The 72,089-nt window shown below is 37.6% G+C and overlaps 3 protein-coding genes across 5 annotated transcripts in view; 1 reads left to right on the plus strand and 2 right to left on the minus strand.

Annotated features, from left to right (window-relative positions):
* Positions 1 to 3,211: 3,211 nt before the first annotated feature.
* On the minus strand, positions 3,212 to 6,494 carry LOC127427467 (BMP and activin membrane-bound inhibitor homolog). Its single transcript, XM_051675098.1, has 3 exons — positions 6,045 to 6,494; positions 4,767 to 5,048; positions 3,212 to 4,163 (listed from the first exon to the last, which is right to left on the minus strand). Exons 1-3 carry the CDS (start codon positions 6,118 to 6,120, stop codon positions 3,736 to 3,738), a joined length of 786 nt encoding a protein of 261 aa, XP_051531058.1. The 5' UTR covers positions 6,121 to 6,494; the 3' UTR covers positions 3,212 to 3,735.
* A 6,193-nt stretch (positions 6,495 to 12,687) lies between these two features.
* Positions 12,688 to 56,366, minus strand: LOC127427463 (WW domain-containing adapter protein with coiled-coil). Of its 2 annotated transcripts, none has more exons than XM_051675091.1 (13): positions 56,134 to 56,366; positions 55,914 to 55,947; positions 55,067 to 55,250; positions 51,167 to 51,258; positions 44,237 to 44,352; positions 43,669 to 43,784; positions 31,302 to 31,553; positions 25,363 to 25,485; positions 23,354 to 23,502; positions 19,256 to 19,371; positions 17,803 to 18,040; positions 14,367 to 14,494; positions 12,688 to 14,182 (listed from the first exon to the last, which is right to left on the minus strand). In XM_051675091.1, exons 1-13 carry the CDS (start codon positions 56,172 to 56,174, stop codon positions 14,113 to 14,115), a joined length of 1,659 nt encoding a protein of 552 aa, XP_051531051.1. In that variant the 5' UTR covers positions 56,175 to 56,366; the 3' UTR covers positions 12,688 to 14,112. The 2 variants fall into 2 exon arrangements, with proteins under 2 accessions (XP_051531051.1, XP_051531049.1); XM_051675089.1 differs by having other exon boundaries at positions 31,302 to 31,556.
* Positions 56,367 to 60,175: 3,809 nt separating this feature from the next.
* LOC127427462 (MAGUK p55 subfamily member 7-like) overlaps positions 60,176 to 72,089 on the plus strand; it is a 184,925-nt gene continuing 173,011 nt past the window's right edge. The window contains exon 1 of one of the 2 annotated variants that reach the window (XM_051675088.1): positions 60,176 to 60,231. The gene's annotated coding sequence lies outside the window, so the exon portion shown is untranslated. Of the gene's footprint in view, positions 60,368 to 72,089 lie in introns of both variants that reach the window. The other variant, XM_051675087.1, reaches the window with a different exon arrangement.

Below are 72,089 nucleotides of genomic sequence, written 5' to 3' on the forward strand. Positions count from 1 at the left end.
AATAGATAAAAATTGTTCCAGCTTATGTCAATGGCAACAATTATCCTTAAATCAGAGTAGCCCACTAGTTACTCAAACTATTTCAATTTCAAAGTTACGAATGCCCATGCGAAAAAAAGAGACATTTAAACAAATACACTAGTAACAAGACAGGAACAAAAAGTTTATTAAGTGAATAAAAGAGGAAGAGTTATTTGAAGAAATACTGAGGTAAAACACATCACGTCATGAAGCAGGTGATAGGCCACAGTGAAACTGAGAAACACAAAGAGATCATTAGCTTGTCCAAACTCTCCTGCTTTTGTTATCATTAACTGTGCGCTAATAGTCCAAGGGGAGGCTGAACTTTTTAATGCTAGCGCCTGTTAATTGGTTGGTCCGCTAATGGCGACTTTCTGGGCTCCTGACACAAGGTCAGCTGAAGAGTAGAGAGAAGATACAGTGAAAGAGAGAGAGAGCAGGTGTGAGAGAAAGCTGAAGAAAGGACAACATGCTTTAGTCAGGAACAGACAACTGCAGGAAATTCAATAAATTAAAATGTGGGGGGTGATAAATTCTCTTATCTTAATCAGGGCTCCAGACTTAAAAAAAAAAAAAAAAACATTTTAAAAAAAGAAACATAAATGACGCTTAACATTGTCTTTGTGTTTGTTTTTGAGTTGCCACAGTATGCAAGACTGGCATGTCTTATGGTCGATAAAAGGTCAAAAATCGCAAAAAAGAAAAAACTCTCTAGAAACTCATCAGTCAATCATTGTTTTGAGGAATGAAGGCTATACAATGCTTGAAATTGCCAGAAAATTTTAGATTTCATACAAAGGTGTACACTACAGTCTTCAAAGACAAAGGACAACTGGTTCTAACAAGGACAGAAAGAGATGTGGAAGGCCCAGACCACCAGCAGAGCACAACTAAACAAGAGGATAAGTACATCACAGTCTCTAGTTTGACAAATAGACACCTCACATGAATTCAGCTGACAGCTTCATTGAATTCTACCTGCTCAACACCAGTTTCATATGCAACAGTAAAGAGAAGACTCTGGGGTGCAATTATGCCTTATGGGAAGAACTGCAAAGAAAAAGCCACTTTTGAAACAGAAAAACAAACAAAAAAAAAGGTTAGAGTGGGCAAAGAAACACAGACATTGGACAACAGATAACTGGAAAAGAGTGTTATGGATCTTAACCCCCATTGAGCTTTTGTGGGATCAGCTAGACTGTAAGGTGCGTGAGAAGTGCCCGACAAGACAGCCACATCTATGGCAAGTGCTACAGGAAGCGTGGGGTGAAATGTCACCTGAGTATCTGGACAAACTGACAGCTGGAATGCCAAGGATCTGCAAAGCTGTCATTGCTGTACGTGGAGGATTTTTTGATGAGAACTCTTTGAAATAGTTTTCAAATTGTAATAGTAATTTTTCACGTTATTAATGTCCTCACTATACATTGTGATCAGTTGAATGCCACTTTGGTGAATAAAAGTAACAATTTCTTTCCTTAAGTGAAAAGTCTGTAAATTATTCCAAACTTTTGGTACACTTGGGACTTATGTTTGATTAGGGAGATATCCAAAATGTGTAGTGTTGGGGGGCCTCCAGGAACAGGGTTGTCAACCACTGCCCTAAACCAACACCTCAACCTAACCGATAGTGTGGAAATAAAAAATGCAACATGAAAAACACATTTTCTGAAGCAACCACGTCATTTCATGTCACTTATATGACACCTTCCTGTCACTTGTCATCTTGGCTGGGCTTTGAACTGCAGACTTCTAAGTCCAAAGTAGAACACTAAGAGGTAAGCTAATTACATTGGAATAAGTGTGTAAATGTACATGGGTCTGTAATACAAGCTTTAAAATGTGTCATTTTTCATATGATGCATAACAGTAAATGTTTTTAGATATCATAACACAGCAATGCATGAGTAATAGTGCGAAAAATACGTGTTTATAAAGTCATAATCAGCCGCTGCAGTCGTGATTTGTGTGAAAGTGGATAAAACGCACAAACACTTCTAGTTTTAATTTCACCAGGAAACTGCGCCGAAACGTGGCACATAAAAGTCAGTTTGCAAAAATGTGGTTGTAATAACGTTCATTCTGTGAGACTAAGTTTGGTAGAGCACTACATTTCTAAATATATTTACACACAAATCCAGGCCTTCACGATCAAGGAATAAAAGGAAGAGTTCACTACAAAATGAAAATACTGTCATAATATACTCAACCTCTTGTTGTTCCAAACCGTATATGACTTTCTATCGTTGAACAAAAAATGAGATGTTAGACAGAATGTCAGCCTGAGTCACCATTTACTTTCATTGCATCTTTTTTTCCAAACAATGAAAGTAAAAGGTGACTGAGGCTGTCTAACATCTTATTTTGTGTTCCACGGAAGAAAGAAAGTCATATATGGTTGGGAACAACAAGAGGGTGAGTATATTATGACAGTATTTTCATTTTGTAGTGAACTCTTCCTTTTATTCCTTGATCGTGAAGGCCTGGATTATTAACATTTTAACATTTCATTTTTGTTTTTTCCCCCTTCGCTACAAGCAGTGAATCGTTTTTCAGCACACAAACTTGGAACTATTCATATTAATAAGCTCATTTGCCAGTATTTGTGATTTAAAGTGCGATTAGTCTCCATATTTGATTAGTGTCCATTTCAACGTGACATGGAGCCCAAGCCCATGCTGTACACATCTACCGCAATGAATCACAGTGGAATCACTGCTAGTAATGGCACAGTCTTCAGATCAGTTTGTGTGTAAAGCTGCGAGCATATTTTCGAAGTAGGTTGAAAAAAAGTTTCACAGTTCTCCAATCTGCCTGTGATTTGTGGATTGTAAACTCAAGCCAGAGTGCATACAAGAGAATTACTGTGTTCAGTGAGTGCAGGCAAAGGACTCTGAACTCACAGCTTACTGACATTCCCTCACTTACTAAATAAATACTCAGTCTACCTCCAGTATTAATCCCGAGAGAAGGGCAGGAGAGCCAGAGAGATGTAATGTGTCCCTTTTGGAGGGGTTTCAGAGATGACGCTGTCAGATGTAGGGCACTACTTTAGAACAAGGCCCCTGTGTCAGATTCCCTGGAAAAGCTACTGACCCAAACTTCATCACTCAAACACACACACACACACACACAGTCATATAGAGCTAAAAAAAACACAATTACACAAATCCGCTTGATTAATGAAATCATAAGCAGAGGCGCGTGGTCTGTTACTGTCAAGATTGGATCCTTTATTCAAACAATTTGACTAAAACAAACAGTCCATATTTGTACCCTGATGTCAGTGTAAAATTCTTCAAAAAATAAGTCACTTTGAATGCAACTCTAAGACCATTCATACCCCTCATCAACATCTCGTCGGTTTTATACAAATGTGCAAAATAATTTTTACGAATCCTTCAGCCTTCAGTGTCAGTCCAGGATCCACAGGACATGGCTCAGTGGGGTAAAGGGTGGGGTTTAAAGTCATTTGCTCCACCCTTTTAAATATAGCTCCACCCCACATAGACCAGCCACTCAAATTCAAGTAAAGTGCTCTTTTGGGAAAACACAAACATTTGCGTCCTTGAAATTTCTTCACTCTCCACGTCAAGAAAAGGAGACAATAAAATAACAAGTGGAGAGTACAATAATAAAATTACAACAGCCAACTCTACACTCTACCTACTGTGAGCGAGTAAGTTCATGTCCAAACAAGGCAGCTCCAAGTAGTCACACAAACTCAAGCTTGCCGTGTCCCGTGTACATCCCCCAGTGCACCAGAGATAGGAGGCGTTCACTTCCGCTCCCTCCTCCCGCACAAAGTTCTGTCTGCCGCAGCTTATCGCAGCCCAGACAGCAGTTCTCATGTCCCGTTACCGGCACCATGCACTCCAGGTCCAACTTGGCCACATGGCCTTTCTTGGCATGGTGGTGTCCATGAAAACTGTAATGCAGGCGAGATAGCATCTGTTGGCGCTGGGCCTGCAGCCGCTTGTTTTCACTACGAAGCATTCGCAATGCCAGCATAACCAGCAGGACCAGGATAAGGCCGCCCGCGATGGGAACAGCTATGACTGCCGCGCGGAACCACACCTCTTTAGCAGAGGCTAACTCTTGCACCCTTGTGATTAGGTTCTGATTGGAGCTGTGGTATCGGTCTAGAAGAGAGAGTACGAGAACAAAGTGAGATTCAGAACCCTGGAAAGCATTATGGATGCATTGTGAATAGAAATAAATGGGGGAAGTGGAAAAAACAGCACGAGATTTATTGCAGACATATTTTATTTATATGCGTTCCACTCTCCCTAATATCTCAGTGCACCTTTTTCCTTAGAGACGATTATATTTGTGTGCTTCAAGCAGTCTGTCAAAGGACGCTGTGAGAAGCACATTCAAACACAGTGGGAACATTTCATGAACCGCATGCAATAAAAAGTAAGTGATCTGAATCCAAGTGCTAAAAGGTAAACTGCCAGCTTGACGCAAACTCACACTACACTGGAAACCATTAAAAACCAGCCTGCAGTTTAGAGCCATGAGAACAATATAAGTGCAAAATAATTTATCACAAGGGCCCATGCTTGCACAGACAATGGGATACAAGCCAAATAAGATTAGATGAAAACAAAAATCTACGCTCTTTAAATTTGCAATATAGGAATCACACTGTCCTATTTCCCCTTTTCAAAGGCAAAACGTTGTGCCAAGACATAGCACCTATATGATATGATCACACATGATCAGGAGTCTTTATCTCTCACCTGTGGAGTCACCTCGAGGGTGCGTGAGGTCATGCAGACCCCTGTAGTTACACATATCGTCATGACAACACTCTATGGGAGAAGAGCTTCTGTCAGAAACCTCCATGTTTTTGCTGGCGCACACGTCTGCAGAGTTTAAAACTGGATCTAGGCAGCCGTGTGTCAGAGGTGAGTTCGTGTTAAGTTGGTCCAGGACCTTGGTGAAGCACGCGTTAAGCTCCGATTTACACATATATCCAGTGGCAACACAGTGTGGCGCATCGCAGTAACACCTGATCTCTCCTGCAAAGCAGAGAAGTCACATACGCACATTAGTTCAATTACATTTCGAAAAGTCTAGTATCTAAAGAACATTTATCATCTTTAATAATACACATGACTTAAAGAAATAGTTCACACATTTACTCATTCTCATGTTGTTCCAAACATATGGCTTTCTTGCTCCCGTGGAACACAAAAAGAGATGTTTGGGAGAATGTAAGGGACTGACAGCTTCAGTCACCATTCACTTTCACTGCATCTTATTTATTTATTTTTTTATTTTATCTCCATACAATTAAAGGTTGTGTTCCACTGAAGAAACAAAGTCATACAGGTTTGGAACAACATGAGGATGAGTAAATTATGACAGAATTTAAATCTGTGTGTGAACTGTGTTTTTAAATCTTAAACAAATGTCCTGAATCTGATTTGCTTCCAGGAAACATTTAAAATCCCAAGGATTTTTTTTAGACTAATTGCAATAACATATTAGACTAGTGCCAACAACTGTCAGTTGAGCATTTTATTAGAGATTTAAATTGTGCAGTATTCCAAACGCTGCTGTTTTTATCATGCACATAAGTGCACAAAGTGATATTGGAACTGATTCACTTTTTATTGCAGGGGAGGCGTCCTTCATTTCGGCAAGGAGGATAGGAGGAAATAAAAAACTATGAAATACAAAGACAGAGTAATAGAGAGAGAATGGCAAAAAGACAAGGGTAACACAGGGCTGAGACTAAGTGTTTGTGTCAGAAAACTATTATGTTGCTATTTCTGATAAATACTGTAACTCTGTCATGGCTTTTCGTGCAAAGGGGTCCTTTTATTAAGTCTTATAAAACAGGAACCGTGTAGCTTATAATTAGTGGTTTGTTTGCCAAAGTCAATTTCTTTAAACCCAAATGGAAACTCGTAAAGGGGAGTGAGAGCAAGACTCCTTTTCAGTTAGCACGCGGGAATAGTTTGAGCACTTTTTGACTTTTAGCACTGCAATCTTACATTTCCTTATGTTACCTTTCGTGAGAAGAACAGCCATCGCGCAAAGTTCCAGCTGAAACCAGAGAGAAACAAGGCTGGAATGGCGATCCATTTAAAGCTGCTTTTCCTTGTCTTGATACAATGTGTCAAGACCCTCCGAATGGTTAGGACTTGATTAATATATCCTACATTGATCACTGCATTCCCTGGGATCTGTGATGCACGCAGTATCCATAAACAAACGGGCGAAGAAAGCCTGTGTCTTCTTGTTCCATGGGCATCAGAGACCAATGCCGAACTGCTGAGATCCGAAAAAAGAGAGAGAAACTACCGCGAGTGTAGAAACATTCCTTGTGCGTCACCAAACCTCTCCTCCATGCGTAAGAACCCCGAGTGTATAAAAACCGGATTTGTTAAAAATAATAAAAAGATGATCCAAAAGAAATGGGAAGTCGATAACTTTCCACATTCGTGGAGCTGCGAATCACTCGCTTATGGTCAGAGGATTTTCACTGGATCAGTTTTGGGGCTCAACATAACCACGCCCATCTAGGACGTTCATTGGACGGCCTTGTCGGTTAATTTGCATACACTGTCCTATTGGCATTGGTATTGTTTCAAAGAGCGGCATTACAATTTGTCTTTCCGCCTACAGATACCGAGAGACAATCGCATGATGAAGCAGATTGGTACACTGTTAGATTAAAAATAAAAAAAAAAAAAAAAAAAAATCTTAATAACATAATGGTTGTTATGATGAATGAAACTGGTGTGTCAGATTTCGAAATAGAAACCAAATGTATTGCATCACTATATGGGGATTATTAAAGATTTCTAGACCCTATTAAGACCCTCTTAGAGTTCATGCCCAATGGACTTTCTGACAATTCAGAACCTTGTAATTCAGAAGCTGAAGTGACAGTGTTTCCCAGACTGCTGAAGGTGGAAACTGCAGGCCTGCACTAATGAGTGGATGTAGGCGGGTCGGTTAGAGAAAATTAGCAAGCCAAAGAGGCACATGGCGCCAGCGAGACGACACAGACAGACAGTGACACTCCGTTACCCCCCAGACAATCCCATGCAAAACACACAGAGCACTACGATCGATATCTCAACTGCCCTCCCCGCCCTAATGCGTTGAGCCCTTGGTTAGGGCATGTGCTTCACAATTAAAGACAATTTGGGTAACCTTGAACCATAAACAAACAAATAAATGCTTTACGAATATAACCAAGAATATATATATATATATGCCTATATATAACCAATTATGTAGTGCTACTGTATTTATGACTATTTTGTCATAAAAAGGTATGTAATTTACTATACAAACCAAACTTCTACAAAACAGCTATCTTAAAAAAAAATAATAATAATAAAAAAAAATAAAATAAAAAAATAAAATAAAAAAAACAAGCCACAAATGAAGTTTTCCATTGGATATTTCTGTTCTCCCACATGTATTGCTTAATTTTCTTGGCCAAAAAACTTTTAAATAAAACCACATGTTTATATATTCACATCAAATTCCTAACTGAATAGATATTGTAAGATTCCTTTGCTGGAAAAAGTGGAAGCTGGTTTTATTTTATTTTATTTGTAGAACCTTGTAGTTATGTGTTAATAGATAGCCTACAGCAAATGCTTTCTAAGGTTTAATTAAAGGAATATTCAGAGTTCAGTACAGGTTTGTGGTATTATATTTTTTTCGACCCTCCTTTTCAAACATCATGAGTTACACTGAGGTAGCCTACTTACAATGGAAGTGAATGGGGGCCAATCCATAAACGTTAAAATACTCACTGTTTCAAAAGTATAGTCACAAGACGTAAACAATATGTGTGTTAACATGATGTTAGTGTTATAAAATCACTTACTAACCTTTTATGTTATAATCAATTTTACAACGTTGTTGCCATGACCATGTGATGTGAACAAACCCTAAAACAACTGTAGAAATGAGGATTTACACAACTTTTCAGCTCAAATAATACATGAGTTTTGACAGAAGAATTAATGTAAGTGCTTTTGTAAAATTATAAGCTTCACATTTCTGCTTTTAAACCCTCCAAAAATTGTCCCCATTCACTTCTATTGTAAGTGCCTCACTGTAATCTTGTTGACGAGTTGAAATAATTTTTTTGTGGTAATCAACATTATGCCACTAATGCTGTCGATTAAGCTTAACTTGTATTGAATCTGGAATATTCCTTTAATTTTGATTTTTCAAAAGTTTTTATTAATGGAATGGCTTACTAGGAAAAAGTTATACTTTTTAATAAACCCTATTAAATTTTGTTCATTGTGCTAACACTAATTTATGATAGGAATGTAGCGCTGTTTTCGTTTATTGTAGCTCATGGCAGTGGCACAGGAGATAGGGAAGTGTTTGATGATGACAGACAGACTGGGAGACGCGCACATCTAATAGACGGCCATCGATTCAGTGTCAAAGGGCAAAGAGAAGCGATTCCACTTCGGGGGACGCATTGAGAGACCTACAGAAATTACCGGATTGACAGCAATTATCCTAATTGTTGGTAATTTCACATAGGCGCCAGTTCAAAACCTGTCTTGCTTGAAATGGTGAGATTCACACCTTCGCAGACTAATCCAAGCATCTGCTGAAGCTGGCCCGCTGAATATCAAAACTGATACTTTAAACGCATCATTTAATTGTTTGGGAGAAATGTTGCGACATAGGCTTGTTTTTCAATCATCCCTTAATTCGATCAACCTCTCAGCTGTTTATATATATGTTAAATGAAATTTCAGTAATCCACTAAACACTACTCAAAGAACAGCCCTGGTTTTCTAAATTATGTGGAACATGAGATGAAGGGTAATCAAGACTTGCATAATGCCAGTCTGTTAAAGCTGCTCAATTATTAAGATAGTTTATAAATTGTTTGTAGTAGGTGGATTAAATTATGGAATCGACTTTTTATTTTTGTTTTTTATTTCTATGGTATCCTACACATTTTCTACAATTGTAAAAAATACGTTGGTAAAATAAAAAACAACATAAGAGGAAGCATAAATATATATGAATTAACTTTTAAAATAGTGTAGACGTTCTATGATGGAAGTATAATTAAAAAGAGTTCTTAGCGTCTTTGAACATTTTGAATGATCAAGTGCTGCCCTCTTGAGTCCAAGAATGAAAATGCACAACTCCTTTTTTTTGTTGTTGTGTCCTTGTTCATGGTTCGATTAACGCAACCATGGATGCTACCAATCACATACTTAGTCAAAAGCGAAGGAAATGGAATTGGCATTTGCTAAATATTATTTTAATAAGCTATGCAAATTATTGTACTTTTAACATTCTGTGTACATATCTGAGTATGTGTGGCCTATGTATTCTATTTTGTGTAATTTTATGACATTAGAACTTGATAGGGCTTATTTACTCTGTCCTTTGGAGCAGACCACTATGTCAAAAACTTGTATGTGAAATTGACATCAATTCTGCTGAAAAGGTTGTGTACTAACTAACATATCCTGTTTATTATACATAGTATGCTAGTATTTTCCAATAGAACCTGTTGAGCCTCTTTGAACTATGGCCAATTTAGAGTCTAGAATTACACTGTATGTAGCCTAGTGTTCATGTTGCATGTAGGTAAACTTGCCTGGCTCATTTTCTTTTGATTTGCAACATAATGAGAAGGCATTACATTGTGTAAATAGAAAGAACAGTTTTATTAGAGATAAATCAAGAATGAGAGCTATTAAAAGGGATGGAGCAAGAATGAGAGGTGTGAATGGACGTGAATAGTAGCATGACAGGGTGTCTGACACACTCTAAATAAAATAGAGTTCCTTCTTTAATGTTAGAAAAATAGAATAGTTCTATTTCCAAAAATGGTTCTGCTATTGCTATTCTGTCATTCATTTTTTCTCCCTCATATTGTTCCACACTGGTAAGACTTTTTTCTGCTGTAGATGAGATAAGCAGAATGCTAGGGACTGACAGCCTCAGTACCCGTTCACTTTCATTGTATAGAAATAAAAGAGCAGCATTTATAAATTCTTCCTAATTTTTTCTCGTGTTACATGGAATAAAGTAGTATAGGTAACTTTGGAACTACATGAGAGTGAGTAAAAGATGACAGATATTTAGCAACCCTTTAAGAGTGGTTTTCAGCTCATCATTGAAAAAGGCTTAAGTTTTAGATTATATGTAGTCTAACAGTACAGCTATTGGACGTTCTAAACAAATCTCAGAAATACTAGTAACAAGCAGCTTTTAGATTTACTCCAGCAAAATTTTACATTGAGCATACATCCATCGGTTGAAATCACAGATCATTTAATCTTACAGTCATCCAACATGCTAGCATAACCTACTATTCAGAACTCAGACTGAGACACTGAGTCCAGACATTAAGGCTCACTGCTTCACATACTCTTGGCTTTGAACTCTTCTCAGATGGTGGGACACGTCATGCTGCTGATATGGGATCATTTGAGATGCAGTTAGCTTTTTTAAAGGTCATATTTGTGTTTCAGATCCTGTTGTTTCTTTTTCACCAGTTCACACAGACAGTAAATTACATTTATGAAATATTAGAAACGTTCCATGGAAGGAAAGTAAAACCTGCTTTTATCTCAGGTGGACTTCAAATGTCTGGACAGTCCAGATAAGTATACGGCTCTTCCCCGGCAACTGTTTTTCCTGCTGAGGCCTGAAGTCATTGGAGCTTTAGCATGGCAAATGTAAGGAAGTATTAAAGGGATAGTTCATTCAAAAATGAAAATCCTCTCATGATTTACTCACCCTCCTGGCATCCCAGATGTGCATGACTTTCTTATGCAGAACACATATTAAGATTTAAAAAATAATATTTCAACTCTGTAGGTCCTCACAATGCAAGTGAATGGGTGCCAACATTTTGAAGCTCCAAAATCTACATAGAGGGAGCATAAAAGTAATTCAAAGAACCCCAGTGGTTAAATCCATGTGCTCAGACACCATATGATAAGTGTGGGTGAGAAACAGATCAATATTTAAGTCATTTTTATCACAAATTCTCCTCTCTGCCCAGTAGGGGGGGATATGCATTAAGACCAGTGTTGCCAATTTAGCAAATTTGTCGCTAGATTTGGCGACTTTTTAGACATGATATTGTCTAAAAAAATATATGATTATTATATTAATGTGAATGCAACAGAATGGTGATAATCTAGCGACTTTGTTTCAAACAGAATATAAATATCTAAAACATAATACTTGCATAAAGATAACACCATATAGCTTCCTTCTGTTTCTATAGCAACTGTCAATTTGCAGCTAATGACCTAGATCCCGCCTATCCCCCAACCCCCTGCTATAGGTTATAGTGACTAATTTAGTATTTTGATGCATAGACTTTACTTACCCCCGAGTTCAACAAATCAAAGCTAGTTATCTTAACGATTGACAGTATACATAACAGCTCGTGCCGTACAGACATATTCATGACATCCCTTGAAGAAATCAACCAAATTGAGATTCAGTGGCGTAACATACATCACATCCAGTGGGAACATGTGGATAACACTGAGAAATTCTGGTGTGAAGTAGAATCCTACAGGTGACAAACCATTCAAAGAACTTTGTAATCTGGCACTGACCATCCTTACTCTGCCACACACAGCAGCACACAAGTGGAGCGCGTTCAGTCAATTAAATGTAGTTAAAACTAAATTAAGAAATCGCCTGTCGCCCCTAACTGTGAACTCAATTTTGCACATGCGATACGGACTTCAAACTGCAGGCAAGAAACGCTACCAGTACTCCCTGCCTTCCAGCATGCTCAGAATAATTGGTACAATGCAATCCTACTCCTCAGAAAGCAAGCAAGCAAATCCTGAAGAGGAGGAGCCCCCCTTAGACGAGGATGTCATCCAGGCTCAGTTGTAAGGTAGGATGATGTTATATTTTACATATTTAAAAAAATGTATGCTGTGTGCTGCCCTGCGTTTTGTAGAGGGATATATACTTTTATTATGATTTATTTTGGTGTTTTGAAGTTGTTTCCAGCACTTATGTGCTGTGTGGATTGTTACACCATCTAGTGTTGATGTGGTGTATTAAGAGTTGGAATTAAATACTCAACGTGCACGCGTTGAGCTCAGCATGGCATGAGGGTGAGTAAATGAGAGAATTTTCATTTTTGGGTGAACTATTAAGTTCTTATAAATCTCGTTTAGGGTCATGTTAATGACTCTGGCTCCAAGTGAACATAAATATAACTCTTGTATTCTACTTTTTTTTTTTTGGAATGCCCAATTCCCAATGCGTTCTAAGTACTCCTGGTGGCATAGTGACCTCAATCCGGGTGGTGGACGACGAATCTCAGTTGCCTCCGCGTCTGAGACCGTCAACCAATGTGAGCAATGGCTCTGCCCTCCCTAGCAACCGGGCCAATTTGGTTGTTTGGGAGACCTGGCTGGAGTCACTCAGCACGCCCTGGGATTCGAACTCACGACTCCAGGGGTGGTAGTCAGCGTCTTTACTGAGCTACCTAGGCCCCCTTGTATTCTACCTCCTCAATTACATTTTTAAAACATCCTTAATGTCCAGTTTTACCTCTAGTATTATTAGAATATCATTATAGACTGCAGCTTGAAGAAACAAAGGTATCTATAAGAACCAAAGTCTGCTCAGCAGTTACCCAAAAAAGCACAAAAGTTTTGTTTTTAGTTTAGCATGTTTATTACAATACATACATTTCACATTTGACCTTCTGACCCCAGGTGACCCTGCCCTGACCCTGGTGTAACAGGGTTGCTGATGTCCATTCCTTGGCTGACCCTTAGTTTCCTGTTTTCCAGTAGCACTTATACCCTGTCCCATCCAATCAGGGTGCAAAGGAAAATGTGTGGTAATAATTTATGAATACAACATATCTGATAGACTAGCAATCACTGCAACGTTTAATAAAACTTCATTATTACTAAGCAACTGCACATAGGAATGAACTCTGGTTTTTAACGCAAGTTGCCATAAACACCTCACGTTCTTACTTTTAAAGTACAGTTTTTAAACAAAACAAGGGTACAGAAAATAAAAATAACATAACCTGGGACAATTAGAAGAAAAGAAAAAAGGGGATTCTGGGAGACAACCAGTCTTCATCTCCAGCCAAGGGAGGGAGAGTGGGGGACCAACAAGGGGTGCAAGTAAGCAGGGCTTTTAGGGTGAGCTGCAGGAATGGTTCTCTCTCGGTGTGTGTGTGTACAATCTGCACTTTCTCTTGTTCTTGCTCACATTCAATCCAAGCAGGCACTGGTGTTGACCATGGGCATAGCTGGGCCATTCGGGGCAGTCAGGAGACCACTGAACCATCGTGGACAAACATGATGTAAACCCCCTCAAAAGGCATGGGGTGAGGGAATGAAACCATTATAGTGCAACCAGAGAAAGTAATATATGAACTAACCAAATAACCATGTAGCATTACTACCATTTTCATATGCAGAGAGAAAATGAACTGGCAGATACGTGTGCACAGTTGCGAGAAGACAAAGAGTGTGTGCGTCTGCTTGTGTCATCATCCTCATTAATAGTCCCGGTCGATTAGTCCAACTTTTCCATGCAGGTCTGGTACATGCTCAAGGCAATGGTTCACCGATCATTTTACTGAAGAACATTTTTTTTTTTTTTTTTAAATCATGTCATTTAAAAATCTGCAGTCAGAGTTTTACATATGGTGGCAATGAGGGCACTTGAGATCCCAGTCTGCCTTGGTGCTGATTTGTTTAATGTTTGGATGTCAAAAGCTTTGATAGACATGGCTTCCCATTGCTTCATCTACAAAACATTATGTACAACATGGAAATAACATCTACAAATAATCTACATATACAGGGGCAGGGTGAGGGCAGCTCCCAAAAACTCCTCTCCATCCCAATTCAGTGCTCTCCCCACCCCATCCCCCCCTCCCCCTTAACCCCCTCAGTCCTCGCTGCAGCTCGTTAAATGTAAGACTGGGCCCAGAGCAGAATGCAACAGAACTTTGGTTCTCCAGGGTTCCGCGCACATGAAATGGGTTTCCCCACTCATTCACCTACCCCTCTCTCCTGTTTCAAAACCACACCACAAACCCAGAGTTCTTCAAACCATGAAGGAATTTTGATTCTTTAACTTTTCAAGTTCTTTAATTTGTTGTCTCAAAAATAGTATCCTATGTGGAAGAGAAAGGAAGAGCAAAAGTCAGTACATATGCTAAACAAAAATGTGAGTCACTGAACAATCCAACCTGGCATTTAAAGATTTTTAATAAATAAGATTTCTATTAATGCTATATTTCTGTGCTTGCACATATACCTGTAAATGTTGTGTATATTAAACAGGGTAAGAATGTTTACCTCTGCTCACGCAGCGTGGCCTGTATCTCACACACTCGCACCAGTGAGCGCAGGTTCTTCAGCTCTGTGCAGTTCTCTGACATATAGATGCTGCCCATGGTGTGAGCCTCTTCACGTAACCGTGAAGCCTGGATAAGAGAGCCACACTTGTAATGTTAGTGATGGTGCAATAGAACAAAAATATATATTTTTTGCTAACAGGCAGGTAGTTGCTGATATTTTAATTGTTAAACAGTGCAATCTTTGGCCCCGTTTACACCTGGTATTAAAATGCATTTCTGGCGATCTTTTACAGTGTGCCTGATATCAACAAGCAAGGCCAAAGATAAGTACACACATCATAAGTTCATTTAAATCAGGTACTCCACTACAATAACAGAATTCTGCTCAAAACATCATGCTTGTGCTAAAATGCATATAATTGTGAGAAATAGTGCACGGTTTTTAATTACACTTTTCTTTTACTTTTTTTGCTTTGAAATCATGCGGTTATACGCAGGTGTAACAATTGATGCATGTTGTCATGACATCAGAGACCCACCCCTCGAAATCCAAAGTGGTCAAAAGAGACAAATTTCGCTGCATATTATGACCAGGTGTAAACGACGACGCGTCTCGCCTGTCCAGCTCTTGGTGAATCGTCCAAAAATGCATCTTAGGGTGCTTTCACACTAGTACATTTGATGTGCACCAGGGTTCGTTTGCACCAAAGTTCGGTTCATTTGGATTGTGAACGCTGTTTTCCGAACTCGGCTGTGCACGTGCAAAACCACACCAGAGTCTGCTTGAAAAGGTGGTCTGGGGTACGGTTCACTGCTGATATACACTCAATTGTCCTAAATCGCGGAAGTGAACCACTATAGATGACATATAATTTGGATTGGTCAGATGTCAGATACTCCCCTTTACAGTTTGTCATAGTCATACTGTTAAAACTTAAACTTTCTTACACAAGACTGGGGTTCATGCATTACATGTGCAATACATTTTAGTAGGGATGTCCTGATACCATTTTTTTGAGAATGAGTATGAGTACCGATACTTAATTTTTGGTACTCCCTGATACAAAGTCCGATACCCGTTTAATGATTTTTTTCTAAACTCCATATCAACAGTGTATTTCAAAATTAATTCATTAAAACTTTAATCAAATGAAAATATAAAATTTTTTAACATATTGTATTATTTTTTTTTATCAAATTAAGTGCTTATATACAGAACCTCACTTCACAATCCAAAACACAACATTGGAGTTATATTTTGTCAAATAAAGCGCTGCATAACAGAGCATCACAGATGTTAGATACTGCTTATTTATAATACAATTCCTACTGATTTATTATTATTATTATTATTATTAGGGGTTCAAGCCCAAAGGGCTAGAAACCCTATTGTTTTTGTAAGGATTTTTATTATTATTATTCTGCCCTAAAACTGATCGTGCAGACCAAACGGTAAGGCCTAGAGACTTGAAACTTTGGGGAAAGGTAGTACTCCTCCAGTCTGCAATGGCACAAAGTCTCACCCCGATCAACCTCACGGTGGCGCTACAGTAATAATAATAATAATAATAAAATAAAAACAAATTTTGGGCCATTAAAGGAGTTTTGAAATTTGTATTCATTGTTAAACAGCGTGCCAAAATGTACATAAGGGGTGGGGTCACTTTTACTAAAACGGTTATAACGCTTGGATGGAATGAGATATCACCAAATTTCGTAAACTTCTGTAATAGGTCATTCTGAGGACACAAAAAATAAATAAAAATGGCAATAACTATGGAACTGTTGGTCCGATCGACTTGAAATTTTGCATGCAGTGTCTTTGTACAAGGTGCCATCAATGTGTATGAGGACAGTCACATATCTTTAAAAACATGACCCGCCATCGACCACTCAGCTTTCAGCAGCTTTTATATAGGGTTAAATAAGGCTGATCAGAACAAAACTTGGTAGGCCTACTTGTCTCTTGGCCTAAGAGGTCTGTGCAAAATTGGAAAAACATTGGCCACCAGGAGGCGCTAATCACATTTTGCATGCATGTAAATCATTGTATATACTGGTATGTTTCACAAAGAAACACGTTATTCATACCATATTGTAGATCTCATTCTGAACAACTTTGCCCTAAGAAACATTTGTGTGAAACAAACCGTTTAATAAATACTTGAGATTATTTTAAAAGATTACTTTTTCAAACTAGTCCTAGGCCATTCGCCCGATCGGAACCAAACCAGCGCAGAAAGATTCTCTTGAGTCCCAAAATGAAAAGTCAAAGGAATTTTGAAATTTTGATTTATCGTCAAATGGTACGCCAAAACATTCATAATGGGCGTGGACACTTTTACAAAAATGGTTATAACTCTTGATCAGAATCATATTGTCACCAAATTTGGTACACATATGTATGGATTCATTCTTAGGACATACAAAAACAATAGTGCATCTCCACCTCTTGGTGGCGCTATAAAAGTAAAAAACGTTAAAATGGATCTAACTATGGAATGGCTGGACCGATCGACTTGAAATTTTGCATGCAGTGTCTGTCAAAGGTGCCATCAAAGTCTATAAAGACAGTCACGTACCTAGAAAAACATGGCCACCATCAACAAAATCATCTTTTAGCAGCTATTTGATCTAGTACTAGTCCATTCACCCGATCAGAACCAAACCAGTGCAGAAAGATTCTCTGGAGTCCCATTATTAATAATTATCAAAAAAAGTTTTAACCTTTGATTCAGTGTCGCAAAGCTACACCAAAACAAGCTGTGGGCATTGCAACTTGTACTTAAACAGTTATAACTCTTGAATGGAATATTTTCACAAAATTTGAGATACTTATGAATGGGGTCATTCGGAGGACACATGAAAAAAAATTGCATACCTTTGCTTCTTGGTGGCGCTATAACAGTCAGGAATGTAAAAAATATCACTGTGCGATACCACACCTGATGTTTCTCAAAATTAAGGCACTTTAACATTGTTTTAGTTGTTTTCAGGCTAATTAATACTTAATGTCTTTTACATATGAACTTAAAGGTCCTTAAAAGGCTTGAACCCCAATAATCACTGCTTGCAGCTATATTTATTATTATTAGTAGTAGTAGTAGTAGTAGTATTACTACAGTGAATATTACATAACTTTACAGTAGTGATACATTTCTGTCATCCTTTTATCACAGTAATCAATCTAATTTCTGACAATCAAAGGAAATCTTTCAAGTGTTAATGCTAAATCAGCAAGTACTTAAGTAATTAGTTAAACAACATTCTCATGGTTAAATAAATGTCTAAAGTAATCAACATGGACAGTCTGAAAACAGCTACTACTATGACTCATATACAAGCCAAAACTTCATAATATCTACTGGCAAAATAAGGCCATCGATTTACAAAGCATAATCCTGGCTGGCATTGTGAGATTCGAGTTAGCATACCTGTTTCTCAACATGCTCCGCAGGCCAGCCCTGCACATGTTTGATGAGGTTCTCATTGAAGTGTGCGGCCAGCGTGGGTGTGAAGGAGCATGTTGCTCTGCCTGGGGCTGCACTGGCATGTACTGAGCCCGTGGGCATTGCTCCGCTGACTACACCTGGTCCTTGACCACCACCGCCATTATTACTGCTGCTGTTACTGCCCACATGATTTGGACCCGGAGACGGACTCCTCTGACTGCTGGAAGTAGGACAAACAGTAAAGGGGTCAATGTCTTGAGAAGCACTAAATAATTTGTGTACCAGTCTGGCCAAACATTAGGATTGGATCAATACCACAATTTTGCCTTCTGTACAATACCAGACTCTGGTACCTCGGTATCAATACTGAATTAATACTAAACAAACTAAAAACAAAAGTAACAAACAGCTCAAGCAAACTGATGAGATTAAACTATGAATTACTTAATATACTGTACTTTAAAGAAAGAAAACAAAAAAAAATGCATAAGTGTTGGATTGGATGCCACATGTCGTCCAGATGTCCATAAAGCCAACGGACATAGGTAAATTATTTTGCCACTGTCGAACATTTTTCTCTTTAAATGTTTGTACAAAAATATATTATTTCATACTTGTGCTTTGATGATAATTATATTCTGCCATATAAAGTGTGCAAACAGCATTACTTTTGTTAAACACCCCATCTGGATTTGATATCAAGATAAAACAATTACACAATGAATCTATAATGTAAAATTCAGTAAAAGGCATTTACATTTTCAAAAGAATTACACAACAACTCATTAACTTTCGCGCTTCACATCCCACAGGTCACATAAAGAAATTAACAAAAATCTTGTACCAGTACCTTTATAATACTGTTATAACCACTGACGCAGGAACCAGTTTTGAAATGTGTGTGGGGGGGTGGGGTGGGGCAGCTGGTTATAAAGTTAATCGCAACAACATTGCGCAGTCAATAAGGCCAATTTATACCAGAACAGCTTCCAAGATTGTCAACATCACGGTGACTGACTAGTTATTTATCTACATAAATATTAGTCAAAAACTGTCTCTTACACAGTTTGAATGTTAACGTAATCTAACTTAAGACATTCAAATCTGTTTCCACGCCACCGGCAGGAAAGTAATGACCCTTTGTGGCTAGTCATTTCTATCTAGTGAACATCCATGCTACACTACTTTTAATTTGTGCGCCCGTGTTTTAATGTCAACATAAAGCCTTCAACACATCACCAGTCCAAGCTGCTGTTATACAAAGAGCCAGAAGATGGCAGTCAAACACCACATTACAAGCCACATTAAGCTACAAATATGGCTACTGAAAAACACAAATGCACTGGGCAGTTAAACACCATAAAGCCCTGACCAATTAATCAATCAATCATTACTCAAACATTTTCATACTTCAAGACAGCCCAAACTCTCTCACCTCTGTCTTTGCACTGTCCGTGGAGAGTTGCCGTTGTCGTGATGTTTGTCTGAAGGGAGGGACTGCTGAGATGAGGGTGGAGGGAGAGAACTGGACTTAATTGTCATGGCGTTCATCTGAGAAAGAGAGGGAGAGTGTGTTAAAGACATGGCTTTAATTCGGACCATGTGGAATACATATATACATATAAACGCACATATACAGTATTGTGCAAAAGTCTTAGGCACATAAGATGTTTCACAAAAGTATTTGTCTTAAGATGGTTATTTATATCTTCAGCTTTAGTGTGTCAATAGGAAATATAAATGTTAGACTCGCAAACATTACTTTTGCAAACAGAAAAGATTATAATAGAAGAACAGAGTGCCCTGCAACAGATGTCATGGCAGTTTGAGATTACATAAAGAGACAGAAGCAAATGAGACATCCTAAATAGATAGAAGAACTGTGGCAAATTCTCCAAGAAGCTTGGAACATCCTATCTGCCAACAACCAAGAAAAACTGTGTCCAGGTGTACCTAGGAGAATTGGCGCTGTTTTAAAGGCAAAGGTGGTCACACCGAATATTGATTTAGCTTTTTTATGTCTATTGGACTTTGTATGACATTAAGTGATAAATGAAAACTAAATATGTCATTATTTTTGAAGACATCTTCACTATGCAACATTTTTCACAAGTGTCTAAAACTTTTGCACAGTACTGTATACACACACACACACCCTTGCAAAAGTATTCAGACCCCTGACCAATTACCTCATATTACTGAATTACAAATGGTGCAATGAAATTTCATTCTGTTTGATATTTTATTTAAAACACTGGAACAATTATTGTTAGGTAACATTGGTTTTTTGTTGGGAAATATATATATATAAAAAAATGAAATATATTGCTTGCATAAGTATTCAACCCCTGTGCTGTGGAAGCTGTTACACTGATAAAATAAATTGCCCTAACAAGGACACAATTACTTTACCATTGGCATCCACCTTTGAATCATTAATGTTGCCATCACATTTTCTGGATAAAAAAACCCATTGTTGAAGGATCACTGGCCAGGCTGTGAATCTGAAGGAAAATGAAGGCCAAAGAGCATTCCACAGAAGTTAGAGATAAAGTAATAAAAATGCATGGATTAGGGAAAGGGTACAAAATAATATCCAAATGTTTGGATATCCCAGTGAGCACAGTTGGATCAATAATCAGGAAGTGGAAGCTGCACCACACCATCCAGGCACTGCCAAGAAAAAGCCATCCCTCAAAACTCAGCACTCTAACAAAAAGGAGACTTGTGAGAGAAGCCACAGAGAGGCCAACAATCACTTTGAAGGAGCTACAGAGTTCAGTGGCTGGGAGTGGAGTAATGGTGCACCAGTCAACCATGTCAAGAGCATTGCATAACGTTGGCCTGTATGGGAGGGTGGCAAGAAAGAAGCTGTTACTCAAAAAGTACCATCTGAAAGCACATCTGGAATTTGCCAGAAAGCATGTGAGTGACCCAGCTGCGATGTGGGAGAAGGTTTTGTGGTCAGATGAGACCAAGATAGAGCTTTTTAGCCAAAACTCAAAGCGCTATGTGTGGCTCAAACCTAAAACTTCCTATGCCTCAAGACACACCATCCCTACAGTGAAGTATGGTGGTGGCAGCATCATGCTGTGGGGATGCTTCTCATCAGCAAGGACTGGGCATCTTGTTAGAATTGAAGGAAGAATGGATGGAGCAAAATATAGGGAAATACTGCAAGAGAACCTGCTTCAGTCCGCTAAACATCTGAAGCTTGGGAGGAAATTCACCTTTCAGCATGATAATGATCCCAAGCACAAGGCCAAAGCAATGTTGAGTGGCTCAAGAACAAAAAGATAAATGTCCTACAGTGGCCCAGTCAAAGTCCTGATCTCAATCCTACTGAGAAACTGTGGCATTATTTGAAAATTGCAGTCCAAAAGCGTCACCCAACCAACCTGAACAACCTGGAGCAAATCTGCCAAGAAGAATGGGCCAAAATCACTTCGTCACTGTGTGCAAAGCTGGTACATATGTACCCCGAAAGACTTAATGCATTTATTGCAGCAAAAGGTGGCTCGACCAAATATTAATGTGTGGGGGTTGACCACTTATGCAAGCAAGATATTTCAGTTTTTATTTTTCATAAAAATATTTCCCAACAAAAAAAAGTCACCTTACAGTACTTGATTTTGAGTTTCAGTGTTTTAAAATATCAATCAGAATGAAATTTCAGTGTACCATATGTAATTCGGTAATATGAGAGAATAGGTCAGGGGTCTGAATACTTTTGCAAGGCACTGTGTGTGTGTGTGTGTGTGTGTGTGTGTGTATTATATATATATATATATATACACACACACACACACACACACACACACACACACACACACATACACACATACACACATACATAGTGCATCCGGAAAGTATTCACAGCGCTTCACTTTTTCCACATGTTATGTTACAGCCTTATTCCAAAATGGATTAAATTCATTATTTTGCTCAAAATTCTACAAACAATACCCCATAATGACAACGTGAAAGTTTGTTTGAAATCTTTGCAAATTTATTAAAAAAAACAACAAAAAAAAACAACACATGTACATAAGTATTCGCAGCCTTTGCCATGACACTCAAAATTGAGCTCAGGTGCATCCTGTTTCCACTGATCATCCTTGAGATGTTTCTACAACTTGATTGAAGTCCTCCTGTGGTAAATTCAGTTGATTGGACATGATTTGGAAAGGCACACACCTGTCTATATAAGGTCCCACAGTTAACAGTGCATATCAGAGTACAAACCAAGCCAAGAAGTCCAAGGAATTGTCTGTAGACCTCAGAGACAGGATTGTATCGAGGCACAGATCTGGGGAAGGGTACAGAAAAATTTCTGCAGCATTGAAGGTCCCAATGAGCACAGTGGCCTCCATCATCCGTAAATGGGAGAAGTTTGGAACCACCAGGACTCTTCCTAGAGCTGGCCGCCCGGCCAAACTGAGCGATCGGGGGAGAAGGGCCTTAGTAAGGGAGGTGACCAAGAACCCGATGGTCACTCTGACAGAGCTCCAGCGTTTCTCTGTGGAGAGAGGAGAACCTTCCAGAAGAAAAACCATCTCTGCAGCACTCCACCAATCAGGCCTGTATGGTAGAGTGGCCAGATGGAAGACACTCCTCAGTAAAAGGCACATGACAGCCCGCCTGGAGTTTGCCAAAAGGCACCTGAAGGACTCTCAGACCATGAGAAACAAAAATTGAACTCTTTGGCCTGAATGGAAAGCGTCATGCCTGGAGGAAACCAGGCACCGCTCATCACCTGGCCAATACCTTCCCTACAGTGAGGCATGGTGGTGGCAGCATCATGCTGTGGGGATGTTTTTCAGCGGCAGGAACTGGGAGACTAGTCAGGATCGAGGGAAAGATGAATGCAGCAATGTACAGAGACATCCTTGATGAAAACCTGCTCCAGAGTGCTCTGGACCTCAGACTGGGGCGAAGGTTCTTCTTCCAACAGGACAATGACCCTAAGCACACAGCCAAGATAACAAAGGAGTGGCTACGGGACAACTCTGTGAATGTCCTTGAGTGGCCCAGCCAGACCCCAGACTTGAACCCGATTGAACATCTCTGGAGAGATCTGAAAATGGCTGTGCACCGACGCTCCCCATCCAACCTGATGGAGCTTGAGAGGTCCTGCAAAGAAGAATGGGAGAAACTGCCCAAAAATAGGTGTGCCAAGCTTGTAGCATCATACTCAAAAAGACTTCAGGCTGTAATTGGTGCCAAAGGTGCTTCAACAAAGTATTGAGCAAAGGTTGTGAATACTTACGTACATGTGATTTTTTTTTTTTTTAATAAATTTGCAAAGATTTCAAACAAACTTCTTTCACGTTGTCATTATGGGGTATTGTTTGTAGAATTTTGAGGAAAATAATGAATTTAATCCATTTTGGAATAAGGCTGTAACATAACAAAATGTGGAAAAAGTGAAGCGCTGTGAATACTTTCCGGATGCACCGTGTATGTGTGTGTGTATATATACATACACACACACGCACAATCAATCTTCGGTCACCTTGTGACCACAGCATACCTTGTTCTGTGTAGAGACTGGTGTGGTGCTGAGGGGTGGTTTTAGGGAAGCTGTGTTGGTCTGAGGCGTGCTGATTCTGGGAGACACGTACGACCGAGGAGATGAAGCGTCTGACGTTAGAGACATCGGAGACTGGCTGGACTGCTGGGCTACTCCAAGGGACAAAAAGAGATGAGACAGAGGTAAGAGGAGACAATGCCAACCTAGTCTTAATTGTTTGGTGCCCTTCATAGAATAAAAATGCAGCTACATGTTTCATTGTATAAAAAAACCCCTTTATACTGTGTCAATAATAGAAAGCATGATATTATAAAGAAAATGTGTTTCCAAAAACAAAATAATTGGCTTTCCTTTGGTACAGTACCTAAAAAAAAAAAAAAAAAAAATGACCAAAATTAAAATCTTTAAAAATATTTAGGCTACTTTATATAATTTTAGAGCAATGTAGATGTGTAAACCTGCAGAGAAAACTTTAACTCAAATATATTTATATAGCCTTTTCCACTATACACTCACTGAGCACTTTATTAGGAACACCTGTACACCTACTTATTCATGAGATTATCTAATTAGCCAATTGTGTGGCAGCAGTGCAATGCATTAAATCATGCAGATACAGGTCAGAAGCTTTAGTTAACATTCACATCAGAATGGGGAAAAAAAAAATGTGATCTCAGTGATTGACCGTGGAATGATTGTTGGTGCCAGATGGACTGGTTTGAGTATTTCTGTAACTGCTGATCTCCTGGGATTTTCATACACAACAGTCTCAAGAACTGACTCAGAATGGTGCCAAAAACTAAAAATATCCAATCAGAAAGGCGGACAGAAACGCCTTGTTGATGAGAGGTCAACAGAGAATGGTCAGATTGGTTCGAGCTGACAGAAAGGCTACGGTAACTCAGATAACCCCTCTGTAAAATTGTAGTGAGCAGAATAGCATCTCAGAATGCATAGCACACCAAACCTCGAGGCAGATGGGCTACAACAGCAGAAGACTACGTCGGACACTTTATTAGGATCATAGTGTTCCTAATAAAGTGCTTGGTGAGTGTAAATATCAATCAAATCAGCCTTACAGAGAACAATGCCATACAACCAGTGAGCAAGTAAAAACAACACCAAGAAAGGTGCAGGTGTTTACACTGCCGTGCTTCATATAAAACTCACAAAATTGCAAAGTTAACTAACCACATCTGCTAACTCATGGAACTTGACTCAAACCGTGCAGCTGATGAATTATTTTTTTGTTCAATTTAGTTGTAAGATATCCATCCACTTTTCATTCACACAGTTATTTTTTGGAACCCATTCAACTTAAATATTGTTATAATTTGTAAACAAATAATAATGATAATAATACATTTTTATTATTATTAATGACTTTTTGAATTAAAAAATACAACAGTAAAATATTTCAGCCATGCACTTTTAACTTTAAAACCCTCTGGCTTTTATTTTGATGATCCTAACACTCCAGGAAGTTCTGTAAGAGACTGTTTGTGGGCTACTTCATAGTTGTTTAATTCGCTTATTATTCAAATTCTAGTAAAATGCTTCTCCGGTGCCATTCTATATTATAAGTAAACCGAACTACTGAGCATCTACATCTGTGATGTTGTTCGCGAGTAGCACTCACATATGAAAATAACCGAGAGTTCTGAGGGCTGAAAATAGCCGCGACCAACCACCTTACCAGCCGCATGCATGTTATTTTTGGGTGTCAACAGCAGCGCCATTCACTAACACATTGCGCATGCATACTACCTGTGCCTATTTACTTATTAAACACAGCCTTTTGCGATACATAAAGCTATCACATGTCTTCAAGTGGCTTTGAATAAAATGCACAAGTCATATGAACTACTTTAATGGTGCTTTATTGGTTCTTTTATGTCAGTTTTGGAGCACATTATAGCACAAAGTGAACCAAAGCAATGGGTGTCAAGTGCAAGTTTGTGTTTTAAAAGGGTATTAACAGCAGGGGAGACGGAGCAGTGTGTGTGTACCTTGGCTGGACAGCTGAGTAGCCTGGGAGAGCAGGGTCGAGATGTTGAAGGCAGACGGACCAGCAGTGAGGATCTTATGGAGCATGGACTGCAGTGAAGCCTGAGTTACTGCTGCTGTGAGAACTACAAAGAAACACAGAACACAAATAATAAAGCATTATACAAGACAACGTAGGAGAAAGATGAACAACAACAAAAAAGGACAGCAAGCAGACATGTCTGCAAATAAACACTGAAGGTAATATAATTTTCTGTAGGCTGATTTCCCCAAAAAGCATAAACACTGGCTCTTTAAAAACTTTGCTCTGTTTGATAATCAGAACCAGCCTGACACAGCAACATTTACTAAAACTATGGATTGTGTCTGGGGCAAGACTTTGTCTGTACAAAGGAAGACCTGTGGAGTGTTTGGGGAAACCCCTTAGACCAGTCACTGAGTGCTTTCACATGTTCGCAATATGCTGATAACTACCAAATTCTGTGTCCAAAAGTTTCAGTTTCAAAGTCCAACACCACAAGAGAACAGCGTTTAGACGCACTGGCGTAGAATTGGGGGAGACGGAGGGCGGGGTGCTTTGTCTCCATCTGTCCTTGTTTATATATTTTTATCAACGCTGAAAATAATTTAGTTTGAGATACCTTGCAATTACATGGCTGTGAGTCTGTCATATTGAGACAAAAAAATAACTGAAGTCCCCCCTCCATTGAACGAGTTGTATCGCCCAACTAAACGGCGGTGTCACGTGGTACCTGTTACTTTTCTCAGCACTGGCCAAGATGCATGAACTCAGTCGTTTATTATTACTGGATGAGGATTTTTTAAAATGCTTTTATAGATAATGCTGAGGTGGATTTCACAATTATCAGTTTTTATTCAAAATAACTATCCATTGTAAAATGTGTCCAAATGGATAAAGCATTATTAGATTTAAATGTAGATGCATGGAAGATTCGGTTTTGAAGCGTCAAGTGCCCCCTGCAGGAATAAAACTCAGAAGACAGACAGTGGCTGACAACGTGCAATTTTGGTCTGTAGGTCTGTTACCCACACAAAACTTCCGTATGAATTTAGAAAACATGAAATACATCACGAGTCATATGTGGAGTCAATGAAGATGTTTAAGGCGTCCATAGAAATTACCAATTGTTCTTCATGGTGAGGAAAGCAGACAGGCATTTCAGATGAGCAGTTAAGAATTGTAATTTTCTGAACGGGTACATTTATTTCTGAAACATTAACCCCAATGGTTTTTCTGAATGTTTGATATGACACAGTGTATAAATATTTAAGAGTATGCATTAAATTAGGGATGACGTGATTATACGGTTAATTTAACTGTAACAATTTAGAATCCAGGGTTAAAAACCATGAAATGCTTTATTTACATGTGGCAAAAATATTAGATAAAATCTTTTATATTTATACATTTTGTAAGATTTAAGCCTAAATGTGAAAAGTCTTGCGCATAGTGTGTACTGGAGCTGTTGCTATGGTTACGGACAGTGGCTACATGGTGCTTTAATGGCCAGGTGTCACAAACTGAACGTTAAGTTTCAATTCAAGTGAAACTGAAGCTTAAACACAAATTCCAAAATATAACAGAGGAATTTGATCTACCAGGTTCATATCCATCAAAAAAGCTACTTAAATTGGCTGTTTGGCAGCATTTAAATGACTGACTGAAGACGACGGATGTAAACAAGCAGACAGAAGTCCTAGAAAGAAACATCCTTGGGACAGGATGCTCCACTAGTCATCCAACAACAAACTAGTATGTTTAATATTTTTAGCTTTGGTGATTTTAAAGTGATGAATTAAAGATGCCACTTTTTGTAATGTTTAAGCGTGCTGAGAGCATGCTGTGAATTTGCGTGCAGTTACTATCATCATGTAAACTTGAAAATTTGCGTCTAAATCATCCTCATTATCTAAGGCATTGCTTCTGTACAAATTCACCGCATTCAACAATGTCAATTTTAGTCATGATCAGACTTTAAATCGCCTGCTTTAAGCAATGTTCCCGTTATTATTAATAGTCCACAGGTTTATTTGTAAGGTGTTGTGGACAGTATTTTTATACAGACAACAGATTGCTTTAATAAACTGTTGCATAAGAAAAATCTGTTTAATGCTGTGAACTACATGTTGCACACTCACAATAATCTTACATTTACACTTTTGAAGCACTGAAGTTATATTAGCACATCACTGAGCTCAGGATGCGCATACATGGTGTTGTGCCCTAGACTGGAGTGTCTCTTATTACCTCTTATTTTTTGTGTGTGTTTACCAGTTTTATTAAAGGGCTTCCCTTAGCGTCCACATATCCCCCAGAAATACATCCACTTAGACGTTTAGACAATTTTTATATGATATACATTTTTAGCATCAGTGCTGTTGCATAAGAAAATGTGCAAATAACTGTAAAAACCGGTTAACTTATTATTATTACTACAGTGAATATTACATTTTATTACACATTACACAATTTCTTCAATTTCAGGGCTCTATCTCATATATTGAAACGTGCTTTTATTATGACGTGTATTTTTTGCCTGAAACTTCACTTTCCGGATAAACAGTTTGTGACACAGAGACTTTTAAGTCACGTATGAAATCTCATCTCTTTACACTGGCCTTCGAGTCTGACAAATTAAATGTAGGACACAGTTTTGGAGTGTTTGTATTTTGTGTTTTTGATTACTGGCGTTTGCGTATATGGTAATTTTTTTAAATGTTATGTTATACATTTTATTACTGTGAAGCACTTTGGTCAACCCTGTTGTTTTAAATGCTATTTAAATAAAGTTTAGTTGAGAGATTAAAGTGAAAATGCTGTGATTTAATTATATAAATATATAGTTTACATGTTCTGCATTTCACAGTAGATTAGTGCTCTGCTCTGTCATCTGATACAACATGTTGTGAATGATTCTCAATGTCTGTGGAGTTTCCAGTGTATGAGTGGTCGTACATATACATTCGAAGTACGCATATCTTCCACACTAAGATTGCAGCCTTTAGCGGTTTAATAAATCACACCAGCACATGTCATGATTTTAATTTGATTAATTGTCCATTTCAGTGTAAGGAGCACATGAACACATGCTCAAAATGAGCATTTTAAAGCAGTTGTGTGTCAGTCATAATGCGCACTGGTACCGGATTGAGTCGGTGACATTGGTATCGTTACATCTTTTTTATTTCAGTATTGACTTGGTACCGAAGTACCAGTACTTTTGACAACACTAACAAGAAGAATGATAAAGAACGGGATTTCTGAGAACTAGGGATGTGCAAGACTAGTCGACTAGTAGGCTAAACGGTTCTGATGCTGCTAGTCGACACTGGAATTGCTAGTCGGTTAATATTTCCCCCATTAAACTGATCATCATTTTTACACATTTAAGCTTGGCTTTATATTTTTGCAGAGGCTGCGCTTAAATTACTGTCATATTAATGTTACATATTTTAAACAGAATACAAATATTATTTAAAAAAAAAAAAAAAAAAAAGGATATCTGGAGCAGATACAGAGTTTAATTTCACCTCAGGCTGCACGAGCTTCTTCCCTCTCTCACTCGCGGCACGTGCAGGAAAATGTCCTCTCGCAGAGAAACTCAGCAAAGTAGTTATGAAATCACTTTGGTGGTGCGGGAATCGGCTTTCCAAATGTCTGAAAGTCCCTATGGATGTTTTCACATTTGAGTCTTCTTTAAATCTGTGCATGCTTGTACATTTATTTTTCTGCTGTGCAGACTTTTTCAAGCGTAAGATAGCAGCCTCAGGTGAGTCAAGTCCTGTCTTTTACCGGACCATGTCGACGTGTTAATTTTGCCCATCAAAAAAATTATGCTTTTGAGTAAGTAGCCTAGAAAATGACTGTTTTAGGCTAGGTAATCTTAATCTGCTGATTAAGGCTATTTTCAATAAGGTGCCGACTGCTTAACAGGTTAAACTATCATTTATTCTGTGTGCATGTCATGTTTAGAATACATTAGGTTTATTGTAGGCTACATCACAGGCGTATTTTTGCTATTCTATAGCTACCTTTTTTCTTCTCTTTTTTTTTTTACATTGTAACTTATTGGTTAACGTTCTTTACCGAACAGCTGTCATATTAGATCAAGGGCTAATGCACGATTGCACATCGTGAAATACGCGCATCTTTTCAGCACATTTTGTAGATTTGGCTTAGTCTACCTGTTAATTATTTTCAACAATGTCTTGACTGTTTTAATATGTTAAGTAACTTTTACATGGTGAATTCCATTTAGAACAGGCTGGGTTGCTCCACTGATCCTGTACTATTCATTCAATTGTTTTCAATAAATATGCCTGTTAAATATTCGCAAATGTTGATTCAGTGAATGCGTGTCATGTTCTATATTTAAAGTACAATGATCATAATTCAACGCTTCGGATTTGGAATAGATTAAGTATTTTAAATGGGTCGCATAAATACATTTTTTAGATTTTTTTTCTGAAGGTTGGTTTCTTTTTAAACTAGTCGTCTTAATTTTTCGTTTAAACGTCAGTGAAATTAGTCGTTCAGCACATCCCTACTGAGAACACATTTCTGATCTACCACCAGCAAGCAAACCACTTTACTTCAGAGATTTCCCGCATTAGTGCACTGTTAGTTGTCCTGGGGAAATGTTTTTTTTTTTTAAACTTTAAACATGTTATGCTAAATTGCAATATTCATGCATTTGAAAGAAAACTAAGTTGCATTCATGGATCACATTCAACTGCCACACTCAAAAGTTGCTACATGTCATCCAAAAGCAGCTGTTAAACAGACAGCAAACTCCTTTCAGACTATCTGGATCGAATTTCTCATTGACTACGTTTACATGGACACCAGAAAGCGGCTTATAGCGAGAAAACAATGTACCCATTTACATGCACTGTATAAGCGGCATACTCTACTGCGTATACATACAGCTCCGTCAGTAAGCAGCTTTTTCCACAGCAACGTATTTTTCCATCAACGCTTGTGTAAATAACACACATGGCATCTGAGGAAGACTTCACTATTTTTCTCCGTTGATTCGCTTTATTTACAGAGTTGTTGCGGTGTTTGTTTCCTTAACTTACTATTGCAACCTGCAGCTGAATAGCAACAGTAGTGGGGTTTCCCAATTACATAAAACTCCGGGATTTCCCCCAAAATATGAGCACATACATCCTGACGTTAGGGACAGTCGATTTTTTACATCCATGTGTATAAATGGGTATGCGATTTTCCCTCTGTACCCTTAAACAGCAAACAGCATAAAGAAATCAGCGTTCTTGTTTACATGACGCTTCAGAATGCCGCTTTCTACTAAATCCCTGGTTTTCACAATTGTCACATTTTCTGCTGTCCGAAACAGTGTGTGATTGTTCCCGGCACCCCCCGCAGCATTGGTCTGTTTTCAGACTACTTATGATTCTGCTGAGCCTTTCCATCATCGACTTGCATTAACACAAACATGCATGATGGAGAACACAATGCGGGTCGCTATATTTGTGTGTATTTTCTATTCATTTGGTGTCCTTATGCACAGCAGAGTGAACAACACTTGCACCTCTGTGTTGCATGCCGCAATTCTGCTGTTGATCATGTCCAGGAGAAGACGACTATATCTGATGCTTAGAAAAGATCTTTGAGGACACAACTGTTTGCACGCTCACTCATGCACATATATAAAAAGGCACCACACCTCTTGTGTCCCACAAATTTCCCGTCATTCATCATGCACGTGTTTGTTTTTGTGCAACTGATGTCATTATGCTTAAATCAGCAAAAACGCGGCCGCGCAAATATTTTAGTGCTGTAATGATCATTGTTGATTGACCTTCTGATACAGACATAGTGCAATTCATCTGGCCAGCCCTTAAATATTTTCTTGTCAATTATACTCTCCCACTGGAGATGAAGTAGTACACTTGCCTTCATTGATCTTGGCCATGTCTACACTGGCGTTGTTCAGCTGCAGGGCCGTTTGCAGAGCTGGGAGGAGCTGGCGTAAGAGGGAGGGGTCTTGAAGAAGAGAAGGTGGGGCCGGCGACTGCATCACCGGAGAAACTGGTATTGTTGAGCCAGAGGCGCTGCTGGCTGAATTGCCCATAGTTAAGCCAGATACAGCAGCAGATGAAGAGGAGGGTGTGAGGGAGGAAGGCTTCTCTGTGGTAACTGCAGACTCTGCTTGAAAATTAATGAGAGGTAAACATGTTGTACAACAGAATTCAGTTATAAATGAAGGTATGCTTTATGTATGCCTTCCTCTGTGGAGTCCAATATAAATCAATAAGCCATGAGAGGCCATGTTTAACAGTGATTATTTTATCAAGAGTTAGGGGTCATCTTAGGCACAATGTGAAGTAGAATGCCTAAAGCCCCCTTCACTGCAGTAAAATTACTGTAATGCACAGCCTCAAGTGGCTTATTGCTTTATAAGCAGCAGCAACAGTAATATGATAAGACACCAATGTTAAATAAATAGTTAAATTTCAGAGTAAACAACTACTCAGACTAATATAGTTCATTAGCCATATTTACAGTTGCCAAGCAACACGGCATCATTATAGAATGTCGGATCACAGTGTGCATTTATCAACATTTTATCATGGGTTTGAATGTGGCTCACCCAATCAGAATTTAAAGGAATACTTCACCCAATAATTCTCTCATCATTTACTCACCCTCACACCATTAAGATGTGTTTGACTTCCTTTTGTTGAACACAAATTCAGATTTTTAGAAGAATATCTCAGCTCTGTAGGTCCATACAATGCAAGTGAATGGTGGCCAAAACTCCAAATATATCATATAAAGGCATCATAATAGTAATCAATACAACTCTAGTGGTTTAATGTCTTCTGAAGTGATCCAATCAGTTTTGCCAGCAGTCTCTATAGCAATAGTGATTAAGCTCGATTACACTTCCTGTAGCGCCATCTAGGGCTCTGCGCATGTGTCCAGCACTAGGAAGTGTAATAGAGCTTGAAATCATGATCGTGCCTAGTGTTGGGCCTCATGTACTCAGATATGAGACAAAGGCAGGCCTAAATACAGCCACAAAGCCTGACTGAGGCCTACATACAGCCTGATAACAACCGCGCCAAAATCAAACAAAGGGAGTCCAAAACAGACTACAGATCCCATGAAGCCTTGCTCACTTTACACCTGTGTGTGAAATTCTGAAGGATCGACCTCTCAACTCCTATTGGATGAGGCGCACGACAGAACACGTCCCTCAACCATGACGTCATCGGGAGTATAAAAACCTCTGAGATCTTTCTGGGTGTTGCTTCCAGCGACAGTATGTGCCGCCTCTAGATGCAGCTCTACTGCTCCCAGGTGTAGGCTCGTTGCCCAAGGAAGTAACGTATGTACCTGAAACTGTGGCCATACAATCTCCATCTCGCTGGACAAGTTGAGATTTCTCTGTGTTCCACCTAGCACGCTAACGGACCTGAAGGAGACCGCCGAGCAATCCGAGTCTTCACCCTTTTGCCTGCAGAAGTGAAGAAAGAAGATTTATTTTCCTTCTTCAACAGAGTCGACTTTGCTGTATTTTCCGCCGACAATCAGCTGCCATACTACCTGCTGACAGAGCGGGGAAACAGCGAGGAAACGGCAAGGAAACGGAGATAGATTATTATAGTGTGTTATTCTTGTGTATCAAGGCTATTGCTTGTACTGTTTATGGACCGCCGAGTCCGCTCATTGCTGCTAATAATACTCAAGGTATTACTGTAACGTACTGTTACCACGAATGAGATCTGCTGTGTTGTCGTCCAGCCACATTAGACTTATGTATATCCGCTATCACGGGTGAGACCGGCACACTGAGTTTATCCATTAAAGAACCAATGACCATGGCGGACGATTACGAGCCGTTCACCGCGTCTGAGTGATAAACTAACAGTTGCCTTCTCAACCACAATCGCTAAAACTGGCTTCGGTGCCATTACCCTGTTCTCTCTCTCTAGTACTAACCGCACACACACACGACCCCTCACAAACATACCCACACACACATTTGGAGAGTAGATAACTTGGCGATAAAGCTCAGCTTTGTCCCCAAGTTAATGACCAGCGGAGAGACGCATTAAACAGGCAGACGCCATTAACCAGTCTCTCCGCCCACATTCGCGTGACATACACTCCACGAGAGCAACGTCCGCCATTTTGTGCCCTTCTTCCCTCCTCACTCACACACACACACACACACACACACACACACACACACACCTTCCTCTCATATATTATAGGCTTATTTGTTACCATATCTAATCATGTTACTGTTTAGTTTGTAGTTGGAAGTCGGAAGCTTATTGACTGCACTGTACTGATTATTAATTGATATTACTGCATTAATAAACTTTGTTATACTTTAAAGAGAAGTGTTTTGGTATTGTTCTGCATGCACCGGTGTCAAGGCTGGCAGGGGATGTCAGTGCTCGGATTCAAGCCTTCACTGTTTTCCTTTTGAATGTCGATGTTCTCCAGACATCGACTTTCCTAAGAAAACAATCCTATACTGAGATCATGTACTGTCTGGTTATTAGTCCCTGATTCCAGGGTGGTGCCCCGGCGATATTAATCCTTATTAATATTCTATTGAATATGATAATTATCTTTGATGATTGTTGATTTGAAGGATCAATAAGCTAGTGTTAATTCTAATCAATATTCTATTGAATTTGATAATTGATGTTATCTTTGATGATTATTGATTTAAAGGATTAAAAAGCCAACAATGATTCTAATCAATGTTCTATTGATTTTAATAATTAATAATCATCTTTGATCATTATTAATTATTGCTAATAACTAAACCCACTCCTGAACGAAGTGCCCAACACTAGAGACTACAATGGCAAGATGTGCAGTGAAAAAGGGGATATATTTTGGTTTGTTCTCACCCAAACATGATTGGATCACTTTAGAAGACATTGATTAAACTACTGGAGTTGTATGGATTACTTTTATGATGCCTTTATGTAACATTTGGACCTTCAGAGTTCTGGCAACCATTTACTTGCATTGCAAGGACCAACAGAGCTGAAATATTCTTCTAAAAATCTTCATTTGTGTTCTGCATAAGAAAAAAAGTCATACACATCTGGGATGGCATGAGGGTGAGTAAATGATGAGAATTTTCATTTTTGGGTGAACTATTCCTTTTAAGTTAGAACTATGCATTTTATAAATCACAATTTTACACCAAGAAGATCCAATCATTGCCAACCATATCTCAAAAATAAAAAAAATAAATAAAAAATAAATAAAAATATTCCGCAGTAATCATTTGTCAACAAAAAAGAGAATCATACGGAGTAGTTAGACAAAGTCGACAATAAATTTTTTTTACAAATTGTTGTCGAATAGTCGTTTGATCTCATTTAACGTAACGTGAGATCACATTAAACTCTGATGACGCGTGAGAGCAGCACTGCAGTTCGCGCCTGACTGAGAGGAAGAATTACACAGCTCACTGTCCAGATGCACTCCAAACTGTTTAAGTTGATGAAGATCGCAAAGTATGAGGGAATTAGAATGCAAAAATACAAAATAAGTAAATACAGAAGCACTCTCGTTGTGGAATAAGTGGAGCTGGAGCTGCCGCTCTGAAGCAAAACTTGCGTTTTGAGCATTTTAAAGGATACATCCTGGCATTACATCTTTAATGCAGTTATATTTGATGCGTTATAGCTTTAATAAAGTTCAAATAATACGGATGCAGGTCATGTAAATAACTACAAACTCCAAAACTTGCATTTCTCCGTGCAGTCAGTGCCTCTTCTATGAGTTGCGTGAAGTGTCCCGATCTAAGGGGGAAGAGATTGAAACTGCACCCGGCTGATGCACACTCTGGCATGGGGACGCTCATCCCTAGAGCACGCACGCATAATGCAGGTAGATTATAACGTGATGGCTCGCGATTTATTGAATCATAAAAATGTGTCACAGTGCATTTCTTATCGTGAAGAAAATTGGCAATACGCAGCTTTATTAATGAAAGAGAGTTTGATTTTTGTGAGTTGAAGATGGATTCAAGTGAACAAAGTTGACAGGGTAGTCTTTGCCCCATTATACGCTGCAACAAAATACATTTTTTATTTGTTTTGGCTTGTTTTCAAATATATCTAAATCTCCTTTAAAACAATGTACATTTACATTAGGAGCTATACTGCCGAAGGAAAAATTGTTATCTGAGAATATTGAATATAATATTAAAAATATTTTAAAATACCTAAAAATCCTAATCTAAAAAAAAAAAAAAAAAAAAAAAAAGATGCATTCATCTGAGAAGCAGCATATATGATTAGACTTGCTTTTAGAGAATAGATCTTGAATATAAGTATATTTTGTCTTTACTGCACTCGCAGAAGTATAACAAAGTGAAAAAATACACTTATATACAAAATACATTATATTTAAGATACATTCTCTTAAAGCAAGTCTAAATATCTTATATGCTGCTTCTCAAGTGAGTGCATCTTTTTTTAAAGATTTTTAGACAATTTTAAAATGGAAAACAAGACAAAAACACTTGATACACTAGGATTGTTTTGCAGTGAACTTCTTTACTGAATTAAACTTAAGTATTTTTTTCCCTTTAATTCAGTGAATGTCATTTAGAGGTATTTTTTAAATATGATTGTGTCCTCTTTATTGTTAGTAAGCATGTTTAATACAACCTTTTAAGTCAGAGCACAAGCTGAATAATCGCTGAATAGTCAAATAGTCGTTCTAATAATCGTTTGATTAATCGATTATCAAAATAATCGTTAGTTGCAGCCCTAATACGGAGACAGTGCATTCAAAAACTAGAAATGTGAGCATATTCATTTGACATGCATTCAGCAAGAACTGAGCTTCACTGAAGCACCTGGTGAGAGATAAGCAATGCACATAAACGGCAGTTAAACTCTATGAATTTCATTGTTTAATAGTTGCAGCAGACGTCAGAATCTTAAAATAGCCCATGATTCCCAAGGCTGGCAACATGGCGAGAGGCTTCTGAAAATTTCTTAACAGGTGCCCTCAGAACAAGTGCTCTAAGCAGCTAGAAAAACAATTAACAGACTGTGCACACACCTCCTCATCATGAAAATAAAAGGCATATTTATTTATTTTTTAAAGGCTCATCTATTCATACATGCTTTCTTTGTGTCTAAAGCATATTTAAATAACAATTATTATAGAAACTTATCTCCCATTTATTGATATAGCTGTTAGTTTCCACAGAGACCAGGGACAGTCTATTCTCAAAAATGTAGTACAATTTCTGAACAAGCATGTTATAGATGCCACTACAGCTCGACAACAAACAGAAGACTTTAAAGAGCACCTATTATGGTTTTTAAACGTGCCCAATTTTGTTTTAAAGGTCTCATACAGTAGATTTACATGCATCCAAGGTCAAAAAACACTTTAATTTGCTCATAATTTAAATTGCAGCATTACCTTTTTTCCCCAGTGTCAAAAACGACTCGTTCAATGATCCGTTCTAAAGGATTCTAAACTCGTCCTTTCAGAGAGCCTACTCTGGTCTGATTGGTCAGATGTCCCAGTCTGTTGTGATTGGTCTACCGCTTAGTGTAGTGTTTGAGGGCGAGTCAAAGCTGTTCGCGAGCAGCCAATGAAGACCAGGGGCGGGTTTTTTGTTACCAAATTACGTAGGTTAGTACAGGAAGTATGTCTGGAATTACTAACGACTCGTTTCAGGTGTTCAGTATCGGTTTTTTATTTTGGGAGTCAATAACTGCATTTGTTGTGCACTTTGATTTTTGAAACTATGCAGACTTTTTTACATTCACAAACAGCTATATAACACACCACATGAAAGGTAATATTTGAAAAACCATAATAGGTTCTCTTTCATTTGCAGTCTCTTGTGTGACAGAAAATTCCTGTTTGGCCAGTTAGTTTCGCAAACCGTGACACCGCCGAGAATCGCCAGCTATGCACGTGAAGGAGCCATCCGAGATGCGTAAATGACTGTTCCTTTTGCTGTTGCGTGCCATCATATTACCTCAATAATAGACCGGTGTGCAACAAAATCTCATTCAATTAGTCCCAACTGTGCAGACGCACATGAGCTCATGATGTGTAGAGTGCTTGTGCATTTCACGGCGATGACAGCGTTCCATCAGACTTGTAATGAGCAAAACTGTAAACTGCCAAATTGACACTGCACTTTTTCAATCAAAATAAAATCCCTAGGTGAAGTAAATACGACAGAAATATATTGTATAAAAAGTCTAATCCTCAAAAAAAGTAATATTAAAGTTGTAAGTTGTAATTTTTGTCCATTTGTTCATTCACAAAAATTTTGTTGAAATACAAAAGTTGAAATACAAGTTGGTAAATTATGATTAAATATCATTATCACTTATGTTCATATAGTTAAAAACTGGAAAACATGGCTTCATAATTTTTAACTACATTTTTACCTCATGCATTAAACATTTTAAAATCATCAATAGGCTGAAAAACTAATAATTTATGACATAAGTTATGCAGCCATATCACCCAGGCCTAGATGACTAAAAATCAGGAGAAGCTATCTACCATCGAACTAAATAAATATACATTTATTTTCCATTTTTAAGATCACTAATCTTCAGAAAAGGTGGACCAGTGTATTGGTTTTACAGATTAAACGGTCCTGATAGTCGTTTTTGTAACTATAAGTTATCTGCAAAAATCTATGCAGATTTATATATATTTTTATTCCTCCATGTTTCTCTGTGGCCTGTGCTGGAGGATACTGCAGTTAGAAAGGCTTGGTTCAACAGTATAACAGCAGCCTCTATTATTGAACTAAAAACAATCACTGACACTTCATGGGGATTTGCTGTAACTAAATCTTTCATCTTTGACAATATTCATCCATATTTCTATCCTCACTTCAATGCATAGTTTGTTATTTTGATTTGCCTAGTTAATCAAGTGTTCTACATTGAAGCGGAGGCATGCAAATGAAAATGACCATTGACTACTGACCATTTCAAGCATGTAAACAATAACAAGGAATTCGAACGCAAGGTTTCCTGCAGCACTTCTGGTATCCAGACGTGTTGATGATACGTGTTGATAAGTGAGAGAGATGATGAAATTAGATCTAATTCACGCTAGCACCATCATTGATTTTTAAATGGGAATAACAACGAGGCTGTGAGGGATAGACTTGCCATCTCTTCAATGGCAAAAATGGTATAAAGCTGTATAAAGCTCCTAGATCACATTTGATTTTCCACAACTCATATGTCTGGAGATCATTGTATACCGAATGTTCTTGGACAGACATTTATCAGCGTTTTGTCCGCTGAATGATCCAAAAACATTTAAACTGCAGTACAGCCCACTGAAGAGATTGCACATCTATCCCTCACAGCCTCGTTGTCATTCCCATTAAAAATCAAAGATGGGGCTAGCGTGAATTAGGTCTATGTATCGTAGATTAAATGCTCACAATTATTTTCTCAGCGGAGAGCTTGGGAATGATCGCTCCTGTTATAACAAAGTCTTTTTAGGCAAGTCAGGTCACTCGGTGGACATCTTTGGAACGCTCTCGAGCAGCTATTCAAGCAGCATACAAGTGCAGATCCTACCTACTTGAATGGCAAAAGACCAAAATCCCCAAAACAGTTGGTCAAGATTAACATCAAAGAACATATTTCAAATCAGCAGTAAAATCTGACAACACTGGTATCATAAATTGTGCTTCTTTACCTCAGATTACACTAAAAAATAATTTTTCCCAGCTAGTATAGCTGATGTGCATGTGCGTTCGAGTTGATTGACAGATGATGTCTGTATCTAAAATAGGGGTGGGTAAAAATATTGTTTTTCCAATTAATCGCAATCTTCATTTGAAAAATATCAATATAGATTTTTAAATCCCATTCTTTCACTCAATTTGCAACCCTCTACTACAATGAGAGGAAATCACTCGCATTTGCAACCAAATTTTGCGCTATGCAACTAAAGGGAATATATTTGACAATTGGCTTTTAAATGTTTACATTTCACTCACTTGTAATTGTGTAGTTCAGTCGTGAAGTGTTCGACAGCAAGATCCGTTCACAGCGTGTTGAGAGTAAAAGTTGTTCCGTGTAATGTATGTCCAAGACGAGATCCACGCAACCCATTTGTCATTTAATATGATCTCTTTTAATACCCTTTCTGTACTTTACAGTCAGTTGTTGATCAAAAACAACTACATAAAAACATTTAATTCTAATCATGCATCACAAAGATGAGGTAAAACCATTCAAGTCCTCTCTAGTTAACATGCGCTCATTTAAAAGCGTTGTTTTCAGAAATGCAGACAGAACCGGTTTTAGCACGTTCAACAAATCAATGTAAATACTTGTAAAAAGTACAAATTATGAAAAATAAAATATTAATATTTTCCTAATGTAGTTAAAAGGTCCCCTGTATAATTAACAGCATTAGCTGGGAGATAATTTATTTTATATGTAAGCAAAAGGGACATTATAACTGAAATAAACCCATATGCATCGATATTGAATCGAATCAAAAGTTTGTAAATTGGAATCGTATTGAATCAGGAAATCTGTATCAGTACCCAGCCCTAATCTAAAAGGTGATTGGCTCATTTACCTGTAAGGCAGGACTTGCTGTCTACATCTGTTGACCATCGGGCATTCCAATTTCTCCCATTCATTTTAATAGAAGTGCCCATATCTGCTAAATAGTCTCTGGTTACAATCAATGAAGCCATTCAATTAAGCTGTCTGCGCAACCCGCGGACAAGGTAATGATTTATTTTTTAATTATTAAAATACTTTTCTTGTCTCTTTCTTCTGGACAAAAGCATCAGCTAAATGACTAAATGTAAAAGTAAATAACTTGCGAAGCTTAGTAATCATGTTAGTCACTATGAATGAGGTGCCTCGCACTGTTGTTTTGAGGGTGCGTTCTATTCATAAGTAATCATCCCTATGCACTTTGACAACTTTACCATTCACTGTGAGAGCTTTGAAAGGCTAAAAGGTGTGGGGCTCAAAAATAAGGGTCATTTGGAACTCACTTTAAGTCATTTTTATTGGAAAATCTGTTTGAAGCGATCTTACAGCATGCCTACCACGATTATTCTCCCTTCAAAGTGCCCTTCGGAGGGTCAGAACTGTTTAGTCAACTAGTCTCGCACATCCCTAATAAAAAATAAAAAAAATATTAAACAAAATATTTGGTAGCATAAGTATTCACCCCATTTAATGCAACACCTAATTCACTGTGCAACCAACTGGTTTTAAAAATTCATTCAATTAATTAAATGGAGATAACGTGCACAGTCAAGGTGTTTCAAATGATTTTAGTATAAATGCACCTGTCTCTGGAAGGTCCACTAACTGGCAAGTCAGTATCTTGGGAAAAACAACACCATGAAGACAAAACACTCCAAACAAATCTGCAAAAAGGTTACTGATAAACATAAATCATGGGATGGACACAAGAACATTTCCAAGTCCCTGAATATCCCTCTAGAGTACTGTGAAGCTAATAATCAAGTATTGGAAAAAGTAAATCTGCCTAGAGCAGGCTGTCCTCAAAACGGGAACAAGTGAGGGAGGCCATCAAGAGACCTATGACTCCCCAGAAGGACCACTATTAAATTTTTTTTTTTTTTTAAAACCCATATGAAATCTTGGCTAGAATTTTCCAGAAGGCATGTGGGAGACTCTGAAGTCAGTTGGAAGAAGATTCTATGGTCTGATGGGAGCTTTTTGGCCATCAAACCAGATGCTATGTTTGGCGCGAACAAAACACTGCACATAATCAAAAATACACCATCCCCACCGTAAAGCATGGTGGTGGTAGCATCATGCTATGGGGATGCTTCTCTGCATCAGGCCCCGGAAGGCTTGTAAAGGTAGATGGTAAAATGAATGCTGCAAAATACGGGGACATCCTGGAGGAAAACCAGATGCAGTCTGCAAGAGAACTGAAACTTGGGAGAAGACTTGTTTTCCAGCAAGACAACGATCCCAAGCATACAGCCAAAGCTACACAAGAATGGTTTCTAAACAACAATACTAATGTCCTGGAGTGGCCGAGTCAGAGTCCAGACCTCAACCCAATTGAGAATCTGTGGCTGGACTTGAAAAAGGCTGTGCACTCACAATCCCCACCTGACAGAGCTTGAGCAGTTTTGCAAGAAGAATAGGAAGAAAAAAACAAAAAACAAATAGCAGTTTCCAGATGTGCCATGTTTATAGAGACCTATCCACATTGGCTCAAGGCTGTAATTGCTGCCAAATGTGCATCTAGGGCTGCCCCCGACCAAAGATTTTCCGAGTCAACCAGTAGTCATTAGTTTAAGTCATTAGTCGAATAGTTGTCGCACATTTATGATATTAATTTAATTACTTAAACATATTTTTTGGGGGGCATCTGAAAATGGTTTGAGTTCCAGGGCTGAGATAGAATGTTATAAGTAACATTGCTAACACTGTTCTACATTACAGAGAAATACGAAACCATAATAATGAGCCTTTAAAATATACATTTTACAAGCGCACGCACGAAGCAAGCAGCAGCGACTCTGGCAAAAGCGATAATGATTCTGAATGTGTCGGAAAAACCAGCAAGGAGACTGTCTGAACATTGTTAATTTATAGAGAGAAATGCACATTAGGGTTGTGATGACAGACGATGATCTCAGAGATCGACAATGGTCAAAGTGATCACCAATAGCTGATGCCTTTGACTATGTCAATACGATATTTTGCTAATTTTCCCATTAATGTTTTAAATTATTTTAATTATTTTTATTAGGCTATTATTATTATTATCATCATCAAATTAATATTACAAATAATTTGTCTGTAGACACACAGACATGCGCTTGAAGAAACACTATTATATTAAGAACAGATGACAGAAAAGCCGTCTAAGAGCATGTATGACATCTCGTGGAACACGCACATGTAATAGGTTCTCACGTTTGTTTCAATCTTCTGATTTTTTTTTGCAAGAATAGTATCATCTATGAGTGCAGCAAATGACCTCGGTCGTCTCAGCTCAGGAGGTGTTTTGAGTTCAGTTTGCTTTATTTCCACAGAGCAGTTCATTGTGACCAACTCTGCAGCCTATACATCTGTGATTAAAACATAAAATAATACAAAAACATGTTCACCTCCAACCATGATTTATATTTCAGTGATTATTTTCATCATTATAATTATTATTTTTACATTTGTAGTTTTTTTTATGTCTTGATTTGTGCAAGTAATTTTCTGCCTGCATGTTTAGACAGATACTTGCCTGACGGTAAATGGAAAGGTGGTTACTTACTATTTTTTTGATCACTTCATTATTTTAATTGCTTTTTCATTTCGTTTCGAGTGCAGTTTGAATTTAGAAATGTATCTGATTTAAGTTTTTTGTTTTTTAAATAAATGAATTTAATTTTCAATGCAAAAATCACTAAAGCAAGAATATTCACCGATCCCTCAGCCCGGGGGTTGCCGACGTAATTGGATATTGCGATTATATATATCTCGTGGAGGGAACAAATTTGAAGCCATCTATCAAAAAGTTGAATAACACATTTTAACTGCACTTAAATTTTTTGTTAAAATAAATAGTTCAAAGTTTGAAATCAAGGTGTCTTGCTTTATTGTGTAGGCTTAACCCTAACCCTGCTTAACAAAACTACCCCATAGTACCGCTGGTTGGACGCTAGGTGGTAATACCGGTGTTCATCGGTTTGAACGGTAATAATTAATTACCACATGGACCGGCCAAGTAAACGATCATGTCTGTCCGTCACTGACTGCGTGACTTTTGCCAAGTTTTTTTTTCTGCGACCAACCGACCAATCAAAACTTCGTCAACCAAGACTCTTCTCATCGACTAACGGTTGGTCGACTATTAGGGGGCAGCCCTATGTGCATCTACTAAATACTCACTTGAAGGGGGTGAATACTTAAGCAACCAAATATTTTGTGTTTAATATGCGTTATAAATTTAGATTAATTGGTAGAAATGTGTTTTGACTTTGATATGAAAGACTCTTTTTCTGTTGATCAGAGTCAAAAAAGCCAAATGAAGTTCACTATGATTCAATATATTAAATAATAAAGACATCCAAGGGGGGTGAATACTTTTCATAGGCACTGTATGTCTATACAAGAAAGGAATAGATCACTTCGCAGCTTCTTTGACCCTGACATATTCAATTGAAAAATTGTCAGTTGAATCTAAGAAACTGATTTAAACTGACACATTACATAAGTGAATGATCTGGTTTTAAGATGCTGATGCTTACTAGTACTGGAGAAGCTGGTGGGTGCTGCCTGCATTGCTTCACGCCTGTAGTCCCTGTCTTTTGGGAAACTATTGACCACTGCAGCGGTCTTAGTCGCCTCCTTCTGCCTCTGCTCTCTAGAAAAAACAAAAAACAAAAGTAACAAACTCACATGACCACGTTTACAAATGACAGAGGCATTACAAGACAACACAACCAGATCACCTTTACAAGACCAAACATATCTGGTATAAGCCACATGATCAGAAAGGTGAAGAGTAACTTTGTTAATCAAAGGAATCCTCAGGAAAACACTGCTGAATGGGTCATGAATGCAAAAAGCATGTTCCATTGCATTACAGGCAATTTCTCTCTTACTAGGGCGCACGATTATGAAAAATCATAGTTGCAGAAACATTGTTACATACTAGATCATAAAAAGTTTAACCATCTGCACTGATCAACTAATTTTCACATAGCATATCCCATCGATGTATTTTAGCACAATTAATGGCCTAAGCCAAGGGGGTCAAATAATGTGTGTGTGTGTGTGTGTGTGTGTGTGTGTGTGTGTGTGTGTGTGTAATACCTCTCCAACCACTCTTTAGGTTTCTCCCACTGAGACACCTCAGTCCTGCAGTTGTAGTAGTACTTCTTCCCCGAAGAACTGATGTGTTCAGACCAATCATCTGCCGGTTCATCCGGCTAAACAGAAGGAAAACAACAGGTTAGAGCACTGTGAACGCTGAGATCATTTAAAGAGACCGCAGCCGTTAAAGACGTAAACACGGACAACTAAAGGGAGACAAAAATAAATAAACAGAGAACAAAACACAAAGGCAACATAAAAGACAACCTGAAAAGGGAGGAGGGAAGCCAGACAAAAGGAAGACAATCCAGGTGTTTACGTATTTCTTCTTCCATAAAGCAGGGCTGCTAAACAGAGCAACAGTCTGAGGAAGTGCAGAATATAGAATAAGAATGGATAAGAATAGAGCAGGAAAGGGAGCATGAGACAGAAAGAGACAGATGGGAGCATGTGAGTGAGGGAGAGAGAGCTGAATCCTGATGCAAGCGAGTGTAATATTTGATGAGGTGGATCTCTGAGCATCGGACCTGCATAATGTCTCTTTAATCTGCCTGAATCCTCACTCCAACTACCAGCAGTCTGACTGTCAAAGCCTCAGACCACAATTCCAGACAGTTACCCATCATTAAAGGGGAAGGGAGAAAAATAAAACTTACTCAGAGCTTATCGACTATATACAGCATACTTTAACTCTTAGAAAACAATGTTCATTGCAGAACTATGATTAACACCATTGATGTCATTACACACAACACTTAGTTTGTGTCCTTTAAAGAAAACAATTTTAAAGGAAGTTCACCCAAAAACGTCAAATTGTTAAATCACCCTCATATCATTCCAAACACGTATGATGTTTTTCCAAGGTATACAAAATGACTTTGTTACAAAGATCTTATCATACGGTTCACAGTGATTAAGAGCCGTTTGTTTGTAAGTAAGTAAGTAAGTGATTTAACGCCATGCCAGCTTCCACTGCTTTTTTCATGGCCAAAAACAAGTTAAAATGCATTAAAGGGTACAGTGATTTAAAAACCTTTAGGGTTTTTACAATTTATTTTCAATAGCAACAAACTAATTCAGGGTTGACTTCAGCTGCATAAAACAATTTTCTAAAATAAATAAAAACAGCACAAAACAATAAAAATATGCTTCAGTTACAGAAGACTCTGGCTTGAGGCACATAATGGTGGATCTTCGCCTGATGATTAGCAGGGCTCAACGCGAAGGATTTTTTCTACTGGCTCAAATCAGGCCAGTGCTCCAGATTTTTACTTGCCCTGCCAAAATTTTCACTGGCCCCAGAACAAAAATTAAAAACAGCTGTTTTTATTTATGGCTTTTACAAAAATGTGTCCGAAGCTAACACATATATGTATATCTGTGTGTAAATATACAGCTGAAGTCAGAAGTTTACATACACCTTAGCCAAATACATTTAAACTCAGTTTTTCACAATCCCTGACATTTAATCGTAGAAAACATTCCCTGTCTTAGGTCAGTTAGGATCACTGCTTTATTTTAAGAATGTGAAATATCAGAATAATAGTAGAGAGAATGATTTCAGCTTTTATTTCTTCCATCACATTCCCAGTGGGTCAGACGTTTACATACACTTTGTTAGTATTTGGTAGCATTGCCTTTAAATTGTTTAACTTGGGTCAAATGTTTTGGGTTGCCTTCCACAAGCTTCTCACAAAAAGTTGCTGGAATTTTGGCCCATTCCTCCAGACAGAACTGGTGTAACTGAGTCAGGTTTGTAGGCCTCCTTGCTCGCACATGCTTTCAGTTCTGCCCACAAATTTACTATCGGAATGAGGTCAGGGCTTTGTAATGGCCACTCCAATACCTTGACTTTGTTGTCCTTAAGCCATTTTGCCACAACTTAGGAGGTATGCTTGGGGTCACAACTTCCTGGCTGATGTCTTGAGATGTTGCTTCAATATATCCACATAATTTTCCTTCCTCATGATGCCATCTATTTTGTGAAGTGCACCAGTCCCTCCTGCAGCAAAGCACCCCCACAACATGATGCATGCTTCACAGTTGGGATGGTGTTCTTCGGCTTGCAAGCCTCACCCTTTTTCCTCCAAACATAACGATGGTCATTATAGCCAAACAGTTAAATTTTTGTTTCATTAGACTAGAGACCATTTCTCCAAAAAAGTAAGATCTTTGTCCCCATGTGCACTTGCAAACTGTAGTCTGGCTTTTTTTATGGTGGTTTTGGAGCAGTGGCTTCATCCTTGCTGAGCAGCCTTTCAGGTTATGTCGATATAGGACTTGTTTTACTGTGGATACTTGTCTACCTGTTTCCTCCAGCATCTTCACAAGGTCCTTTGCTGTTGTTCTGGGATTGATTTGCACTTTTCGCACCAAACTATGTTCATATCTAGGAGACAGAATGCATGTCCTTCCTGAGTGGTATGATGGCTGCGTGGTCCCATGGTGTTTATACTTGCGTTCTATTGTTTGTACAGATGAATGCGGTACCTTCAGGTGTTTGGAAACTGCTCCCAATGATGAACCAGATTTGTGGAGGTCCACAAATTTTTTTTCTGAGGTCTTGGCTGATTTCTTTTGATTTTCCCATGATGTCAAGCAAAGAGGCACCGAGTCTGAAGGTAGGCCTTAAAATACATCCACAAGTACACCTCCAATTCAGTACCCCTCCTAGCAGAAGCTAATTGGCTAATTGTCTAAAGGCTTGACATCATTTTCTGGAATTTTCCAAGCTGCTTAAAAGGCAGAGTTAACTTGGTGTATGTAAAATTCTGGCCCACTGGAATTGTGATATAGTCAATTAAAAGTGAAACAATCTGTCTGTAAACAATTGTTGGAAAAATTACTAATTTCATGCACAAAGTAGATGTTCTAATTGACTTGCCAAAACTATAGTTTGCCAATATTAAATCTGTGGAGTGGATACAAAATGAGTTTTAATGACTTCAACCTAAGTGTGTGTATGTGTGTGTGTATATATATATATATATATATATATAAAACGTTTTTTAGACATTAATTATTCCCCCAAAATTGTATCACATTTATAATTTACATATGATTTGTGATATAAATTCAAAAATACATGCTATTTACACGTGTTTTTCAGTAAAGTCATTTTTATTTGTATAGTGTTTTTTTACAACACACATCGTTTCAAAGCAGCTTAAAATCTATAAAGTCTTAAGAGTCATCATTGTGCAGTTTGATACAAATGTGATTGTAAATTGTGTCTTAAAATAAATAATTGTACTTAGGACCCCAGTGAGCAAGCCAAAGGCAACTAGAACACAAAACTCCATAAGATGGTGGTTAATGGAGAGAGAGAGAGAGAGAGAGAGAGAGAGAGAGAGAAAAAGAGTTCAGTGGAGGAGCAGATGATGGGTTTTTGGTCACCCGTTAAGTCATGCGGTCAACTTCTGGGCCCCGTGTAGTGTTTTCAGAAGCAGGATCAAAGATTTAGTCAGAGTTAAAGATCTGCTTATTGGTTGAATGTAATAAACATATGAATCCCAGAGAAAGGAGACTTTCAGCTAAATCGGTTGTGACATGTAATATACAGTAGGTAGATATTAGGCCTAATCTGTGAATTAATAATGTGGATATAAACATGAAATTAGACAACCCAAACAAGACCAACACTGACTAATACACAAAGCACATAATGAATATACTTGTACAGTCCAGAAAAGAAACATGTAAACGGTGTGTTATGAAGATTATATGAAGACTGATTTAAATGTCATCTTCGAGCTGAAGAGCTTTGATAATAATAACAGCCATCATGATTATGCTTCTTTTCATATTAAACGGCATTATAATTTCAAATGAATGTTTATGCTTTGAAACATTACCTAATTAAATTTATACTTACATTTTGGATACTAAGCAGCTCATGATTTCCAGCCACGTGTATAACCGGATGTAACAAAGATTAAGAGTCGGGAAAGGAGGTGGCGAGCTTAACAATATAAATAATAAATAATATTTAATGGTTAAATATTTAATGTGCAATCCCGTTCAAATTCATGCAGTGTGCTTTTTTTCCTGCTATTTTCTACACATTGATAATTGCTGCTGCTAAGACACGGAAAGAGTGAGGACAGTTCTAGGAGAGCACGATCGCTCGCGCGTGTTTGCAAGCTAAATATAATTGTGCTCGCACATCTCTGAGCCATAGAATAGCTTTGTGTGAGGAACAGAACAAACTTGAAGTTATTAACTGATTATCTTCAAATACTGGATGTTAAAAAAAAAAAAAAAAAAATTAAACTTTGGGGAAGGGCATGACTATCAGTAAATAAATGACAATTGTAGGGCTTCGAGCAGGGCTAGTCAACTGGCGGCACACCAATCATCTTTATCTGGCCCTCCGACTGATTTCTGGTAAAACAGCCTTGCCATCAAATCCCAGAGCGCACTGTGCAAAACTCAGGGTTCATAGGCGTGAGCCACAGCAATAAGCGTTGAGTTTAACAACGCTCAATGACGCGTGCAACAGCATTCAGCCGTCATCAGATGTACAGACCGGAGCGCGTTTAAGCTTTTCTGACAAAAGTTTAGTTACACTGCTTTGATAAACATGGATCGCACCATTTAGGCAAGCATTTGATCAAGTCTTTTTCAATCAAATGTTTTTATTTTTATAAATTACTTTGTTGTGTTGAGTGTGGTGATAAAAACCGAAAGTTCAAAGGAAATGTGCTGAAAAGTTTGCTTTTATTCCCTATTCTCGAAGTGTCAAACAGGCATGTCTTATCTGTTCAGAGACTGTAGGGCTCATAAAAAAAGTGACAATGTAAATCCCTGATTATATTTGGTTCTATATACAGCTGAGTCAGCCCTCTCAATCATGAACAGAATAAACTCAGTTTGTCCTTTGACCAATGATTATCTGCACAAACATCTGGCTTCTGCACTAGCTATTGTGTGCAAATTCACAATACTTGGACTAATTTTTCCCTCACTGAATAGGATAATACTTTAGAGAGAAAATGGAAGACTAGACATTTTTTTTTTTCCCAAAAAGAAAATTGAATTTATTACTTAAGTAAACATGACATTTCTATATGGCCATTGTTTTCATATGTGGATTGATATAGTAAGAGGGCTTTAGCAGATCTAAATGTTCCTCCTCAGCTTTCATAATTTGTAAACAATAGCCCTAAAATTATAAAAATTATCATTGTTTTGTTTTTTTTCTCATGGTAAAGTTGATTTTATTATTTGTTAGTTAAGGGTCATGTTTGTTTTTTCAGTCAGATCTTATGGAGGAACTTATGGCCAGACCTTAAAAAAAATTAACATTCAATATACAGTGTACCCTGTGACTATTTTAATATAAATAAACACACCATATTAAGGGTATTTTTAAGTAACGTGTTACTTGAGATGAAAGTGCTAATTAAAAAAAAAAAAACAGGACAAATGTTGGCCGCCGTCAAGTTTTCATCTGGATAGTCTGGCCCCCACATAAAGTAGTTGACGAGCCCTGGCTTAGAATGTGGAATATTGCACACTGGTCATTAAGAACTGCTGTTGTATGGCAAGAGCAGCGTAACAATTCTATTTTTGTGTTCCACAGTAAAAATGCCAGCATGCAAGTTTGAAATCACATTTGGGAAATATTGACAATGTTTTTTTGTGAACTAGTGCATATTTCAACCGGTGAAGAAATGTACATACCAACTGACAGTAAGACCTAGGGCTTAATTACCTAGATGTAAGGTTTATTACAAAGCATAAACTCTTGGGTAAGGTAATTGAGCAGATGAAGTGTTTTTGATAAAGGAGTTCATAAAGTAGGTGGAGCATCTCAACAGCTTCCCCCTGTGGAGGAGATATTAAACAGCATATCCAGAGTAACCCCGTAACATACAGAAGAGTCAATTTAGAACTTTGACATTAGAAATTTTGAATTCTGAAGGCAAAAGTGGCACAAGGACAGAGATGAAGATTTGATTTGTATATCTTTTTAATACTAAAGAGATGCTAATTTTAAGCTGACTCACCACACATCAATCTTTTCTGGATTTAAAAGAGACCTTGAGGCACATGTATCTGGTCCATTATAAAGTCAACATGTTCATAAAACGCTCGCTCAATACGACAATGGTTTTGACAGGCTCTTCTAAAATTTTAGACACATAATACAATTAGGCTTTATTGAAGGCCAAAATGCCTTGGTCTAACAAATGATGTTTACAATACTGTACTGCATCATTCGTTAACAAACAACAGCAGACTTTATTTTTAGGATCTTAATTTCACAGAAGTCAAATTACATTTAATGTTTATCTTAAACATTTTGACATTTTCAAAGTTTCCAACTCTTAAATTAATGCTTTAATTGCTGAAAAATGCAAAAGCACCAAATCTCCTTTCTTTACTCAGGAGGTAAGCTGTACCTAGCATTTCCCATAAGAGTTGATATTATCTACAGAATGGGACAGATGGTCTGCACACAGGAAGGTTGCCACACATTAAACACATTTAACCGTAAAGCAGAGCTTCTGCCAGGGATCATAATGCCAGGGCCAAATAATGGCCCATAAAATACTCTACCATTCAAAGTCTAAATTAGTTTAACAAATCTTGCAGTCTATACGTTTTCTATTTTGACTTCAGTGGTACTAAATTACTTATTGCCATTTTAAAGATGTCATAATTTTGCTTGTCAGATAAAATCAGTGCATAAAGAGTAATTTCTTCCAGTAAAACAATTATTCAACGTGAAACAAAATGCCTAATACGGAATCATTAAAACAAAGCTATTTTTTTTGACAACTGGACAATAATAACTTATTTCTTTCCATCTTAAAAAAAGTAACCTTTGTTCAAGACTACTGTTGCAATTACTGTAGTATACCAAGACAGCTTCCTTCAAGATGAAAAAAGGTGAGAAGGCAATGAGATATAAAAGGTACTTACTGTGTCTGAGGATTTGTTGGGGTTTGAATGAGAGTTGGAGCTGTGCAGAGAGCTGTGGTTATGGGAATTCTCTTGAGGGGATATACTGGTCCCTGACAGAAAACAAAAAGATTGAATGGAATCAGAAATCATACACCAGGTTAGGTTCTTCCTCAAGGCTGGTAAGCACAGTGCTACTGCTTTTACTGACATATATATACACATACACTTCTGCTTTAAACCTCAAAATCCAATTTTGCATCAGTTATCACTACCCTCAAAACCGATCCTGTACATCAATAGCTCTTAGCACTTGAGCTTGTTATCGCTGCGTGATGCGGAGACATGTACACATATGTATTAATTCAACAACACCCATTCATCACTGTATGAGCCATTTCAGTTTGCACCAGCTCCCTTATTAAACTGATGTGAAATACAACCTCTCAAAAGACCACACTGGCATGTCTTCATGTTGCAAGATTTTGATATCAGTATCAAAGTGTGGATTCAACAGTCATATTGTAATTCACATTGTAACATTAAGAAAACAAGAGTAATCATTTGTAGCTCTGATTTGATCTGGTAATCTTGTTGCAAGAAACCACTCAATTATGAAAACTATTACCGGTAGTTATAACTGTATGGCTATTGTCATAAGGGTATCATTTAATTATCCACAATGATTAGTTCTTTATAAAGTTTGCACAAAAGACCAAACTGAAATACAATAATGTGAACCCAGAACAGGTGTGCTATCAGACAAATTAGAAGTGTTCTGTGATATTACTCATTTAGACAAAACCCTAATAATCAGCAGAGCTGGGGAGAGATGAAGAACAGCATAATGATTTATAATACAGTCACACTCTTGATGCCACATCTGGCACACTCACAAAATCAGTAAGTACCTACAAAATAACTAGAAACAAAACTTCAGGAAGAACACCTAAGATTTAAGATACGAGAAGGGTCAAGAAAGACAGCAAGCCCAAAGTATAAGAACAGCCCTGCAAACCCCCCAGCTAACCATCAATCCTTAGAAAGGGCATTTTAGCTATAGCAAGCTCATGTTGCAGACAACCCTTAGGGCACAGATTATTCTCAATGCGTCGAGAAAAAGGTGTCAGATCAGTGCCAGGAACAAGTAAGAATATAAAGCTACTGTTAGGGAGGAAAAGACTAGATTCTCTGGACAGGTTAGTGGAATTAGACAGTTATTCAGAGTTTTGTCTGAGGCACTTGGTAGCATGTAAACAAGATATACACAAGCTTTTCTGTGTATTCCAGATATTTCTGTGAAATAATGTTTTTTTTATTGGACACACAAAACCTAGAACAGGGGTTTGTCACTTTACATGTCTTTCAGATGGTCTCTTCTAAACTGAGCTGCAAACTGGACCAGATTTCATGCCGCAAGTACAATTAAAGTGTCCAAGTAAAGCATTATTAGAGTGGAGGTTAAGAAAGGAGCTATAAAATAAACACGGCCTTATAAACCCAGTGTTTTGGGAGTCTCTGGAATGGGTGTGGAGGAACCAGAAAACCTTGTTGTGTGTTTGCATTAGGAAAACATGACAAAGAAAATAAAAAAAAATAAATAAAAATAAAAAATTATATATATATATATATATATATATATATATATATATATATATATATATATATATATATATATATATATGATAAAGCAACTAAATCATTAATTAACGGTGTCACTCATTTAGCCAAGTTTAGGTTTTGGAAAATTTAGTGGAATAATTTATATAAATATAAATAAGAACAAAAATAAGTGGTGGTTGGTCTTTCAATCTGGCAAATTTCCATCAACACTTCTGTCTGTGAGACATCTGCTGAAATATGGAACAAGGCAGGCAAGTTCCCCCAACTCCACATTCCATCAACCAGCATATTTAAGATTGAACCATGGATCAGCTGCTGCTGTTTGCACTCATTCTCTTCACCAATTTTATCACAGTAAACTACAAGAAAATATAATATCCAAGAAATTAATTATACTATTTATATATTTCAGCAACCTTTTAACCACATTTCAAGTGGATATTCATCTAGATGCAAGACTTTCGAAATGGCAGATTTGATCAATCTGAACAATGGTTGATGCAAAGCATTTATACCAATATTCATATAATGAATAATGAAAACATTCAATAAAAAGGCACACAGCCAATTAGCAAAATAAAAATATTCATAGTTTTTGTCCTCAGAACAAAGTCTTTATTTTTTTGGAAAATCTGCATTCAAAAATGGAGAATAATCTTCTCCAACCTGGTAAGACTTGCCTTGTCTAAAATCATAGTTTTAAAACAGGATAGTCTGTACTTAAATGAGAAGCAGTGTATCCAATAGATATATCAGCCACAACTGTCTAAATAACAACTTAAAATGTAGGCTGCTGCCACATTTTTATTGGAAGATAGCAGATCTTTTCAGCAGCAATATCTCGTCATCCACATATTTATTTCTCAATAAGTAGCTAAATGTTATGTTTAGATTTACTTGCCTTTATACATAATAGTAGTGTTTAGTTAAGACACACATTGTGAAGATGAGAACCATGAAAATTAATATGCCAGCTTCACTGAATAGGAATTCACTGAAGATGTTCTAAAAGGCAGGACTGACTGAACTGGTGTTTTGCAGCATGCTATATTCAACTAGTTAATTAAGAAAATAGAATCAATAATATTCACTGTGAGAAGAGTAAATGAAATAATTTATGCCAAACTCAATATAGTGAGACAGACCTGCAGAATTTTGATAATTCCTTTAAGAAACTGATAACTGTGAAACTAAGTACTAAACTCAAGCGCACTAAGCAATCTATGGAAACCTGTAGCATAGCTTCTGCAGTTAGTTGAGGTTGAAGTCTCATCTTTAGTCTCCTTTCCATGCCTTACATACCAATTTAACTGCTAAATGTCTCTATTTATATCCTTAGTTAGATATAAAAGACCCAACTACTGCATTTAGTAAATGTGAAATAAGTGTGGGTAATTTTTATGACTAGGCCCAGACAGAATATTCTGACTTGCATTCTGTGCAGTGATCTTGGGGGGAAATCTACAGAAATCGGTGTAATGAATTGGAAAAATGGTAAAACAGAGCTGGGAGTACTACACTCTTATTGGTAGATTAAAGCATAATCAAATTAGACCAAATATTGAATAAACATGCAAGGCGTTAGGATGTGTTGAACTTTGTGAAGGATTGATTTTCCAATTCTGCAAAAAATGTCTGCAGAGTCTGCTATGATCTTTTTTATTTATAACTATGACTATAAAAATATCTTTACAGGACTATAAATAATGTGTTCAGAGAGTCTAAGTTAGATTATTTAAAGGTATTTCCATCAGAGATGTGTCTAAATTATTTGCAGAGTTTGTCCTTAACACTGAACATCTACAAAGCAAAAATCATTTCAGCAGCAGAATTTAAAAACTCCACTTCTTTTGCTTTCCATGTGGATCTTGCAGGATATCACAATAATTACATAGGTGATGTAAAAAAAATGTATCATTCACTACACAGGACTGCACTAGCAGTCAAAATTAGACAAAATAGTGAACGTCTCTCAACCATCGAAACCACTCTCCAATGACTTGAGTGTTTTTTCAATCTGCAACTTCAAGCTTTGTTCTTCTTTCTAATCTTTGTCGCATTATTTTCTCCTGCCTATAATGACATATCATATAGCAGAGATGCAGGAAAATGCAGGATGCTTGTAAGCTGTCAAATGTGCAGCTTTATACCAAAGGCAACAATATGCTCAGCATTTACAGCAGACATTTGACTTGTGCTTACAAAGATACACTTATTAACGAATTAAGACTCATTAAGAAAAAAATATAAATAGGCAAAACGACTCAGATCTAGGTCTCTCCTGGTCTGCACTCTTACCTCCTTCTCTGTCTCTTCCCCGGTGTGGGTGGATTGCTTTTGCTCTGCCGTGGCCAGCACTGTCCATGTGTTTATTGTCTGGACTGTCTGATCGCCGCAGCATCTTGCACGGTGGCGTCGCATCGTTGTCACGCATCTTCTCATGTCGGTGATCGGGATGACTCTTGGATGAGTACTTAAGAGTCTGTCAAAACATAACGATCCCTACATTGAACTCTGCAGCACAATTACTCTCTCGCGTGCAGTGCATTCGACAACACACTTACCACTGTATTAATTCATAAATTCATCACGTTTGTGTCATGACATGCTTTGTACGTCATTGCACGACTAAACTAAGCACAGGAAACCCTATAACCATCACTCTCCCAGTTTTATATATAATCCAACATCTCATGATAGTCTACACGACGATTACAATCGTTAAATTGAGATTTGGTTGAACTCACTTGAAACTATGAACTCGATTGTTTATACATAATCTCGTCATTTGATTAGCATATAAGTATCCGACAATAGAATTGATGAGGGGAAAAAACGTTTTTTTTTTTTTTTTTATAATTGTATTCTAGCTGTAAATATCTGACAGACAGGCCTGAGCTAGCCACTAGCAAGCTAACGTTAGCCTGTTAAACTCGCTAGCACCATAGAGCTCAGTTAAAACATGATAAACTCAACGGTGTATTGACCATGTTCAACGCAAATCTATGTTTATAATGTAATATAAATGTGTGTGTCGTTTTAAGTCGAACTCGTAGCGAATGAGGCACTTTTCGGTGAGGCCTATACTGCCTCAAAAGCCTGCACTAGATTTACCCCCTTTTAATCTTATTTGTTGCAGATCTACCTGATAGGGCTGAGAATCCCTTCGGTCGGTGCACCTACAAAACAAAACCAAGAGACAGAGAGGAACCGTTAAATACGATATTCATTGGCAGTGACAGAAATTGCAACAGCTGAATTGGCTTCCTTAAGTTTCTACTTATTTTGGTTTGGCTAAAAATGGCGGATTGTCAAAGCGGAGAAGGAAAAGGAGGAAAATCGGAGTATAAAACAGAGCTCTTTACCCATCGCCGAGTCTTGGTTGTTTCCTTGCATACATTACCATCAATGCCGTGTTAGTGTGTGTGAAGTAGATGTGAAAGATTGGCGACTAATTTTGCTTTTGGAGTGGGCTATCGTCGTCTCTATGGCATATATTCTTTCAATAGTTCTGGCTAGTGGAGTCGCTCTTCGCCTATGCTAGTCTGAAGAGCGCCCTCAGTCCAACTCCCACTCACACACACACCGAACTCTGCCCCTATCTACAGCACAGCGAATCTCAGCCTCCCTCACGCTCCTCAATCCGGGCTATTTAAGTCAAGTTCGGCTAAACTCGGCTACTGTCGATTAATATCGCAAACAAACTTTATTGCTGTAAGTTCTGACCAACTATTTTTTGCTGGGCAAGCATAGTGAGTGGCATTTTCCTAGACAAGTCTGATAAAGTTCAGCCCGTGTTAGAAAAACAAACAGAGTGTCTTAAATATTAATTTATTCTATTGCAGTTGTTGTCAATGCTTCCACTTCGAGAACTACACCTTGGTAGGTTTGCACCAGCTGTGCGTAAGGTCTACTAGTTAGTTTGTAACTAAGTCAGTGCTTAATTTGGTTGCACAATCTGTTCTTAAGGCAAGACTTAACTAGTAGGTCGTTACCTCCAGCAACTCCAAAGCTTTGAAAACCATTGCACTGTGTAGTGAATATAATGTCTTTGCGCTCTTGTAAAGTATATTTGAATTATCGTGTACTTAGTATACCCCTGGCTTGTTTATAATAAATGTAAAAAAAATAAAAAACAAAATAAAATCGGCTGGTTAGCAGGTCCCTGTTAGCACCTGCTGGTAGATGCTGGAATTACACCACCTGATGGCAAAAAACATGTTTCTCCATAGACAGCCATTCAAAAGTAGCCGTGTTTTATAACGAAATACAACAAAAATCCAAGCAAAATAAATAAATAAAGACTAGTAGGCCGTAAGCTCTCTGTAATGTAATGCCTAGTTGCATAATATGACGTTTACCTGTATTGATCCAATAAGCAGCCTTCAAATTTGTACTCAGAAGTGTTAAACAGCTGAACTCAAATTTGATCTTGTTACGGTTGATGTTCAAACCTTGTTTGCTCACGTAACTGTCAGCTGTAATAAATTATATCCCCATTAAAATACGATACGTAATAAAACAAGATTTCATTAATGATATATTTAGCTTATGTAAATAACAATATTCAATAACTATCTAAAATGAATAAGGGACAGTAAATAAATAAATACTAATACAAGAAGCTGGAAAAATAGACATTTATTTATTTTAATATCTATTTCGTGTATGTTGAAATTTGACACTGTACACAGGAAAGTGCACCGTTAGATCGGTTGCTAAAGAATTTTTTTACATAATGTTTTCTCCCGTAAATGTAAACGAGTGTAAGTCAACATCATACTGTATGTCGAAAGGACTGAAGCCTGCCAAAACATGAGCCTTGATGCCATTAAGTAAGTCTGCTTTTTTTATTCCATCCGTTAATCCTGGTCGGAATCTTCCGTAAATATTTAGTTTATATGTAGGGTTACGTCCTACCTAAGTTTAATTGTGCAACGCTCAAATATTTAGTAGTTTGTAAATTGTGAATTAGTGCCCATTTACGCCACAACTAGGCTAAGTTGTAACTTACGTATAGCTGGTGCAACCGGCCCCTGATGCAGTAAGACGACTCACACGCGCGCACTTTTTTAAAAATAAAAGCAAACAGAGCACTGCTGGTATAAAATGGAAATACATGCAACAGATGGCTCCCTCCTGTTGATATGAATGGTGCCCAGAGAAATTCAAAACATTTATGAATTTGAGGAACATTTATTTCACAATTTTTTTAAATTTTTTTTTTTTTATTCACACCATTCCAGTCAAAACTCTACATAGTCCAATGTTATGCCAAAAAATGAAAAGTGTGTGTGGACAGCAATGTTCAGGACATTTGATTTTCAAAGTCTGAGCCATTCCAGAGCTCTAACCCTCTTCCTCCAGACAATTTCTTCAAAGCTTTTGCTGTGTGCTTGGGACATTATAATGTTGTGCTGTGATTTTTGCGAAAGAGCTTAACTTTGGTCTCAATCCCAAAATCTTCTTCCAAAAGGTTTCAGATTTCATCCCATGGCTAGCCTACTAGCAAGCTTCAGGCATGTTGGACTCTCACAAGTTGTGTCACATTTGTGTTCCTGATAGAAAATCTCCCCAGACAGAAGTGACAGAAGTTATTGGTGATCCAGCTATTTTTACTCCCACTTCATTGCAACAGTAGACTGTATAGTGTTGGGAATTAAACTAAACCTTTTCCAATATTTGCATTGTTTCCTAACAACTTGCTTTTGAATATCCATACAGCATGTTAGTCTTCATGACTGCAACAGAAATAATCCCACAATTATTACAACATTAGAAATAAAACAGTCCATATCTGCAGCTTTTATGACATTATGCTGTATGTTAGGAAAACTGTGTAGAAAACAGAATTTGCCTTACATAAGTGTTATCTCTCTTGTTGGAGACAGCACACTGTTTTTCTAACAATGGAATGGAAGCAGATGCATCAGCACATTGGTTGTCTGTGCACTTTCATTTGATATCCTGGGCACAGATGGTGTCTCTTTACAGATACATTTTCCAGAATGCGTACACTTGCAAATACAACATGGCAAATTATTACTGTAGGATACTAAAGTAATGCCAGTTAATCTTTGTTTAAGCTTTTGTTTGTCAAAATAAAACATCTAAGTACTTCTTTCCATGTAAGGTTTGCCCACTTATTAGGCTTCATAAACAAAAATAAAAAACAATATGCAAATAGACACTTGCCTTTGGACCAATGCATCTGTCCCCCTTATGTCCCCTGTTGTGTGATAGTGAATAATAAATCCAAGTTCAGTTTACATTACTTTTCAATGACTGTCCTAAGACTTCTTCAAACTTTTGCGTGCTACATTGATTTAAAGAATTGCACTGTTAGTATTTAAACAAAATGTTAATGTTGTGCACTAAGAAAGGCAAAATGTTATAGCCTCATGCACAGTGATTTTATTACTATATTTCCAGGTTTTCTAATTACCCCCAAAACACTTATTTTAATCAACATTGTCAAAAATAAATTTCACCAGTCCTTTGCTTATGTTGTTTAAATTAGGTGTAAATTAGGTCAATCAAATGTTTGTTGTATTTGTGAATTGCAAGCTGGTGGGGTAAACTATTAGTTACTACAGTATATTAGATTATTATTTATTTTTTTATTAATACAAAATACCAATTTAATATTATGATCACAAGGGGGTGCTATAGTAATATTTATTTAATGGTGTTCTAATATTTAGCGCCATCCTGACACTGCATTGCTCATGTTTTTATATTGGACTCTTTATGCATGCCAGAATAAAGAACAGCTCTGATCCACTGTCTTTTTCTTGTCTTTTTTTGTCTTTTGCTTTGGTAGCAAATAATTAATCTTTCTTTCTTTCTTTCATTCACCATTGCCGATGACATTTCAATGGATCTTTGTTTCTAAACAGAACAACTGAACATTTTTCAGAGTGATTCAGTCCTTTAGAGACTACCCTTCAGTTGAAGCCATCAGGCATTGTCTTATTTCAAACCTGTCAAACCAGCCCGAGATATACATTTACTCACTAAAGTAAACCGACGAGGACTAGCGTGTTGAGACGGATCAAATCAAGTTACTAGAAAGATATTCAAATGGCAAAAACCTGGAGGTCATATGCTCTAAAACAAGTATGACAAGTGTCCTTTCAGCGGAACTCTTGAAGAAAAGCTGTTCATTCATCCCTGAAAATTACACCTATCAAAAGTTCACTCCATTCACAACAACAACAGAAATGTGTTTTAATAAAGTGACCTCTTATAATAAACCATAACTTCACAGAGTATAAGAGCAGGTGTGGCATATGATTGATTATGAAATAGCCAGTTGGATTTCAGGGTTACACTTTGGTCCCGCCCCTCTCAGCACACTGTCCAATCAGGAAAAGGATTACTTCCGCCCGCTTGCTTCGTTTGAACGCAGATTGTACGAGGCGAAGAAAACACTTTGGACGTGAAGACCTACTTAAAATCTGGTATATTTTACTGATTCTTATTTTTTATATTTTAAAATCAAAGTGAAGACAAGTTTTTCTCGGTTGTGACGACTCAAGAGTCTCTTAAGAACCCAAAGGCGTCTTGACTGGACTTTCCAAACGATACACATCCCGAGTGAGTAAGAACTTACCTTCATGTACTACAGCAGAAACATCTACGCCATTCTTTACTAATAAAAACAAAATTAAGCACCCAAAATGTTTTACTTCTACATAGGGAAGTTTCAAAAGAATGTCTTCTTTTGAAACTCCAGTATTGACCCGGTTCATTGTTTTTGTGTGTGGGCTGCACTTGACAGCGCGAGCTCCCCTTGTCGTGTGCACCCGACCATTACCTTGAGCCAAACTGGACACATAACAACAGTATAACGAAGCTTAAAGTAGTCTTCTAGCTCTGATATGGGGAGCCGAATAGCTTTATTTCAGCAGGAGCGTGTAGACGCGGAGCTTGACACTGACATCACCGGGTGGGTTAGTTCAGAGCAACAGGGTAAGCTCATCATTCACCAGTAGTGCTCAGCTGCTGGGGTTGGCTTGACATGCTCGATGAAATATCATAAAGTCAATTTGTTTTCAAGAAGATTAGACGGTTTATTTCATTTCGCTCAGTGCTGCTACTTCAGAATTGACAAAGTGAAGCCTTGTGCTGTTCACTGTCACTTTACAACGTAGACAGTACACTATACATTATGCGCAATCTGCTGTTTCGAAATGAACATAGTAATACAAATCAAAGTTAAAGGCACGGTCTGGATGGTATGTTTGCCAGTTCATCACTCTTCAATGTTCAATGTTGAGCATATTGTTGCCTTTGATATAAAGCTGCACATTTGACAGCTTACAAGCATCCTGCATCTGCATTGAACTGGCTCTGAAAGTCTGTATTAACATAATGTAAATAAACTAACTTGTGTGAGTGGGAAAGCAGAAATGATCCCATGTAAAAAAAACAAAAAGAAAAGGCTACTGTGTTTTGGCAAGTTTTCACAACGTAGCCTTGAGTCTAAGATTGGTCCACCCCCCTGAAATCTACCTTAGCAACAAGCAGTTATAGTTGATCAATAAAAATAAAGAAATAGGGACGTCCCTAGCAACTAGGCCAATTTGGTTGCTTAGGAGACCTGGCTGGAATCACTCAGCACGCCCTGGATTCGAACTCGCAACTCCAGGGGTGGTAGTCAGCGTCTTTACTCGCTGAGCTACCCAGGCCTCCCACTAATTGTTGTTTTTTCACTGTTCTGATTCATCAGTGCTTTTTTACTCATACTGTGATAAAAAAACAAAACAGATATTCAGATATTTATCAGTAAAGTGAATGGCCGCGTTGAACATCTAGTGAGGCACAAATGGCATGATGGAGGAGGTGGGAGCAGGTGTGCTGGCCAACAAGGATCTTGCACCTCCCTAGGAGGGTTAGAGCAATCAATACCCACCTACACACACACACACACAGGCTACTCCAAACAGCTAAATAGCATCTGTCAGACCTTTTTCCACTGCATGAAAATGATTATCATATTAAGGGTTTACATTAAGAAAAGACCTCTCATAGGCTGTCATCCAAGAGGCACGGAGTGTCATACAATAGGATTCAGGATGAGCTTCTTATATGTGTCACATACATGACTTAACTGTGAAAGAGAAGGCGAGTATCACTCCAGATGGCAGCACTTTCTTAATGGAAAAAAGTGAGAAGTCTGACATAACCTTGGTTGGATTTGCTGTCTTTTTCTTTTGATAATCATATCAAAATAATTGTGTGATGAATCTATTTTATTAGCCAGAGCAATTGTGATATTGTAAACTGATAAAGTATTCAGGTAATGAAATGAATATGAATGCACCACAACTTTTGTTCAAATAGGTTCAACTTCTGAGAGTTTTCTCAGTCCTGTTGGCAGGCGGGAAACGAAGGAGTCAGTGGTTTGTTTGAGACCTGCTATCTGCTGTGTGAGATATCGCTGCTCAGAAGTGCCCTGTCTGCACTCTTTCTGACTCCCCTTTTCTTGACCTCTTTACACTCTCACTTGTCATCTCACAGTGTCAGAGGCTGCCGTTGCGCTACATGTCCTGATCGTTCACTCATCTGATGGCTGTAACCTTTAAGTTAGTAATTAAATACTAGAGACGGAACACAGTGCCTTGTAGTGTTGAGTTTGAGTCCACCTTAGTCAAGTCAGAGTAAAGTCAGAATCAGTAAAAAAAAAAATGTATCCCCTTTTCTCCCAATTTGTAATGCCCAATTCCCACTACTTAGTAGGTCCTCGTGGTAGCGCGGTTACTCACCTCAATCCAGGTGGTGGAGGATAAGTCTCAGATGCCTCCACTTCTGAGACCGTCAATCCACGCATCTTATCACGTGGCTCGTTGTGCATGACACCACGGAGACTCACAGCATGTGGAGGCTCATGCTACTCTCCATGATCCACGCACAATTTACCACGCACCCCACTGAGAGCGAGAACCACTAATCGCGACCACGAGGAGGTTACCCCATGTGACTGTACCCTCCCTAGCAACTGGGCCAATTTGGTTGCTTAGGAGACCTGGCTGGAGTCACTCGAACTCGCGACTCCAGGGGTGGTAGTCAGTGTCAATACTCGCTGAGCTACCCAGGCCCCCAAGTCAGAGTCTTTAAACAAACTCGGACTCAAGACCGAGTCATATCAGGCCGAGTCCGAATTAATCTGTTCATGAATCTGAATTAAAATTGTAACCGTAAACTCAACATCAATATTTTATGCTTATTTTAAACTTCACAGCTAAGAAAAACAGTTTGTCAATATAAATGTAACAAAAACATCTCTGTTGCCTTTCATATATACATTTTATGATTAGTATCCTGCTGAACAGACTTCAAAGTGGTTTCAGAATGAAAGCATATGCTTTAGGTGTATGAAGACAAAACCGTTCTTCAACACACTTCTTATTGCGTTCTGTTGACATTTAAATTATTTGTTGCTTTTTCCCCTCCACTCAAACATACACCAAAGAAAGTGAAAGCTGCTTTAGTCATTACAACCAGGGTTTTTATTATTTCGAATTTTAATTTAGTTTTTATTTCTACTTCATGTTCAATTTGTCAATTCAATTTAATTTAGTTGTATTTAAAATTATCCCTATCTAAAGAACTTATACATACTGAGATTTCTTTCTGAATCTTTCTTCTCTATCTGCCGACTGATTTGGGAAAATACATACTGAACAAAAGAGTCAACACAGTAGTAATTATCACTCACTGAGAAGTTCCGTCTCACGATTTGACTGCAAATGCTACATCTAAAAACACTGGAAAAGCCCACTGCTAATATTAGGGCCATGTCATCCCGGACATGATTTTCTAGTTAATTTGCGGGAAACCGCACAATGCAGGGCAGTTCTGCATGCTGCTTGTGTATCTAAATCCCTGATGCCTCTGTGCGTCTCGCAGCTGCTGCCCCAGAAGATAAAAAAAATAAAAATAATAATTGATATTTGCTTGAGCGGCAGCCACGTTGGTCTGCAATCAGTCTGAAATCTTTAAATACCAACCAAAGAAAATTTCTTTAACCGCAAAAACATGGAGAATAATAATTTTGAGTCATAAATTTAACAGAATTGTCCTTATGTAGGCTAAAAAAAGATTTGCATAAGTTACCGGTGGTTTACAATAAAAATCAAATACAAATTTAAATTAAAACATCATATACAACTAAATTCATCTCATAGTTTAGCTTAATACACAAACTCTGTCATCGAATAATACATTTATTTTATAGTCTATAATTAAATTATAAACAAAACATTCCACTGCCCAAAATATCCTAATATTTTATTGTGCATGGTTGAATGTTGTGAATGGTGGACAAATGCTGTAAAAGAATGTATTTTAAGCAGCTCATCAATGCTTTGAAAATAGTCAATCAATAATAAATAGGTGCTGTTTATCCGTTTAGAGTTGCTGTCTGCTTTAGTAATTACGCTTTTTTCCCCTGACGATTTAAAAAGTTACACAGTCAATTCATCAAGCTAATATGGACCAGTTCAAGCTGACCACAAGAGACTACAGAAGCCTACATGTGTAGATACATTATGCCTAAAAAGACTTAATATCCAATATTAATACTATTTTTATGTATTTTTAATTCTGTATGCTGTTTTTAGTAAACTGTAAGAGACATGACGTGGGTGACTTGACTTAATGAAGTTCTTGATTTTATGTTTTTAACTACGATGAAACAATGCGAGCACCATCTCGGCTGCACAAACGGCACATGCAATTTTACCAGTTCTCAGGTCCCGTGTCATGTGAAACTGCCTTGTTTAGTTTTTATTACATTGGATACATACCCATCTTTATGTTTTCGTCAAGCCAGCCACCTCGGTAGGCGATGTTATACAGTAGTCTCTGTAGTAACATTTAAGCGTATTGGTTGACTGATGAGTGTGCCTGTGCACATGCATATGTGTGTGTGTGTTTGCTTAAACACAGTGAAACAACTCTGGCTATGTCTATGACTTCAGGGGCTAATACAGCTACATGCAGACAGAGATGTGTTCATTAATTTCTGTTTTGTTATTTATTAATTTTTTTTCCATTGCATCACAAATGTCATGGACTCGGCTGGAGTCCCAAAGGCTCGAATCCGAGTTAAGTCTGTGTAAAAATGCATTAAAAATGCATAAAATCCATTAAAATTGGACTTGTGACTCAGACTCGAGTCCGAGTCCAAACTCGAGTACATCAACTCTAATAGCTTGTGTGTTTAACTTAAGTCTTCAGAGGGTAGTTAACATACCCTTTTCTGAGTCTAGAATGCACAAAGTTCCCTACATTAATTTGAATTCCTTGTATAATGTGTACTGATGGGACAGAATATTTTCTTTGTAGGTCCTGCTGGTGATATATAAAAGAAATATCCCCCCTTGATGTGGAGAAGAAGTCACCCACAGTTTGAGATGAAACAGGATTGATGTGCTTGTCAGTAATAGCCACTTTACCAGCTGGCTTTGATAGACTTGGTTACAGTTAGGGCTGCACCTAACGATTATTTTTCCGATTAGTCGATTAATCTAATGAGTAATTTGCCGATTATTCTAAAGATTTTTTATATTTATTACTTGATTAATATAACAATTAATTAACCCAAAATAAATATACAAAACTTGTCTCATTAATATTTCAATATTTTATTAAATCATCTTCTCTTAAACACAAACAAATGTACCAGAAACAAAGTGTGCACTGCAGGGCATTATTCTGCAACAAAAAACAGTGTTACTATGAATGCAAACTTTAATACAGTGAAAAGGATACTATTAGCATAACATAAATATATATATATATATATATATATATATATATATATATATATATAAATAAAAATTTCCAACATTCTTTTGAATGTCCATGTACTAAAATAAAATATTTGATGCCATGAGTGTACCTTCATTTACTATTACTATTATTTTGAATGGCCGTGGAAAATGAAGCAATGTGATAATTTTACCTGGTCACAAAAAGTAGTCTGTTAATTTACCTGATGAACTTTCACCTTTTGCTGACCCTTTATGCTTCGCAGAGCTAATGTGTGCTTCTAAATCACTTGCACCTTTATTAGCAACTGACACATAAGTGCCGGCTTTACATGTCATACATTCTGCTTCCCACGGATCTCGACCTGGACGAAAGCATGGGAATTTTTGTACAAATCTTCTGTAAATTTGCAATTTGTTAGGGCATTGTTTCCACTCAGCTGTCATTTGCTGCTACTGTCATGCAACTGTTTGATGCCGAACACAACAGCGCTTTGCGCGTTCACGGAGAGATTGACGGGCAGGAATTTGGCCAATAGTTGCCGCAAGCCTCTTATAATTGACCAATTGGTGTGCGAGAAGACGGGACTTACAAAGAGGGGTTAAAGCAATGCAAATATGCGTGCACACACAATGAAGTATTAGACCAGATGCACATCATAATGCAACTAAAGCCGAATCCCTGACATTTTCGCAAATTTAGAAATCCCGGCCGGATGCTTTTTTAAGGTACGAAAAAGAGGACATGTCCGGGAAAAAGAGGACATATGGTCACCCTACGTTAGCAGCGGTGCAGAAATGACTTTTAACATGGTGGCAATGAGGAAACATTTAGAAAATCAATTTAAAGTGACTACTAACAGAAACACGTGTTGTAATACTAATATGTCATGCTTGGGTGGGGACAAAAAGTAAACAGGACTTACGGTGCTGCCTTGCTGCCGTCTTGACAAAGCGCTCTGGGATGCTTTCGCTTCAAATGTTCGTTCATAGGCAGTTGTACTGCTGTGATGAGCCATTTCCAATTTGCATAGCTTACACAGCACCACATTGTCGGGTCTCTGGCTAAAATACTCCCACGCTTTAGATGATCGTAGGTGAGTTTTTTTTTAGCTGAAGCTTGGTCTTTGGGGGAATCCATACTTAAACCGGGCGCTGCCATTTTAATTACTCCATTGCGACGCGCCGACGCATGTTATGCAAATCGACGTATTTCTGTAATCGATTACGTCGATGAATCGTCCCAGCCCTAGTTACAGTGAGGCACTTACAATGGAAGTGAATGGCACCAATCAGTAAACGTTAAAATACTCACTGTATTACCATAAGTATAACCACAAGATGTAAATAATATGCATGTTAACATGATTTTAGTGTGATAAAATCACTTACTAACCTTGTGTAAAGTTATATCCAATTTTACAAATTTGTTGCCATGACAACATGACGCCATAAACCCTGTAATCCGGTAAAGAAAAATGTAAACAATTTACAGCTCAAATATTATGTTTTAACAGAAGAATTAATGTAAGTGCTTTTTAAAAATGATAAGCTTCACATTTCCGCCTTTAAACCTTTCAAAATTGGCCCCATTCCCTTCCATTGTAAGTGCCTCACTGTAACCTCGATGTTTGCTTTTTAAAGAAAAAGAAGGATGAGTCTAAATTATTTTTTTGGTAATTATCATAATGCAACAAATGCTGTCAATTAAGCTTAACTTGTAGTGAACCCGTAATATTCCTTTAATACAAACATGCACGCACTGTTATTGCTTTATCAACATAAATTGCGAAAAGGCTGTTCTGGGATTTATCAGGAAAAGAAACATTGAGGACTGAGAGACAAAATTCCACTGTTACTCCAGTTTATTTCTTGACAAAAGTCTACGAATAATCTGTTTGGCTATTGATGTGCCATCTAACTTTGCTATCTCTCATAGCTAACTACCTCTGGAGCTGTTTCTTCCTCATCTGGTGGTGGATTTCGCTCTCTCTTCTTGAAAAATTGGTCATTCACTTGTCCGAGTAAAAAAAAAAAGTTACTTGTCCGGAGAAAAAAAAAGACATTTAAGTTACATGCTCAAGTAACATGTCAAAGTTTCTGTTGTATGTTCCCTAAAATTACGACTGATGCCCAACCTAATAGTGTACTTATGCAATCAACTCAATTCTCTGCGACAGAAATGTAAACTGCACTGGGTAGGGGAGGAGGCTATTGTCATATGGTCATTATTTTATGTTACGTATGGTAGTCAAATAAAGATAAGCCTCCATTGCCACCATTAACAGCAGGGATGCTCATCTATGGAATGAGATCTACTTTTTCATCATGTTATTGCAGCAAGATCTACAATATACAATATTGGCTATACATTATCACAATAACAACATTTCAGTAGTTGGTAGTGAAATTTGACGATTCTCAACACCAGCTTTAATACCACAACAAATAATAACACTAACTAATATGTTAATTATAGAAGAATGGTTTCAAGTTCTTAAATATTCAGGACTAGTAAACAGTCAGTAATAAAATAACAATAAAAAACAATAAAAAAACTATTTCTATGAATAAAAATAGATTAAAAATAATAGAACAAAAAATACAAATTAAGAAAATTCAGTGCTTTTACAGCTTTAAAAGTTTTTAACAGCAGTAGGCTATCAAGTATTCAAGTAAACATTCAGAATGAAATGCAACATAAAACAACTACTGGTCTTCAATATATAATTATAATACATTAATACTTTTTAGAGCTACTAAAGTTACTCAGTCAAGAGCAGTGAGTGTTTTCTTGTTATGGTTGTTTGATTATTATAATGACACACAAGACAGCAGCAGGTCTATTAGCTTACATTTATACTTAAAATCTGACATGAATACAAATCCGCTTTTTTCTCTGCTGTTTAAGTTCACTTGAGACATCACTATCTGTGTTTACATGAATACCTCACCAAGACGGGCATTTTGGTGGAAATTTGAAATATATTTGACCATTCAGGTGCGCATTAGCACGAGCATTTTCGGAACACGCGCATGTTCAGCACACACACATACGCCGCTTGTCAATCAAACGGTGCAGCTGTTACTAGATCGCTAGTGAATTATAAAATTACAACAGACTGGAAGTGAAAGATGCTTTGCCGAAGGAACAGCGCAAAACACAACTTTAGAGATCTTTTATGTTATTATGAGAAGTGTAAAAATATTTTCAGTTCATTATGAAACTGTGGCGGACAACACAGTCTAGGTAATTATTGGGAAACACTGAAGGGTTGCATATTGGCACAGTGGATGCTGACAGGAGTCTTGGTAGTAGCAGTTTGTTTAGTCAGTTGCCGGGAAACCTAACTGCTGTATGTGTGTGGGTGCTGGGGTTGTGTATGCTGACAGTGGCAGAACAGGTGTCTTATGTCTGGGTCTTAGCTGCCCCAGTGTGTGGCCCTGCATTACTGGCATTCCTATGTTTTTGTTTCTGTAGTGTTTAGGCCAAAGCTGAGGGAGGAGAGGTCTTGGAATGTGATGTGAGGAACTTTGGGCTGTGGCAAACATTTAGCTTCAGCTTTAAACTGCAGCACATATCGTATTTATTTCATCATGCAAGGTGAGATTTACAGACAAACAAAAACTGACATCTCCAATCTGATGAGCAAACACCCTTCTTCTGTGTCACTAATAGTCAAAGTCACATTTAAGACAAGGCAGGTCACTTGAAGACAGTGTTCCGGATGCCTCCGGGCAACCTGTGGGAAGCTATTTTCTATGAATACAAACTACTGCTTCAATCTATTTGAATGGGGAAAGACTGAAGTTGGAAAAAAAAAAAGATTGGTCAAGGTATAAAAGCAAATAACATTTGATCAGCAATAAAATCTGACAACAATCTTATAATAAATTGTGCTTCTTTAGTTCTGATCATGCTTAAAAAAAGCTGGTCCAGCTATTGTGCATGTGCATTCTTGATGAAAACTGGCTATAAAAAATGTGATTGCCTTTTTAACTGTAAGCAGGGACTTCCATTCCTAGAGCCTCCATATTCATGGTTACTGTTTCTCCAATTCATAAGGATACCAGTGACTCTTCTAATAGTGCAACAGCTGTTTCACTCACATTTCACTCACCAGTAATTTTGTAGTTTAGTCGTTAAGTGTTCAGCAGCGATCCTTTCACAGCAGAGATCAGACTCTGCTGCTAAAGAAGCACTCTCAACAGATCTTAAAAAATGCTCCATACCACCTTCATTAACAAATGGCAAACTGAATGGGATCAGTGCACAACAAACAAACTACATGTAATCAACCCTATAGTGGGAAAAAGATATTTTACTTGAGCATTCGCTGGGACCAGATCATTTACACCCGCTGCAGAACAGGACATTCCAGACTTACACATACGTTTTTAATATCAGACGAAGATCCACCATTATGCACCTCATGACAAAGTCCACTGTCTCTGAAGCATATTTTGTTTGATTGTGCTGGTTTTATTTCTTTTAGGAAATTATTTTACATGGCAAACACTTTTGAAGAGATTTTTTAACAAAATCAACCCTGAATCAGTTTTAGAATTTTTATCGAAAATAAATTTTAAAAACCTTACATAGGTTTTTAATATCGTACCCAGAAATTCATTTTAACTTGTTTTTCACCATGAAAATAGCCATGGAAACTTGCATGGCGTTAAATTGCAAATTCACTCACTCACAGCAGAGATCCTTTCACAGCATGTTGAGAGTAAAAGTTGTTCTGTGTAATGTGAGTTCAAGACGAGATCCACGCAACCCATTTGTCATTGAATACTGTCTCTTTTAATACCCTTTCTTTACAGTCAGTTATTGATAAAAAAAAAAAAAGAAAAAAAAAAGCTTTTAAATCTAATCATGCATCACAAAGATGAGGTAAAGCCATTCAAGTCCTATCTAGTTAACACGCACTCAAAAAAGGCGTTGTTTACAGAAATGCAGACAGCACCGGATTTAGCACGTGTTCAACAAATCAGTGTAAATACTTGTAAATAGTACATATTATGTAATTTAACAATAAATATGTAACAAAAATAATATATGAAATATAATCTCTTATTTATTGATTGAATACATTTATTTGTTCATTTTTAAAAAGCCAAAATGTCACCAAAATGATGTAAAAGTAATAAAATATAATTAGTAAAATTGATATTTTCCTAATGTACCTAGTTAAAAGGTCCCCTGTATAATTAACAGCATTAGCAGTCTAATTTCTTTTATATGTAAGCAAACGGGACATTATAACTGAAATAAACCTTTATGAATTTAATTGAATCGTATCGAGAGCTTGAGAATTGGAATCAAATTGAATCGGAAAATCTGTATCAATACCCAGCCCTAATTACTAGATGTTATTATTGTTAGCTGTATAGCTACACTTTGTACTTTTAATCTTAGCTTCTTACCCACTAGAATCTCTTGCCAAAATAGTTTGTTCCTGTATTTGGTCAGCTTTTAGTTTAACTTTTGTTAGTTATTCATCACTTAGGAGTCAAGCCAAGGGCCTTACTAAAAGATACATTGTGAAAGGGGAACTCCGAAACTCTCAATTAATTCATGAATACTTGGTCAGTTTTGAACCTATATAACACAGTGTGTTATATAAAATATAACACAGTTTATTTTGGATTTTGGATTTTGTTGCATAATTCCCATAGTTCCATTTATGTTATTTCATAGTTTTGATGACTTTACTATTATTCTAAAATGTGATTAAAAAATTATAATAAAGTATGAGTAAGTGTTTCAAAACTTTTGACCGGTAGTGTAAATTCTATTGGACCTCCTGTAGATTGTATAGGCTTGGTCTTAAAGACACACCCACCTGCTGGCGATACCAATCAGAAGATGGAGACACAACCCATGTTTTTTGGAGGTGTGGTATGATCCAAGAATATTGGTTGAAGGTACAGAGTTTTGTGGGTGACATGTTGGGCACTCAAATTTCATTTTGCCCCAGACTCTGTATTTTGGGAGATGGGGCGGTCATAAAATTGGGGGATAAACATATAAAAAATTGGGTTTTGACCAGTGTTATGATTGGTAGGCAGGTTATTTTAAGGGGATGGAAGTCGAGCACCCTCATTCCCGGAGTGGTGTGCGGAGATGGGGATGGAGGGGTCAAGCAGAAGGATGGGGGTTAAGAATTTGTTTGATAGGAAATGGGGCAACTACTTAGTGTTTTTGGGGAGGGGCAGTGGAGAGAGTAGTTTAGTTTTAATTATACATTATTATTATTATTTTATAAATATAATATATATATATATATATATATATATATATATATATATATATATATATATATATATATATATATATATTTTTTTTTTTGTTTTTTTTTTTTTTTTCCTTTTGTTTTTTTTTGTGTGTGTATTACTACTGTGACCACAGGGGTGTTCGTTGGGGGTCAGGGTAGGATGGTTGATTGGGAGGGGTAATAGTGGGGGTTAAATGTGGTTCAATATATATACATTACCAGTCAAAAGTTTTGAAAAACTTACTCATTCTTTATTATTTA

The sequence above is a fragment of the Myxocyprinus asiaticus genome, chromosome 36 (genome assembly GCF_019703515.2).
Source record: "Myxocyprinus asiaticus isolate MX2 ecotype Aquarium Trade chromosome 36, UBuf_Myxa_2, whole genome shotgun sequence".
Taxonomy (NCBI): Eukaryota; Metazoa; Chordata; class Actinopteri; order Cypriniformes; family Catostomidae; genus Myxocyprinus; species Myxocyprinus asiaticus.

Bases quoted from the DNA above. Each gene is read 5' to 3' on its own strand.
- LOC127427463 (XM_051675089.1), bottom strand. From the start codon at position 56,174: ATGGTAATGTATGCAAGGAAACAACCAAGACTCGGCGATGG. The intron at 44,353-51,166 runs GTAAGTACCTTT...CCTTCTGTTTAG, and splicing joins CCAACAAATCCTCAGACACA to CCGGATGAACCGGCAGATGA. The intron at 23,503-25,362 runs GTACACACACAC...CCCTTGGAGTAG, and splicing joins TACTCAGCTGTCCAGCCAAG to CCCAGCAGTCCAGCCAGTCT.
- LOC127427467 (XM_051675098.1), bottom strand. From the start codon at position 6,120: ATGGATCGCCATTCCAGCCTTGTTTCTCTCTGGTTTCAGCTGGAACTT. The intron at 5,049-6,044 runs GTAACATAAGGA...TCTGCTTTGCAG, and splicing joins GGCTGTTCTTCTCACGAAAG to GAGAGATCAGGTGTTACTGC. The intron at 4,164-4,766 runs GTGAGAGATAAA...TCTCTCTTCTAG, and splicing joins CCCTCGAGGTGACTCCACAG to ACCGATACCACAGCTCCAAT.